Below are 72,089 nucleotides of genomic sequence, written 5' to 3'. Positions count from 1 at the left end.
TCGAATCTTCGTCTTCTTCTTCTTCATCTGGTGTTGGATCCTCTGCCGGTTATTCAGCTGACCAGTCTCGCTTGATGTTGACGCGACCACCCAGGTAAGAACCCTTGTCACCCCTTCCTTCTTCTTTGCTGGTTAGATGCGTTCTCGTTGCGATTGGATGTTTTGAGACCATTTGAAATCAAACTCTTCAATTTGTTGAATGATTGATTTTGGTGCTTTTATGAGGGGAATACTTGGCTTGATTTGATTTGATTTTTCTTGTTGCAGAACTGCTGTATGTTAAAAAAATTTGCTGCGTTTTAAAGTAATAATGGGGGAAAGGAAAACCCTAAATTAGAAGTTTGTTACTAAGGCAGTGTTTGATAAATAACGGATTAGATTGATTTTAACAATAACTTTTTTATTAGAATCACTTTTGGAGAATCATAATCACCACATAACTACTTTTGGATTTCAATTAAGTTAAGCATAAGCTAACACATAATCTAGGTTTAAGAAAGAAACACACAAAAATGATTTCAAAAATGATTTTTTCAAGCCAAAAGCTAACAATCATTTTTTTTTAGTGATTGCAAACACTCCCTACATTCTATGGTCCAAATGTAGCATAATGTTTTATGTGCATCTTTTTAAGTGTGAAGAGGAAAATAATCAGTGAAAGCACATGTATGTTTTTAACGACGGATCTCTGATGCAGACAAGTGGTATCGCTTTGGACTTGCTCAAAGCTATGCGCAATTTGTTTTCTTGCTGGAATTGTTGCTGGTTACACATTGAAAAGACGTGTTCGGCGATGGGCATCTAAACTGCTACGGAGATTGAAAGATGATTGAAATGTTCAGAGTTAGTTTACATAAATGTCAATTTAGGTACTTGAAATGTGGGGAGAAAATTTTCCCGTCAATATTTGTGGAAACTCCAATCGTCCAAGCCTCCAATTGATGGTTTTCTTGAATTTTTCTGGAAAAGTTTTGTACCAATAGACAAATTACCTGGAAAGATAATTCTTCCACCCATGTGGCTGGTTTGAAGTTGATACAAACACATCAATATATTAATGCTTCATTTCTCAGATACAATATATCAATTGATAATGCATTTTTTCTTGAAGCCATCTGTAGGAATTGACTTTGATGAAAAATAATATAAGTATGTTCTTTCTACATCCAACCTCCACAATCATCCTCCCTCTGTTTTGAATCCCTACTTTATCATTGGGCTAACCTAAATGTATACTGTATGCTCGGATATTTCGCCGAGGTAATGTTTATTTTTATTCTCTTATACATAATAATTAATACATAATAATTACAATTTTCATAAATAGTTAGTATCTGATCTTCCCGCTTTAAAAGTATTCCTTGTGAAACTCAAACCTCGTGGATGTCTTGCGAGTTACTTCGTGTGATAATTTCTTCAGCTCCTTTGCCAATATAGGCATGCCACAGTAGAAAACACCTGAATTTAAGGAGTTCTTGTTATTAACCAATCTCTCAAATTTTAATTTCCATTCCATATTTCTATACGTAGAAGGAGATGCATCTCTATTAACTTAGCAGATCGAACTGGATTTCAATCTTCTAGAATTGACACACGTGTGCATAATATAAATCTTAAGAAAACATCCATTTGATGATTTCTTCTTTATGTCGGCCTAATTTGATTTGCTTCTATCCGCATCCTTCTGTCTTTGAGCTCTTGGTGAACGACACAATTTTTGGTATTTTGCTTGTTAAGTCTGTTCAATATTATGTTAGAAACTATATCATTCGAGTCTTTTCTTTAATTTGTAGATTGTTGAATTGTATGGCAATGTTGAGGAACAATTTTATGATCCAGGGCCCAATTTGAAGGTCAGGATGGAATGAAATTTATTTGTATGAAAAGTATCTTTACCTACTGTTGAACGTGGATGCTTTGCAGCTACTTTTTGGAACACTTCTTTCCAATTTGGCCTTGCAAAATGTGTCCTCACCTGAAAGAGGGAAATAAAATCTCATGAGACATTATCTTACTCGTAATTTTTAACAATCCTCATCTCATCGTTGCCACTTGTACATGAAAGTTGCACTGTATAAAAGAGTGATTGCTTGGATAATATTACACCATTGTAGAATACAGGTTGAGATCATACTTTGGTGCCAGATAGGATATCAACTCCATGTTTAGCATGGTTTAGTGCCTGGACCATGGTGATGAGAGTTGACCTTGCATCACCTTCTTCATAAACGCTTGTCAGATAATTGTGCATCTCAATTTGACCCTATTCCATTTTGAACACAAATAAACTGAATAACTTGCATCTCCGTTTCCAAATTTAGCAAAAGTTCTAAATGAATAAGTTTTTTGAAGGGGATAAGAAGTGCCTTCTGATCCATATCTGCTACTTCATTCATGACTCCCTTGAACCACTCAAAGGAATCAGGTTCCCTGGTAACCCAGTAGAAATGTGCACTTCTTGTATGCTGTGATTTCTTTTTCCCACTAGGTTCACATGAAGATGCAATACTATTTGAGCTATCATCTGATCTACTGGTTTCTGTGTTTGAGTCCTAAGCCGGCAGCAATAAACAAAACGACTGAGTTCTGCTAAGTTACTTTAACTGAAAAAAAGTAAAAAAGAAAAAGGTACTGCTACAGATACTGAACAGTAAGTACCACATGGTCTTCTAGTCTTGTACTGTCCAATAGATCTTTGAGGATGCTTATGAAAGGAGTAGCTCCAATTCCAAGTCCGACAAGCAGTAATATGTCATAGTTCTGGTATTCTTGTGCTGGAGCTCCGTAGGGTCCATCTGCAAGCAATTTAGGTAAGCTGCACCAAGGAAGTGTATTTGCTCAGGTTTCCCAGAGAGTTATCTCTAAAGGACTGTATGTTCGATTGGTCATAAAGTTGATCTAATTTAGTTACCCATTCTGGTGAACTTGTCCCTGCGCTCCAAAGTTAGCTCTACCATAAACAGTTGCTGAACTATTATCCTCGGTAAATACTCGTTTAAGTTCTTGTGTCCAATCTCCTACAGTGCGAATATGGACGCTTAGGTAGTTGTCACCTGGTGCTGAAGTAAGTGAAAATGGGTGCCTGAAGGAATATCAAATAAAAACTAATTTTGCAATTGCCTTTGTGTTTGCACAGACATTTGTATATGAATCTTAACATGTGTGGGATGGTTTTACACTTGCACTCACCATTCAAAGGGAGAGATTGTGGGACACTGTAGAAAAATATATTGCCCACTAATGTATTTGAATCCATTTGGCTTTGCCATGACCAAGCTGAAGACACCTCCTGGAAGTACAGAAACCTATAAAATCCAGAAGCACCTGGGTAAACCTTTTGCTTTGGGTTTCGTTTAAAATCTATTGTTTATTCAAATCACTCTATCTCATGAGACTGTTGCAGTAGCTAGCTACTTGCTTTGAATTAAAATTTGAACAATAATGCCGTGAATTTTAAACAATATTTGGCATGTTGTGAAGCTCTGCGTTGTGTGAATAGATTGTGCATTTTGCTTCCCTATGTTTGGATTGTTTGAATGAGATATGAAATATAGTTCTTTCGGTTACCTTCAAAATCTTAACGGCATAATGTTCTGACCTTCGATTTCTTAGACTCCGTTCAGCTATGTAAAGCAGCAGGGGTATAGATATATACATCCATGTCTGTAAATCCAACAAGACATGCCAATGGAACCACTTAGTTCTTGTCAAATGTATATTTTCTGGACGCATAAAATTTTCTTCTCCTATTCTTTCTTACCGTTTTTTCATGCCATTGATGAACCAAGAACAAGCTGGTTCCATGTACCAGTAGTAGTATGTAGACTAGACCAAGAAGATGATGTGAATACCAGAACGCATTAAAGCCTGTCATTCGGTTGAAGGGTGTTGGCAACTTCACCCCTCTTTTTCTGAAGCTGCTTGTTGCTAATGTGAAGGAGATCATTATCAGTAGTACCATGACAATACCTGTCGTGCCTACTGTTCCAGCCAAAAGTTGACCATAGGTTGGTTGTACACCATGAGCAAAATCTGAAGCTATGGCTGAAAATTTTTCTGGTGATGCTCTAGCTAAACGGGGCAAGTCGCATGTTAGATGGCTTCCTGCATGAATTATGATCCCGATTGCTATAGCAGCTGCAATTACCTGCAAAAGACAACTATAAAGTTGAGAGAAAAACAGCTAATACACGAGCCAAAATTTTATCTGGAATTCTCCTGGTATTGCTTTTCACCTTGTGAAAATTGATGTTGTCATCGAAAGGGATGAACAGACGGGCACTTGTAGATCTCAGCCATGTCAATATATTACGACAAACTGGTAGAAGAACCAGAGCCATGTTGAGTTTAAGTGTCTCCGCGGCACCTTTGGCTGTTGTCAAGCAGTAACCCATGACCTGAAATGCTGGTTTGTGCCTGTAATTAAGGAATTTCCAGGTGAAAAGTCCGGCCATGGATAAAACCCATACACACAGGATCCAATTCCTTTGCCAATTGTCCAAGAGGAGACGCTTGAGTGCAATCCAGCCTTTGGACGCCACTTTTCTGGGGTTAAATTTGCTTAAGTTCTGGCCCCATGCCACACTTGTTGTGCTCAAAGGTCTACTATAGTCCATGTAACTGTACCTTCGCAATAGAAGTGTCTCCAGCTGCCATAACTGAATAAAGGGCACATGAGCCCATTAATGTAGTTTTGTTGGGAAAGAGAGGGTGTCATAATTATTCGAATAGAATTTTTTTTTTCTCGAAACGATTAGAATAGAACATTTGAATCGTATATTATGAGGTAATATTCAGCATTAAATCTTTACATAACAACTCGTGAACCTTTTGTTATATTATATATATGTAAATTTTTAGTCAATTGCATTATTTTGTCGTCATTTGCACTTAGCAAGCTCATCCATCTCCGTTGGGCAATGTTTTGAAAATCAACAAGCATTTGGCAAAACCAGCCATGAGCTAAGTTCATGATTAGACTGAAATTTTTCAAACATTATTATTAACTTTCACCGCAAAGAAATTTGTTTTTGTGTACCAAATTTTGCTCAATTCTTTACTTAATCAAATAAAAATCCAAAAGCAAGTGTGATTTCGATTCTTCCAATTGAATCTGGACTTGGTATTTTGAAAAAATAAATGAAATTTTTCTGGACGTGCTAGTAAAAATCCATTACATTCATTCACAACTTTATCTTTTATTACAAACATTTCAACGATGATATTTTGTATTATATGAAAAATTGTGTATTAGAATCACCTATTTACTAAACACTTGAACTTAAAAAACTTTTCAGCTTTTCAATTTTATACGCATCTCACTTTTAATTTAATTTTTTTCCTCATTCATAATCTATAAAGTTAATCAGTCATCTAAAAACATTATATTTTGCAAATTCTCTCTTGATTGTACACAATTAGTTCTTTTCTAATAATATAATGATAATGGCTGCAACATAATTATAAAATTAGCAAGAATTTACCTCAATATACCCAAGATTTTCTGGGTCAAGTTCTTCCATTATTAAAGAGGCGTACTCCTCTGCACGTTCTTTCAAATTGGACAGCTTATTTGCGGAAACACTCAGCATCATCAACTGTTTACAGCCAAAAATAAAAAATAATAATAATAAAATATAAGCAAGAATTAAATTAATAATCCAATTTTAAATTAAGATAAACAAAAAGAGAATATATATTAAATCGCCTAGTCTTAAGCACGACTGACCCATTTCTACAATAAATAACAGAAAGTTATTTTAAAAAAATATTAATGTAACAGAGGTGTTTGCATTAATTTATGACATAATACCCATTGTCTAACATAAAATTTAATATCAACTTATGTGATGTTGGTTGCATGTGTATCCGTACGCTGGCCGCTGGGTATAAATTTCTTGTTAAACTTTTTTTTTTTTTTTTTGCACGTCTCTTAAGTCTTAACAAAATCCTCGCTTTTAACTAAATATTTTAAATTTGTATCATCTTCCAAAAACACTATATAAGCAATATTAATATCATATTTTAAATTAAAACATTTGATTTCAAAATAATTGATGCGACAACTTATGATAATTTTGGACATTTATAGAAAAAAATTATATTTCCCAATTTAGAGACTAAATACAAAATTTATTTTCCCAAAATATACCCTTTAAACTCCGATCTTTGTACGTATAGCAAACAAACGAAAAGAATAGATTAAAATTTGTTGAATCGGCAAAATCGCATGACTTAAATAATCATATTATTATTCAGTATCACCTAACTAAATAATATTAATAATTGCAATTAATCTGAAAGAATGTGGTTTGACCTAAATCTGAATATTTTGCCCTTCAAGAAGTTGACCAATAACAAATTTACCTCTTGCACTTCATCTCTTGTGATCTTTCCGTCTCCATTACTATCTGCCCTGTATTCATTTTAAACAACCCATCGAGATTAGTCCAATAATTCCATCGGTATTTATTTTTAAATTAAAATAAATAAGTAAATAAATATCAAAATCAAAATGAGAATGAAAAATGAATGGGACAGTTCATGTCATCCCCATATAGCACACTTGGATTGTGATGCCACAAACAAACACGAGGAGGTCAGGTCAATTATGTGGTAGTAACTTCTAATCCTTTAATTTATTTAGTGCTCAATTATTGACAAGTTAGCAAAAGTGTAAAATTTATTAGTTGACACGTATACTTTGAACATAACTTTAATGTATAAGCGTAACATTATGTTACGGAAATTAAATATAGGGTTGAGCTTCTCCAATCAAATCTTCAAGAAATTATTGAAGATGGTAATTCTTAATAATTATGTGATTTACAATTTTGGTCAAGAACTTTGAATCGGTGTGTTTGAAATGACTTACGGATATAAATAAGGATTTAAAATTTGTTAACCCTATAAATTAAAAATTAAAAATAATTAAATATATGATTTTTTTTTAAAAAAAAAGGATAATAATAACAAGAGAAAAATAAGATATGACGGTGTTGCGCATATGCTCACATGTCAAAGAAAATTTGGAGACGAGCATCGAAACTGTGGTCGGATATTTGGAGCCAAAACTCGTGCAGCTCCTCCTTCGTTATTCTCCCGATATTCTGCCGCCGCCGCCGCGCCAGGGCGTCGAATACTCCCACCGCGAACTCTTTCGAATCACCCATCCCTATACATGCACCATGCACGTCCAATTTATTAAGAAAAAAAAGAAGAAAGAAGAATACTGATTCATATCGTGTGAACCAATTAACCACCTGCCAATTTGATGTTCGAATTGCATTCCTCTTTCAAAATATTTTTAACTTGAAACACTTTTGATTAATATTTGGTGAATTTTAATTTTACCTATGCATTCCCCAAAGTCTTGCCTGGAGAGCAATCCGTCTTTAGCCAAGCGCTCAAACCGAGCCTCCACTTGTTTCCAGAGCAGTTTAGGATCGGATTTGCCTCCGTCGACCGTGTTTCTGCTGATGAATCTCAGCCCGCCCAGCGCTCTCCGCGCGCTGGATTTGTTCCTATCCAACTTCGCCTTCAACTTCATCATCTCGCGAACCGAAACTTCCGGCGGAGTCATCCGCTGCCCCTCCGCGTCCGGCGAGTACGACCTGGCCGACGCGGATCTCCGCCAGGTGAACATCCGCCGTAGCCTCGACGCAGACGACGAGCTCCGCCTCAGATATCCGTCACCCCCATCCTCATCCTGATCTGCTCTTCCACGATCAGCAGACGCTCTTTCATCCGGCGCAGCCGGAACAACACTCCGCAAGACGACGGACCTTTCATCGAGCTCGATAGTTACTTCCACCATTTCCTCCCCACGATCGACATTCCTCCCCAAATCGCTGAGGAAAACCGGCAGCATTGCGCCGCCGCAGACCTCCCGCCGGTCGTCGCAATCTTCCGGCAAGTCGAAAGATCGACTGTACCTAGAACTGCTGCCGTACGACAACGACCGCCTCATGATCACGATTTCATCGATCGAAACAGTAAACAAAAATTCAAACAGTGCACATGAACAACAATGGATCGGAAGAATAACGGAAAATTGAGAAGTTGCAGAATGTAGAAGAAGGTGGGTTTCTCGAGTCACACGCTTCGTCCTGCAAATGAAGAGCAATGGGAATGGGTTCCCTCTCTCTCAGCCCCAACCTAATACTTGCCTAGCTACCAACGCCATTTCAACCATCAATAATATATATATCTTTTTAATTTAAAATTTAAATTTTAATATCTTGATTTTAAATTTGGAAAAAAATGTCGGGTTCCAAATTTCAATTATAATAAAATACTACTCCGTCAACTCAAAAGTAAAAAGTAAAAATAAAAAAAATTCGCCACATTGGAGATCATTATATAATCTAGAAACTTAATTTTGTAAAAACTATAATATATGCAATTTAAATATATAGGCGATAGATAAACATATTTGGTCTTTTTAGTACTATGAAAATGGAGTGCATGTAATCAATGAAGTCCTTAATCAATATAGTCGTACTATGGAAATGTATTTATTTGTACAAGTGAATTAAGTAACAACATTTTTTGGTACTACGGATATAGACCCTCCTCTCGCTTTGCTTTGAAGTATATAATTACTAATTAGATTAATTTCTTCAAAATCGGTTTTTATAATTGGAGTAAAGTTTTTCAAATTTCTCATCTTATTTCGAGTAAGATTCATTCAGGCTATTCATAAGGTTGTGCTTTGATTAATGGACGTACGCGAGACGATTGATTTCAAATTCTTTGATTTGTATTGATGATTTTTCATTTCGATTTTATATTCACTTCATGTATATCAAATTCTACAATTTCAATAACAATTATCGTGGATTTCAAATACGTCGTATAATTCCACAAAATCAAATATATTACTCCAAATCAAATCCAAAGCAATCTAAGATTAATTAAAGTTCATCGATCGAAATTAAAATCAAATGCATGTTAAAATAGCATATTGTATTATGAGGAGAAACTCTTATTAAGTTTGAATGAAAAATAATTATATATGAAAAAAACTCATTAGTTTTCCTCTATTTAACATTTATCGCGACAATTAAATCTACTTTCTTTTTCGACATTGAATAATCACATTAACTTCTCGTTTTTGCCTTCAAAAAAAAAATCCTTCTCGTTTTTATATGAACTATGAAGCATGCATATTTAAACTTTTTGTACTTGCATGAGTTTAATTTTTGTATTCTTCCATTATTGGCAATGTTTGACTTCTAAAATAAATTAAATATCATGTTATTTATTTCTAATAAATTTAACTTTTAAATAGGTTCATGATTATATATGTATATATATATATATAGCACCACAGATTCAGAAATATACCAAATGATGTGTCTTATAATACAAGCACTTCATACCAGATTATATATATAGTCTAACTGTCTAATAATAATAATAATAAACGAATCTTACAAATAAAATTATAAACTATTGCAATTTTTCGATAACTTATGCTCAAGATAATGATATATAGATTCAAAAATAATAAAATTTTGGCGGGCTCGTGCTGGAAATTTTCTCTATGATCTGGTACGAACTACGAAGTCTTTGCATTAGGTGAAAATGAGGTAATTAACCATTAATCAGAAACTATATATGTAAGAAATCAAAGCTGTTAGATACTCTTTAAAGTCATTAATAATTAGCTAACCGTTAAATTAAGAATATCAATATTGACTATGTTTAATGTTTAAAATTAAATATTTAAGGCAGAGGGCCAAAAAATCCTAGTTTGTTTGCAATCTAATTATCGTGAATTTATTAATATTATCATGTATTATAAATTAACCTCAGTTCCATAAATTTATTTAATCAGAGTTAATGATTATCGTGTCTCCCACCCCCCTTCCCCAGGTAATCTAACTACCAACTGAGATGGGCAGGTGGTAGGGGCAGACCTTCTCTAATATTAGTATATAAATTGAGGTCTCGATCAATTATTTTAAATATATATTTGTTTTTATCTATATAATATTTTTTCGATGATAATAACAAAAAAAATTATATTTTGTACATAAAAACCAAAATTTGTTTAAAAATTAAAAATGAAAATAGCAAACCGTGCCCTCAAATCTAGACCATATTATTCTACTATCTTTCTCCTCTAGTTAATTATCACTCGTAAACTTACTCTTGAAAAAGCAAGAAAGAAGTCTTTTTTTATTTTTTTAATTATGATCCGCACATGAGAATGACTTAATGCCTTTTCAAATTCAAATATTTCGATTGAAATCCCGATAAATGAGATTTTCCGTATAAATAGTATTCTTTCTTATTTCGTCGATCCGAGATACAAAAGGAGTTCGGCTATATTTCTAAATATGGGTCAAGAAGACAAGGAATTTAGGCTAGAGCATCAAATGAAATTGGATCTTGTTTTTTCCTCATTCCCAAGGAAGTGCATATATATTTTACTTAGGGGGTCCTTCAACCCTACAGAATGGTTATGATTGACCAATTTTTATATGGGTCCCATATAAAAATTGTGTGTGGCCCAATCATGTTACCTAACATTTTTAGGTTAAGGTGAGTGCTTAGGTATTTTTTTACTCTAAAAAGAGAGATGATGAAAAAAACATAACATAACATAACCAATGAGGTCTTAGTTTAATGGCTAAGGTTGAGGTCCTGAGACCCGGCTTTTGATATCAGGTTCTGAAACGACCCTAACTCTCTAAATAATAAATAAATATGCGAAAATTTTTTTTTTTTTTCTAAATAAAATATGTACATATATGCCCATACATACATGCACAGAATAAAAAGATTTAAAATAAATAAATAAATAACTTTAAAAAAATCGCATTCTTTAAATAAAATAAATATCTGAGTCAAACATTTAATTAAAAATACTGCATAAGTAAAATGATTAAAGTTTGCATGCACTGACAATATTCAATAAAATATTCAAAACTCACAACCACTGAAAAATAATATAAAATGTGTAACGTGCTGACATAATCAAAAACATGCAATGTGACTCAGACATCTATCACGGTTACGGGGTCACTGCATGTCCGCTCATATGTCCTCGCCGCCGGTAGGAGCTACATCCTCCTCTACGAACTCACCTGCACCATATCAGTGTAGTGAGCCTAAAGGCCCAACATGCTAACATAACAAGGGTTTAAAATAATTTAAAACAATTAAATACTAATACATACATATACATGAATGAGCATGCTTGAAAATATCATAACATAACATAACTTAACTTAACTTAAATAACATAATACATAAACATTGTTGAGCAATTAATTTTCTAACATCGCATGGTTGTATCCGTAGTGTAACCTTAAATCATACATTAAATACTGATCAGCGTGGAAACCAACGTACGTGGCGGTGACGAATCACCTCTTAAATTGGCAGTAAACTGCCCTTCAATAGTTCACATATGGGGACGAATCCCCCTTAAATTGTCACACTACCTCAACTTCCAACATAAAATATTTTATTATTGCTCAACCTTAAACATTTAATTGTGCATAAAATTATTTCATGAATGCATGTACTTAAATAAAAATGTGTATCCTTCATATATATTTAATTTAATTTCTTACTAACATATAAATATTAAAATAACTTCAATGCATAAAAATAATTAAATATATATTCAGGACACATGCAAATTTCTCATGGATTGTACTGGACTGTTGGCCCAAACACTCAAGCCCATTTACTTAAATCTGGCCCATAAACACTGAGACTGGCCCAATAACATACTTAAGCCCAATAAAATTATTCTAAGCCCAATTAAATTAATTAAAGCCCATTTAAAACATTCTAAGCCCAATAACAACTTAAACTGGCCCAATGGGCCCAAAAGCCCAAAGACTGGCCCAATAACTTTCATGGGCTCAAAAGCCCCCAAAATTATTGGACTAACTTAATTAAAATTTTAAAAGCCCAAATAAAATTAATTGGGAGCCCAAATAATTTTATTTCTAATTAATCGGCCCAAAAACCAATTAATTCATAAAATGCTTTAAAAATAAAAAGACCCGGGCCGGAGGGCCACCCCTAGGACCTAGCTCACATCCAGGCCTTTCTAACAAGCCAAGAACCAGCCCAAACCGTCGTCCATAGAGGGAGAACGAAGCTCTGTAATCTCGGCCATGCACAGCTCGCGCGCAGACGTGAGCAGTTGCATCGTTTTCCCTCGTGTCGCCTACTCAGACCACCAATGACCATGAAACCTCTTGCAAAAACTTAGAAAAACTTCAAGGGGGTTCTAACCCAACCAACCTTACCCTAAGCCGTGGTCTGAGGAAGGAGGACGAAGCTCCCTTCCTCGAAACCCTAATCTGCGCACTTGGAGAGGCAGAACGAACCAGATCGATTTTTGGGCTCTTTTGGCTTGAACCGTCCGAGCCAATCGAGCCTAGACTCCCCCTAGACATCCTAGGGACCCTGTCCAGCAGCCTAGACACAACCATGGCTAAGAAACATAAGCATGCCAATCAAAACCACATTACAAGTCACACATTTCATGAAAGCCGAACCCTTTCTGGAAATTTCTGAAAGTTTTTTGATGCATACACGATACACACACTATAATATCTGATAGGCACAAAAAGTAGGGAAGGAATCATGCCTTTCACCAATGTTTGAGTTTAGAAGCGCGTAGAACGATTTCCGGGACGACGAACGATGAACAACCCTTCAAAACTTACAGAAAATCGAGCTATGGAGTCTCCTTGGCTTTGGTTCGAGGAAGAGGATGAAGATGGAGGAGGGGTGTCGGCTGAGAGGAAGAATAACGTGGGGTTTGGGGGATTAGGTTTAGGTTTTTAATTAAAATAGGTTTTTAGGATATTAAAAGTTTTAAATAAAACAAACATAAAATTTTAAAACTCTAAATAAAAGTTAAAATCTGATAATTTAAGTTAAACATATGAAAATCCCGAAATTATAAATTTAGGGAATTTTAAAAACACTAAAAAGTCAATATTTTGGCTTATTTTGAATAAAAATGGACTCCTAAAATTATATAAAATTAAATACTAAAAATTTTGAGATAATAAAACTCAAAATAATATTTTAGGGCTCTAAAAAGGCTCATGAAATTAATTGGCTAGAAAGTTGTCATCTCGTCCGTCCACGGTCCCGTCTACGCGATAAAATAATTAAAATACTAAAAATCATAAAAATCACTAATTATGGGTTAAATGCTTAAAAATAAATTAAATCATGCACAAATAATTCACATAATTATTTAACCCATAAATCTAAAATTTAAATAATTAAATTTCCTAATTATGCATGCGGATTTACGTATTTAAAAATACCGAGTGTTACAGGTTCGATTCTTGCTGACTACGCGCGGGTAGTTTTTCTAATTTATTTAAATAGATTTAGAATTTTTTGTTCGAGATAAGCACATGTTGAGTCAATACTCAAATCTCATCTGTAGTATAGACATCTACTTTATATATATGGTTGTAATTTGGATCAATACTGTATTTATATTCTTTAAAAAAACCAACATAAAGATGATAATCGATATATATAGTTAAATAAAATAATGGTGTATGTTACTAATATTTGTGGAATTTTAGTATAATATAATGATGATGATGATAATAAATATTTAATTTGTGTTTCTTAGGAAAAGAACCAACCCTCAACTTTCTAATGTTATTTAATTTAAGGCATGGCTGATTTTGTCTTGTCTCGCTTATTGTTATTATTTTTAGTAATATGTCTCGCGTATTCAACAGACAGCTCATATCTTATTCATTGTGTGTGTGTGTCTATATATATATGTATATATATGTATGAGTTCCATACAAGAATATAAATTATATATATAATTGCACTTAGGAATATATTTAATTTGTTCTCCAGAGTAAATCTTGAAAAAGCGTTGTGGAAGGATGGATAGTTGAAAAATGATATTGATTAATATTCATTTTAAATTCACGTGTTTATGTTAAAAGAAAATTTTGGCAAAATAATCTTCATAGAAGAAAAACTAATATCAAAGGAAGATTAAAAATTAAAAAATTTAGATTTGATCAAATTCATGATCAAAAGTTATTATGTTAAATACATATTTTCACGTGGATCAGTACAGTCTTTTATATGTTAAAAATTAAATGTATCGTGATAATACCACATTTTGAAAATATAATTATATTATTTAAAAAATCTCTTGTAAAAATATCTGTAATATCTATTATAATAATTATGATATACATTATCATATGTCGTACAATTAAATACAAGAAAAATTATACATACTAATATTCCGCTGCACGCGTTGCCTGGAGCCGCCCCCCTTAATTTTTTTTTTATAAAATTATTATAATATTCTTAAATTTAAAATAAAATTATAATTATAAACAAAAATTAGGAACCAAACATGAAAATACAATAGACACTAACAAAATTAAGTTAAGATTCATTGTTAATGTGTGCAAAGTGACACGAAAATTTGTGGTTCATAGTCTTTAAAAAATTGAAGTCCAGACACTAAGTTTTTAAACCTTTACACAACTGGGTTTTAAGGTTTTTAAACCTAAAAATAAATTGTTGAAGCAAGAATCGTTAGCTTATAAGTTTCTGAGTTTGACTCTGATTTTATCAGTCGCAACAACTGCAATGAAGAGACAATTTTTTTTGTGAAAATTATTACGAATATTAATTACTTATACTGTAAAATATATATTATGTAGTTTGTCAAATTAAGTTATTATTATCAATTATTTTCAGAAAAAAAATTCATGTCATAAACGGTAAATTGTAAGTTAAATTTTAAATCTAACATTATTATTTAAATTTCAGTACTATATTTAACTGTTGTTATGTGATGCTATCATATATATATATATATATATTTGTGATCTTTAGTTCTGTCCGGCTGTCCACCCTTGATAAAATTCTTAGATCTGCCCCTGCGCGTTGCATGCTCGTACATTTCGTTTTATTAAAGACAATAAATAATAAATTGTAAAATTAAAAAATAATAAAACAATAAATAATAAATTTTAAAATTAAAAAATAATAAAAATATAACGTTTTCCTAAACAAATATTCACAAAAAATATATATATCTTATAAAGTGAGTGTCATATTTGTAAATAAAATAATATCAAAGGGCACAAAGTGAGCTTTTAATGGCTAGAAAAGAGGAAACTGTATAAAATGACTATTTTGTCCAATAATTTTGATTTTATTGAAAATTAAGTTAGGTTATTTTTTCTTAAATACAATATAATTATTTTCTCTTCTGCCCAAAGGTTTCTATTTTTTTTTTTTAAATTAATTTAATTATAGTTGGGGTGTCTTCCTCTCGTGGTTCCTGGTGTAATTGTACTCGAACGTTCCAGATTCTTCCACGCAATTGAGGTTGAGGCACGCAACAACTAGTACGCACACGAAATTACTTCATAATTATTGTACTTTCCGTTGAAAATTAATGAATAAATAATGCTTGTACTTTCATTGTTCCAATAAATAAACAAATGCAACAAAATGATATTTTTTTAAAAAAACAAAATGCATCTTTTGCAACTTTGCCTTTCATTTTATTTTTATTTTTTATTTTTACCAAAATCCGAGCAAATGCTTCAAACTAATTGAATTACCAAAATCCAAGACCTCTCAGAGTCTTGTGCACTTTTATAATCGGACCAAGAGATCCTCAGCGCATGTAATTTTAATTTTTTTTAATAATGTTTTCTTTACTTTTTTTAAAAGATTTAATTTTCACTCCCAAAATTTGAAGTTGAAACAAAAATTTAGATTATAAAGGAAAAATCTGTTGTGAAAAAGTAAAAATTTATGGTAAAAAGTAAAAACTCCAAAACTCAAAATATATCAAACTCTACACTTCACAAATATTTTTCTCTCAATTCAATTGTATTTTTCATCACAAATGAAGACCTATTTATAGATCCACATTTGAGATTAGTCCAAAAATAAATACATCATCATCTACATCATCACACACTAATTTTCCACATTTTACAACTCAATATTCAACATTCAACATTCAATATTCAACATAATATTAATAATAATAATATTTTTCAATACTCCCCCTTGTGATGATGATCGTGATATGATGACTGTCTTCATTACGTGTTTTATACTGCCTCGTTAAAAACCTTACTAGGAAAAACCCAGTGGGATAAAAACCATAGTAAGGGAAAAAGAGTGCAGCCACGTAAACTCCCCCTCATGTTAAAATGAGTGATTCTTCACATATTTCGCAGATTGCGCATCCCAATGTTGTATATATGTTTTCTGAATATCGTCGTGGGAAGTGCCTTTGTGAAGAGATCTGATGAGTTCTCACTTGATTGAATATAACAGATATCAATATCTTTATTCTTCTCAAGCTCTTGAGTGTAGGCAAAGAACTTTGGGGGTATATGTTTTGTTCTGTCACTTTTGATGTATCCTTCTTTCATTTGAGCAATACATGCAGCATTGTCTTCATACAACGTCACAGGCTTCTTGTCTACTGATAATCCACAAGAAGTTTGGATATGTTGTGTCATTGATTTTAGCCAAACACATTCACGGCTTGCTTCATGTAGCGCAATAATCTCAGCGTGATTTGATGAAGTTGTTACGAGTGTTTGTTTCTGTGAACGCCAAGAAATTGCGGTGCCTCCACGAGTAAATACATATCCGGTTTGAGAACGTGCCTTATGTGGATCAGATAAATATCCAGCATAACCAATGATACTTTGATTGGTGTCTTTTGAGTACAAAAGTCCCAAATTTGTTGTTCCTCGTAGATAACGAAATATATGTTTAATTCCGTTCCAGTGCCTCTTTGTTGGATATGAACTGAATCTTGCCAATAAATTTACAGCAAAAGATATATCAGGTCTAGTGCAATTTGCAAGATACATAAGGGCACCAATGGCACTTAGATATGGTACTTCTGGACCAAAAATAACTTCATCATCTCCACATGGACGGAATGATTCCTTTTCTATGTTTAATGATCTTACGACCATTGGAATACTTAATGGATTTGATTTATCCATATTAAAACGTTTAAGGATCTTTTCTGTATAATTTTCCTGGTGAACAAAAATTCCACATTCTTTTTGTTCGATTTGCAAACCCAGACAATACTTGGTTTTTCCAAGATCCTTCATTTCGAATTCTTCCTTCAAGTACATCATAACTTCTTGAATTTCTTTATTCGTTCCAATGATGTTTAAATCATCAACATATACAGCAATAATTACACATCCGGATGTTGTTTTCTTGATGAAAACACAAGGGCATATTGGATCATTTACATATCACTTTTTCATCAAGTGATCACTTAGCCGATTATACCACATTCGGCCTGATTGCTTCAACCCATATAATGATCTTTGCAATTTTACAGAATAAAATTCTCTGGGTTTTGAACTTTGTGCTTCAGGCATCTTAAATCCTTCAGGGATTTTCATGTATATATCACTATCAAGTGATCCGTATAAGTAAGCTGTAACAACATCCATAAGACACATTTCCAAATTTTCAGACACTGCCAAACTAATCAAATATCGAAACGTAATTGCATCCATAACAGGAGAATACGTTTCTTCATAATCAATTCCAGGCCTTTGAGAAAAACCTTGTGCAACAAGTCTAGCTTTATATCTGACTATTTCATTTTTCTCATTTCGCTTTCGAATAAAAACCCATTTGTATCCAACAGGTTTTACACCTTCAGGTGTGAGGACTATAGGTCCAAAAACATTACGTTTATTCAGCGAATCCAATTCAACCTGGATGACATCTTTCCATTTGGCCCAATCATGACGAGTTTTACATTCACCAAAAGATTTTGGTTCATGATCCTCATTTTCATTTACGATGTCACAAGCCACATTATAAGAAAATATCTCATCAATATCTTCTATGTCTTTTCGGTTTCATATTTTTCCAGTATTAATATAATTGATAGAGATTTCACGATTCTCGTCAGTTTGTGGTTCTGACAGAATATTTTCATTATCAGGTGATTCTTCTGGAACACCATTTTCTATTTTATGATCGTCGTGTTTCTCTATGCCTTTTCTTTTCCGAGGATTTTTATCCTTGGAACCGACTGGTTTTCCACGCTTCAAGCGTTTTATGACATCATGAGTGTCTTCAATTTGTTTCTTTGAAATTTCAATTCGAGCAGGGGCATTTACAGCATGTATATATGATTTTGTTACCCATTTTGTGTCTGCAAATGCATCTGGCATTTGATTTGCAATTCTTTGCATGTGCACAATTTGCTGTACATCTTTCTCACATTGTTTGGTCCTTGGATCCAAATGTAACAATGATGGTACATACCATGTGATTTATTTTTCGATGTGTTTCTTTTCTTCCACTAACACTGGGAAGATTTCTTCATTAAAATGACAATCAGCAAAGCGTGCTGTAAACACATCGCCTGTCTGAGGCTCAAGATATCGAATGATTGATGGACTATCATAATCGATATAAATACCGATTTTTCTTTGTGGACCCATTTTTGATCGTTGAGGTGGTGCAATAGGCACATACACCATACATCCAAAAATTCTCAGATGAGAGATATTTGGTTATTTACCAAATGCAAGTTGCAATGGGGAGAATTTATGATATGCACTTGGTCTGATGCGAATTAATGCCGCAGCATGTAAAATTGCATGTCCCCATATAGAAATAGGGAGTTTTGTTTTCATAATCATTGGTCTAGCAATCAGTTGTAGACGTTTAATCAATGATTCAGCTAATCCATTTTGCGTATGAACATGAGCTACATGATGTTCAACAGTGATTCCCATTGACATACAATAATCATTGAAAGTCTCGGATGTAAATTCTCCAGCATTATCAAGTCTTATTTTCTTGATTGTATAATCGGGAAATTGATTTCGCAATTTTATTATTTGAGCCATCAATCTTGCAAATGCCACATTCCGAGTTGACAATAAGCATACATGTGACCATCTGCTAGAGGCATCGATCAATACCATAAAGTATCGAAATGGTCCACATGGTGGATGAATTGGCCCACAAATATCACCCTGAATACGTTCAAGAAATATGGGTGATTCAGTTTGGATTTTAGCTGGCGATGGTCTTATAATAAGTTTTCCAAGAGAACATGCTTTACATTGAAACTTATTATTCTGAAAGATCTTCTGGTCTTTCAATGGATGACCATGCGTATTTTCAATAATTCTTCGCATCATTATTGAACCAGGATGTCCCAATCGATCATGCCAATTTGTTAATATTGAAGAATTATTAACCATCATATTTGATTCGATTGGCCTTATATGTGTATAATGCAATCCAGTAGGGAGCATTGATAATTTTTCAACCACATATTTTTTTCCTGATTTATATGTGGTAAGACACATATATTTCTGATTTCCATCAGTTATCATCTCAGTATCATACCCATGATAGTATATGTCATTAAAACTCAACAAATTTCTTTTCGATTGTGGTGAATATAAAGCATCATTTATCAGAAATTTTGTACCATTAGGTAACAAAAAATGTGCTTTTCCACAACCTTCAATCAAGTCTACAGGACCTGATATGGTATTCACCATTGTTTTTGTTGGTTTTATTTCCAAGAAATATCTTTCATCTCGCAGAATAGTGTGTGTTGTACCACTATCTGGTATGCAAATTTTCATGATATTATTTCCATGTTTGCTCATAGCATTTTCCATATCAAACTTCACAAAAAAATGCAATAAAGAAAAATTAAGTACAATACAAATGCAAAATATAACATGCTTTATAATACAAGAATGCATGAAAAATACAAATTTGTTACAATGTAGTCCCACCAATATTTTAATCAATGTCTTCGAAATCATTCAAAAAATCTGCAGCATTGAAACTAGTTGAACCAATTAAACGGTCACTATCTTCAACAAAATTTGTCTCTTTTCCTTTTCCCTTTGTCGATTCTTTATAGAGCTTACATAGGTGCTCAGGGGTTCGACAAATATGTGACCAATGTCCTGGAGTGCCACATCTATAACAAACACTCTCAGTTCTTTTTGAGTGATTTTCATTTTCACTCGTATTTTCATGCTGCCTTTTTGGTGGATGGTTCGTGACGTTCTTTTGAGATGAGTTATTGAAATAACTATCACGATTATTTTCATATCCACGTCCGCGACCACGACCGCGATAATTTTTACGTCCACGACCACGTCCACGCCCATTTCCTCGACCTCGTCCACGACCAAAATTTGGTCTATGCCTTTGATTTTGGTTTTTATTTTTTATTACGACATTTGCTTCAGGAAATGCCGTTGATCTAGTGGGTCGGGATTGATGATTTCTTACTAACAATTCGTTGTTCTTTTCCGCCACAAGAAGACATGCGATTAGTTTGGAATATCTCGAAAATCCACGCACTCTATATTATTGTTGTAGAGTTATATTCGATGCGTGAAAAGTGGAAAATGTTTTCTCAAGCATTTCCATCTCTGTGACTTCAAGCCCACAGAATTTCAATTGTGAGACTATTCGATACATCGCTGAATTATAATCACTGACTTTTTTAAAGTCTTGGAATCTTAACATATTCTATTCATCACGGGCGGTCGGGAGTATAACTTCCCTTATATGCTCAAATCTTTCTTTCAGCCCTTTCCATAAAATCATTGGGTCTTTTTCTGTGAGATACTCACATTTCAATCCTTCATCAAGATGTCTACGTAAGAAAATCATAGACTTTGCCTTTTCTTGTGAGGATGATATATTATTTTCTTTTATGGTATCACTTAGACCCAATGACTCAAGATGCATTTCTACATCGAGAGTCCATGGCATGTAATTCTTTCCGGTGATATCGAGCGCAACGAATTCAATCTTTGTCAAGTTTGACATAGTGGTACTAGAAAAATAACAATGCATTTTATTAGTTAATTTCTATTAGTATGACAATACAAAATAATGGAAGAACGTAGATTACAAGTGCGTATATAAATAGATAAAAAATCTGTGGTGGAAAATCGCCGGTGAATACAAAACTCGTGAGCATGATGATCATAGTCGTTATGAAAAATATCCTTATAAATGCCATCATCTCCATCTTCGAAAAAACCGAGGATAAAATATTTTGAGAGAAAGAATGAATTTTGGTGTGATTGAAAATGAGTTTGAGTGATCATATATATAGGCAAAAAAACTAGCCGTTTTGACCGTTTGTGACCGTTGGGGGTAAGAAAAATCGAGTATGTGTTGAATAAAAATTTTGTGATAATGATGCAATGCATATATTGATAATCATAATTAAATAATTATATATATCATATCACATTATTATAAGGTCGGTGTCGTAGACAACCTTTTATATAATAACATGAAATTATATATTGATATAGTTAGTATATATACATATATCATATCACGTTATTATTTAAAAACCTTAGAGGCTTTTATACTTGTCGTATCCCTTACCGGGAGTGTGGGATGTCGTCTTAACATCCTCCCAGGATTATAACAAGTTTTTAAAAAAAACTATTTTTTTTATAACATGATAATATATATTAAATATATATACAATAAATAAATAAACAATAAAATAAAAATTCTTACATGTTGAATATTTTTATCTTCTCTTTGTGTTTTGGAGCTTCGGAAATCTTCGAGCGATCGTGCTGATAACGTGTTGTGAAAAAGTAAAAATTTATGGTAAAAAGGTAAAAACTCCAAAACTCAAAATATATCAAACTCTACACTTCACAAATATTTTTCTCTCAATTCAATTTTATTTTTCATCACAAATGAAGACCTATTTATAGATCCACATTTGAGATTAGTCCAAAAATAAATACATCATCATCTACATCATCACACACTAATTTTCCACATTTTACAACTCAATATTCAACATTCAATATTCAACATAATATTAATAATAATAATATTTTTCAATAAAATCAAAATATTCATATGATTTAAAAGTTGTTCGTTAGACAATGAACATCAATTGATCATTCAATGGATGCTTTTGTTGTAAAATAATTAGAGACGTGTTTGATTTCTTCAAGTCTTTTGTGTATTAAAAATCAATATTGAACGGAGTGATACAATATATTGACTATTGTGATTAAACTCCGCAATCTAACATTCTTTTATTTTGTTTGGTTACAATAAGCCAAGAGAATCTTTCCTACTTCCGTGCTTATGGAGAAATTTTTAGAAACTATAATTCACCTCCCAATGATAATCTTGTTATAACAAATTTGAGTTTTCTCCCAACTCGAACTCACTCCCTTCGGAAGTTATGAATGTTTTATAAAAAGGGTGTGGAGATTTTTGTCAAACTAAACAAACAACACAAATGCGACTCTAATTCAATATCTCTTGGTTTCATCAAATACCCTCACCCGAATTTATGAAATTTAGCGAATGCATTTGCGCAATTTGAGCCTCTATGGAAGTGCAATGGCATAAAATTCAAATATAAATAAATAACAACGTAAAATTATGATCACGCATTTACAATTTAAAGGGAGACTGTTTTTATATATATATATATAAATAATATTTCTACTAAAAAGAGAAGAGAAGCAAAAATAGAAGGGTACAAACTATACAGTACAAAGGTTGGAGATGAATTATGATTTTTTTAATAATAAAAAAAAAATTGGAAATGAAAGATATAAAAGCTGGAGATGCGGGGGATCGAACCCCGTGCCTCTCGCATGCAAAGCGAGCGCTCTACCATTTGAGCTACATCCCCGAGTTGACAAAACTTTCAGTAAAAGTTATTTATAATCGTAAAATATCACCATGGCAGCTGATGGTGGGCTTGGGGTGTTTGGACCAGCCCAATGAATCATATGTTGTTTTGTAAAAGCCCAAAAAAAATTTGTTTTAAATCATATATATACTAAATTCAAACGAACATCATGCCAAGTTTTACAAAAGAAAAAATACACACGGTATTGAATTCTCAAAAACCAAATTGCTCCCTGAGAATAAACAAATACGAGCTAACAAATGGGCCACTCGGTTTGTATTTTATTGTGTTGGGCTCGATTGCTAATTTGCTATGGTTGTGAGCACAAAGAGAGCTAATAAAGGTCAAAGACCTATATTTACATATAACAGGGTTTGGTGCTAAAGTTGCGATCGCATGTGAACTTGTTAAGTTTTTTTTTTTTTTTTTTTTAATATAAGACTAATGACTAATTTTTATATTTATTTAGCATTGTTTGATGTGAAAAATGAGACCATGTTGCCATTTTTTACACAGCATTGTAATTTGTAAACAAAAAGGAACAAAATCCACAAAATAAAAAGAGATCCTGCTTCGAAGACCCACAGAAGCTAGCAAATATGCAACGTGATTAGCCGACTGACAACAATGAATAACCGAAGCACCTGTCACTTGAGAGAAAATCATAAGAATATCAACAACAATTAGTGCCTCAATCGCATGCAACCGAGGTTTCTTAACAGTCAAGGGCGGAGCCATAAATTTTAAATATAGAAAGCTGAACATTAAAAATTTTACTATCCTTTCACGTGTTTTCTGATGGTTTATATAATATTTCTCCATTTTGAGTAATATGATTAATTTTAATTGTTAGCTATTTTTCTTATGAAATAATCAGTAAAACTGTATTTTAACATTTTAATTCGCCTAAAAAAATTAAAATCCATAATTTTACCATCTAAGAGGATATATATATAACGATTTAACAAAAAGAATATTTTTTTTTGAACAACAAAAAGAATATTATAAATTATATATAAAACATTATATGGATTTCCTGATATATGTTTAAAATGTTTAATCACAGAACTAGGAAGGAACATCGGGTGTGAGTGCTTATATGAGTTTGAGCCCACCCAACCCCTCAGTGTCCTACGCTTTTGTTAACAGCGGTAGTCGCCGTTAGAATATCGGATTCCACAATCTAAGATAATTGATTTTATTTTTAATTATTCACAAGAGCTGGACGTGGTTAAAATATTCTCGTTACATATGTAATACTATATATAAAGAGCTAAAACCTTATAAAGACTCTTTTCGATGCGTCAGGAATACTAAAATATTTTTTCGATTATACCCTCACATATCTTGTTAAAAAAAATGGGAAATACATTTTTTTTGTTCATTAACTTGTTCATGTTTGGTTTTGGTCAATTAAATTTTTCGACGTGGGATTTGATACACTAACTTTCTATTTTCAGTGATTTTTGATCCAATTGCATACGTGTCAGCTTCTTATTGGTCTATATCATCATTTTAAACCAATCAAAAGTCGACACGTATATCCCAAAAATCACTGAAAATGAAAAGTTATTGTACCAAAACCTACGTCAAAAAAATTAATAGACCAAAACCAAAACATTGACAAGTTAATAGACTAAAGAAAATATTTTCCCAAAAAAAACCATCAACGCCGATTATTAATACACATATAGAAATGATTTTTTTTTTAAAAACACATATAGCAATACTATTTTATGATAAATTTTATGTATTATATGACACAATTAACTTGTATTAAATAATATTTTACATATGGATTGTATTTTTGTGGAATCAGCATATAGAGAGGACGCACGTCACCTCAATCCCGTCAAAGAACGTCACTGTTTGGAGAACACGTGTCAGCCAACGCACCGTTTCTCAAACTTTACGCTAAGCTCCAATTCGCAACCGTCAATTCAAACCAGTGCCTCTTCCGCCACCTTCCATTTCTCCACCGCCAATTTTTCGTTCATAAATCCTCCACAATTTCCACCGTCGCCACCACCACCACCGTCGTCGCTGCCGCCTGTGTATGAAATGATCCTCGCTTTACCTCACAAGGAATTCCTGCTTACTACATCCTTAGCAATCTACAAGCGGGCGCCCCTCCCTTCCCGCCACCACCGCCATCCCTGGAAACGCCGTCGTTTGAGGTCCTTTACCGTCTGTAGCCACTTCAATCCTTCTTCTTTGATTTCCGATAATTTATTTCATACTCTACTATCTCAACTTCCTTCGCTCAGCTACCTAGATTACATTGCCCCGACTCTCGGCTTCACCTCTGGCCTCGCTCTTTATCTTTCTTCTAAATCCAGAAAATTGATTCCGAACCCCGAAGAAAGCAGTGATTTTGTTTCTCCTGTTGGGGAGTGGATTTTGTTTTCGAGCCCTACCCCGTTCAATCGCTTCGTCACGTTACGTTGTCCGTCAATTTGTTTCCCTGGAGGTGAATTGCTGGAGAATGTGAATGAGAAGCTTGTTAAGGAGGATTCACATTTTGTGAATTTGAACTGTGGGAGGATAGTTCAGGGCAAGTGTGAGGAGGATGACATACTGGAAAAGGTGGTGTATCAGAGGCTCTGTGTGGGCACTGAAGATGGCGGAGTTTTGTCCTTGGACTGGCCGGCTAATTTGGAGTTAGAGGAGGAGCGAGGATTGGATACTACGCTTTTAATTGTTCCAGGAACTGCAGAAGGTAGTAATGAGAAGAAAATCAAGAGATTTGTTTGTGAGTGTTTGAGAAGAGGGGTGTTTCCAGTTGTCATGAATCCAAGAGGGTGTGCGAGCTCACCATTGACCACTCCCCGGTTAGTTTCAGCTAAAATTAATCCTGTTAATGTTTTCCTTCACTCGCGACTGTTGTTTTTTTTTATTACGTGGATCAATCCAAGGGCATAGTTTGGAATCTAAAAAAAAGGCCATTCAACTAGAGCTAAACGTCAGGTTGAAATCATGAAAATTGTTACGGCATTGTTCTGTTTTTGCAGCGTGGGCAGCTAGTTGCCTTGATTATCTTGTTTGCTAGCTTTTACTACTGCTGCTTGGAAAGTGAAAGCAGCAAAATGCTAGTTTTAGAGTTATCTGGTCAGTAAATTTCTTAGCTTATGCTACGAGGATTGGTTCACGATATCATTCATGCTTAAGTTTCTACATACTATTATATGTAGAGATTAGCTGGTAGAGATAAGAAATTTGAGATTGGCAACATTTTAGGAATTATCAATGAATATCTGGTTAGCCTTCTTTATTCGATGATAACTTGTAGTTCAGTAGAAGCTGGATTTATTATGAGTATAGGTTATAATATAGTTGAAATGTGGGAGAAATTTGAGGAGCAAATTTTCATTCATTGCTTGGGGTGTGTATCAGAATATAGAGGGAAGATCCCTGTCTCTCTCTCTCTCTCTCTCTTTTTTTTTTTTTTTTGAGAAGTCAGTGTTTTTGTTTGTTAGTTCTTCATGTTTACTGACTTTTAATGCTTGCATTGAGTTACTACCAAATTCTTTTCATCATTATTTTTCAAGCATGACTTCTTTTTATCATGGCAAGCCTGATGAGGTCCAGCTTTTCTTCCCCGTGTGCTTTGGCCTTATTTTTGTAAGACTTAGTGATTCAAGCTCCTTGCTTGCTATTGCCTTTTACCTAGTGTAGAAAGGATAATCAGTAGTTTTTCAGTATGTTAAGTTTGCAACGTATGTATAAACTTGTTGAATTTACAAGTTTCTGGAAAACTGTGTGTTAAAGAAAAGAATAGGTAATTCTGACGGCTTCAATCGGATGAAAGTAGAAACAAAATAACTCTGTTAATCATTCAGTTTGATGTTCAGGTTCCTAATTGAGAAGATTCTTTCATTCCTGGACCGGCAAAACAAGCTGATAGTAGGACGCTGTAACTACTTCATTTATGTAGGTTATTTACAGCTGCTGACAGCGATGATATCTTCACAGCTGTTCAGTTTATCCACAAGAAAAGACCGTGGACAACATTTATGGGTGTGGGCTGGGGATATGGTGCCAATATGTTGACAAAGTACTTGGCTGAATATGGAGAGAGAACGCCTCTAACCGCTGCAACATGCATAGACAATCCATTTGACTTAGAGGTGGCGACTCGGTCAACTATGGAGGATATGAAGCTAACGGGAGGGTTGGTCAGTATACTTAAACGTAACAAGGTTGTTATTCTCCACACATATGCTCTTGTTTTTCTTTTAAGAAATTTAATATATGCTCGTGTTTTCTGCCTAATTGCTGTTCTTTTAAAGTAGAACTCTTCCCAATAGAAGAACCATTTTTTCAGAAATCTTCCTATTTTATGGCAGCATTTATATGGCTAGGGTGCAGTTTTATGTACTTGCCAATTTTAATATCTTCTTTATCATAACTCTTCCTTTGCCTATCAGGAATTATTTCAAGGCCGAGGAAAAGGATTTGATGTTGAAAAAGCTCTCATGGCATCATCCACCAGAGATTTTGACAGTGCAATATCAATGGTGTCTTATGGATTTGATAATGTTGAAGACTTCTACGAGAAATCCAGCACATTAGATGTGGTGGGCAAAGTGAAGATTCCTGTTCTTTTTATTCAGGTTGCATTTTCATTCTTTGGATGCTACGGTTCAACTCAGACCAATTTTTACCTTTGACCATCATATGAAGCATGGAAAACTCCTTTCTGTTCTTTCAAAATATGTAATCGACATTTTTACTTTTTCTATGACACTGAGTATACATATCCCAGAAATGGGATTTGTTGACCTGGATGGTTTGGATATATGTGCCCTTGGCACTCGTATATTTGTCCAAGTGATAAAATTGAATAGTACTATTCATTTAGGTTGAATCGGTTCTGGGACAATTTGCTTGTTCATATTCTTGATAAATAATGTGACTTCTAAGTTACAGTTGTTTTTTTTTTAATTCGTACAGAACGATGATGGAACATTTCCATTGTTTTCCATTCCAAGGGGTTTGATTGCAGAAAATCCACACACAAGCTTGCTTCTTTGTTCTTATTCATCACATGGTAGAGATAGTCGGTTAAATTTATCTTGGTGCCTGAGCCTAACCATTGAGGTAATTAATTGGTTTGTCATCTGAATAAAGTTTAGCCTGTATGATTGATATGCACTACATGATTGCGAGAAACTCTTTAATGCATCCATGCAGTGGCTCAATGCTGTGGAGCTTGGACTTCTGAAAGGCCGTCACCCACTCCTGAAAGATGTCGATGTCACTGTAAATCCTTCGAAGGGTTTGACATTCTTAGGTGGTAATACTTCTAGCAAAGCTGATGGTGAAAACAAGCTCTTGAATTTCCCTGATGGATTCTCTGCTAAAATTTCTACATCAAAGAAGCTGGACAAATATGATGCTGAGGGGAAACTTCATTCAAAATCAGCAAGAGATACAAGAACGATGCCTTCTCAAACTGAAGGACTGCAAGATGAGGGTAGTGATGTAAGACATCAACATCATGCTAGTGACGCGAAAGAAGAAGATGAAGCATCTAAATCTTCCGAGAATGAAAGAGGACAAGCACTGCAAACTGCACAAGTGGTGATGAATATGCTTGATGTGACTATGCCAGAAACTCTTTCAGAAGAACAGAAAAAAAAGGTACTGCCCATAACATGCTTGTAATTCACACCTGTCAGCATGAGATTCTATGGGTATATGCTTAGACTTTATGCAAATTTATGTATAAACATCATATATACTTCTTCATGAAGATATGCCTTTGCACAGCTTCGAAACTTGGTCTAATGAACTCGAAAGGTTTAATTGTTAACTCAGAACACTTGAAGAGATATATCTGAACAACTTCATAGCTAAGAAACACGGATGATCTAATCAGAAACAGTAATGATTTGCAGGTCCTTGATGCTGTGGGTCAAGGGGAGATGCTGATGAAAGCGTTGCAAGATGCTGTGCCTGAAGATGTACGAGCAAAGCTTACTAACTCTGTATTTGAAATTGTGCAGAGTCAAAGGTCTAATCTAAAATTTAACGAACTCTTGAGATTGGGGGACATTCCCGATATGGCATCAGGACTGAACTCAAAATTGCAAGAAAAAATTCTATCAAGAGGAGGTGGTGATGAGGAGACTCGCTTTTCTGATCAAAATAAAGGGAGCGATGAAGCCGGAGATGGTTCTCATGTAGATATGGAGTTCGCAAATCAGCCATCAGAAGAACTTGAAAAATCTAATGATTCAGGTTTGAATAAATCTACTGTCAGTCAATCGGACTACAATCTAACCTTAGAAAAAGATGACCAGAACGGCATGAAAAATAATTCTGAAAATGAACAATTTTCTGGGAATAATGTATCGAACAGCTTTGATGACAATGAAAACATGACAGAAATGAGTGCTAACCAAGAGTTTTCAGGCCAGAACATAGAGCCTGGTGGAACCCAGGATGTTTCCAACAACCTGAAGAGAATGGAAGGAGAGAATGTTGATGGTCAATCGACCCTGAAAGAAAAGAATGCGGATGCTTCTGATGTATCAAATGATCAAAGCAAGGTGAAGGAAGCTGATCGTATCGATGGGAATTCTGCTGCTCCATCCTCCTCTACGGAGACTCAACCCACAGAAAATAAAGCAGAAAACAATCAGGAGAAGAAAGAGAAAGATCCACAACCTGTTTCAAGTCAAATTGATGCTGCTCCCCCCAGCTTCAATATGTCGCAGGCGTTAGATGCCTTAACAGGGTTTGATGATTCCACTCAAGTTGCTGTCAATAGTGTATTCCAGGCAATTGAGGGCATGCTTGATCAGTTGCAGGTGAAGAGAGAGGATCAGAATCAAGTGAAGGATGAAAGCGATAACCTAGATGCCAATAGAAGGGACACTGGAAAAAATTTGACGGAAGGCACTCCCAATCACAAGGATCACGACAATAAGTCAGAAAGTGTGGATAATATGTCGAGAAACCCAGGTATAATTTCTGTGAATTCAGATGTTTTGTTTAATCCAGGAAGATGTAAACCACATAACACACTTGATTGACTCCCTTATAGTCAGCTCACAGCTGACAGACAAAATAAAGAGCCAGTTTTGTATAACACTGAACTTGGCAAATATTCGATTTGAATAATTTTTCAGGGCTTCGAGGTTATTTGGGTACTTTTTCGTATGGGGACCCACTCTACAAGGAATACCTTAAGGCTTACATTCTTTCAGAGTTGAGAAAATCCAAGCCTGCAGTTTTGGGTGCAAAGTCAGCTTTGCCTCTCGACTACTTCCCAGAAGATGGTCAGTGGAGACTTCTGGAACAAATAGAAGATGATGGTGGGTCCGGTGAAAAATTTACAACTCGTGAAATTGGTTCTAGGGATAGCCAGATAGATTCTGATTCTAGATCCAAGTATGCTGACAATGTTATTGAACCCTCTTATGTAATTTTGGATTCTGGAAAGCGGCAGAAAATAAATGAAGAATTTGAGGAAATGAGCATGGCATCTGAGCATATTGACTTTGGCAAGTTGGATGAGCCGATGCTTTCTGTTAAAAATCTTATAGTAGAATGTTTAAATGTAGAAGTTGCTAGGAGGGTCAGTGTCGACATGGAAGAATCGGAGCTTGAAATAGCTAGTGATATAGAACATGTTGCAAATGCTGTGTCTCTGGCTGCAAGGCACGAAAAGGAAGACACGTGCGAGCAGAATGACCATCGATCGAATACATGTGGCTCTCTTCACGGTGAAAAGATAGTCAGAGCTATTTCATTTGCTATTCAGGATACCCAATATTTAAAAAGAGTACTGCCTGTTGGCGTTATTGTTGGCTCTAGTTTAGCTTCACTAAGAAAATTCTTCAATGTTTCTGCATTGGATAGTAACGGTGAAAAAGATGCAGATTTTCATCAGGTTCAAAAGTCAGAAGCTTGTATTATTCCTGATGACAACAAAGAGACTAATGCGCGTCTTCCAGTGAAATTTGAAGATGAAAATAGTCCATGCTCGCCTAGCAAAGATCCTGATAAGGTTACTGTCCAACGATCAAGAGACAAGAAAATAATGTTAGGGGCTGTTACAGCTGCTCTAGGGGCATCTGCATTGCTTATTGGTCAACAGGTATCAACTAATCACGCTGAATCATTAAGAATTTGATTTGCATCATGAAGCTCTTCTTTGATTCATCTTTGTGTTTATGGTTCCTTGTGGTCATTATTAACATCAGTCTTCAATTCCAACATCTTCAATTTAGCAGAAGGCTGGTTAATCGATGCTATATGGTTATCTGCAGAAAGTCTTTTGATGCGGTTCCGGTAATGTTCAGTTAAAACTTAACTAGTGGCATGTGGTGAGCTGGACTGGAAAAAAGTTACATACTTCGACTCATGGCTCTACGGATTTAAATTGCTTTTGCTCAAACAATCTCTGAAATGTTTTTTTTTTTTTTTTGGGGAGGGGGGTGGGGGGTTGTGTGTTGACCTTTATTAGATATTGATAGTTGTATATTCAACATACGTATTGGATATACCACATTTTTTGATTCACTGGTGATGCCTCTGCATTTCCTACTTAGGATTTGTTCGATTATCTTTAAGGGAAAATTCCAATTTGGTGGAGTTTTTGTAATCAAGAAAGAGAATGGTGATTGGACATGTATCTTTGACCATGCCTTTTTTTATTTGTTACCTATCTTATGCATGTATAGACAGATAATCGTGACCACTCTCTGACGCACACACTGCTTTTTGTCTTTAGTTTGAGTCCTGGTTTAAATGATGTGCTTGTAGGATACTGAAACTGGTGGATCTTTGATGGACTCCTACAAGGAAGAAGGAAATAGTGCAGATCCCTCTGAGCTTGAAGAGATACCAGAGAGAGCTCAGAAAAATATAGTCACAAGTCTTGCGGAAAAAGCAATGTCTGTTGCTAGTCCTGTCACAAGTCTTGCGGAAAAAGCAATGTCTGTCGCTAGTCCTGTGGTTCCAACAACAGAAGATGGGGGAGTGGATCATGCAAGGTTGGCATGGTCATTCTTTCTTATACTCTTGACGATTATGTTTTCTTTTTCCCATTTTATTTATCAATTGAGAGTTGAAATTTAACTCCAAAATAGGCTGGTATCCATGCTAGCAGATCTGGGACAGAAGGGGGGAATTTTGAGAGTGGTTGGAAAAGTTGCGCTGCTTTGGGGTGGAATACGTGGTGCAGTGAGTGTAACCGACAGGCTCATTTCATTTCTGCATATTGCTGAACGCCCGCTGTTTCAGAGGTGAATATCTACATCTGTTTCCATGTGATCTATGATTTTCTAAACTATGGGTTAGTGTTGTATTACTGTTTAGGAGAATATTTTCTTGAGTATGACTAATTTCACTTTTATCATCTGACTCCTGACATCATAACATTTTTGGGTTCTCACTCTAGAATTTAAAGCGTGTTTTATACCCTCAAAATGGTCTTATTAATTTTTTTACCATGCCTTTCGTTGTCACGTGCATTAATCTCTCTCTGCATTCCGCACTAAAAGACCATCTGGAATTTTGGAAAAGGTTATTCACTTATCATTTGAAGCAATTATCACGGCACAATGATCTCCTCAACGGTCAGACGTGTTGACCTTTATACAAAATTTTCATGAAAAGTTGGGAAAAAGTTCGTATGTTTTCTTTAATCTTAAATATTCTTTGCACTCATTTATCTGTCTACCCCATGCAACGGGTCACAATTTTTAGTGGAATACATTACAAACGAAGATGCCCATTTCACGTGCTTTCCCTGTTCTACACGTTTCACTTCGGTTGCGAGTCGGTTTTCCTTGAGTTTACTTTTGGTACATTGTCATTTAACACTAATTTGAATTTTTTGACAACCTATTTTGCATCTGTTCTTGATGGTTGAGTTTCTTGGGTAAGCAAGCTTTATATTATTAAAGTGTTCTTGCACTAAGGTCTGTGATCTGTCAATGAATCTTTGCTGCTGCTTGAAGCTGCAAAGTTTTGTGGGGAGACTAAAAATACAGTTTATAATCCTATTGGAGTGGTTCAAAAATGTTGTTATACTGGAAGAGGTTGGTAATAGTTGATGCATATAATTTGTTGTTTGTCAAGTGGTTGATATTTGAACTCGGGGAGTACAGAAACCTAGTTCACTTGCCAAGTCCCTTTGCATCCATGGCTGAAGGTTAAAGCACCTGAAGGTACAATTAGAACAACGAAAAGAGGGCGGCTTTAAGCTATACAGACACATTGAGGAAAAATGAAAAAATAAGCTACAATTAGAAAAAAGTATTACACCGTCTCTAGTCGAAACTACTAAAACTCAAGTTAACATTTTGTGATCGGGTTTTTTAAATTAAGAAGTGCGTTACATCAGTGTATGATGGATGGCAAATAGTAACGGTAATTTAATTGTGGAAAAATTTTGTCTCCTCTCCCCTCCTCCCAGCAGTGCATGCACAATGCATGAGATCCTTCCGATTGTGGACTGAATTCCTTAAATTGCCCTGTTTTTCAAATTCAGGATTCTTGGCTTTATATTCATGGTGCTGCTTCTATGGTCACCTGTTGTTATTCCATTGTTTCCATCGTTAATGCGGAGTTGGAAGACTCCAAGTCCATTCAAAATTGTCGAGTTTACTTGCATAACTGGCCTGTATATTTCCATAATGATGATGGTAATGTTGTGGGGGAAAAGAATTCGCAAGTATGATGATCCATTACTGCAATATGGTCTGGATTTTACTTCATTACCTAAGGTATGCACGTTATCTCTATGATTCTATCCTGAGAAGATGATCCTGGTGTGGGTTACGCATGATATGACTGTAACGATAGTGAATGTCTTTTAGTTTTTGAAAGCCTTGATATATCTTCTTGGGATATGAATCACCATGAAAAAATTCTCCCTCTTTCTTGGTAGGTTTTGTTGAGATTTTATCCGAGTAATTTTTAGTGCTTGATCTGGCCAAGAAACTTTTGGTTACATATTTTGTCATGCCGCCGATGCTTCCTTTTTTTCCCCCAAAATCTTTTTTCATGGTTTGCTTTGGATAGAAGTAACTTCAAATCACTCTCTTCAAAACGATTAATCAATTGCACACTTGGTTTTGAGAAAGAGTTCCTTGACCCTGATGCTGGTATAATAATCCTCTAATGAAAGTTCTTTTGGAGTCACATGACTACCTCAATGTGCTTTTCAATTTGCTCTTGATCCATTTTACTGTCACCCACGATTTCCACTCTCCACTTGCCTTCATGCTCTTGATCTTTGACATTTTACTTTCACCCACGATTTCCACTCTCCACTTGCCTTCATTGCAGGTAAAAAACTTCTTGATGGGTCTTGCTGGAGGGGCAATGCTTGTTTTGCTGATACAGTCAGTAAACTCCTTGCTTGGCTGCGTGCAACTGTGTTGGCCTACTACTTTATCTTTTCCATACTCAGAACCCTTCACATTGATGAAGTCATATGCTAGTATGCTTTTGCTCATTGTTCAAGGAATTGTTACTGCAACTGGTGTTGCAACTGTGGAGGAATTGCTCTTTCGGTCATGGTTGCCTGAGGAAATTTCTTCCGATTTTGGTTTTCACCGTGGATTAATTATTTCTGGGCTTGCATTTTCTTTATCTCAAAGGTACGTCTTCCTATGTTATTCGCTCATGGTATCTCTTACTTTTCAGAGTCTTCCATTGTTCTTAATTTGTTAATGTTTGGAACTTTGAGCTGAAGATTACTTGATATCATCGTGTGGATCATTTTTAAGGTAATAAGTAATTTACGTTTTCATATCTTCCACTACCTTATTTTGAATTATTTATGGAAATTTAGGTCAATATGGGAAACACCCGGATTATGGTTGTTGTCCCTGAGTTTGTCTGGAGCTCGTCAACAAAGTGAAGGTAGCCTCTCCCTTCCGGTAGGGATCCGTACAGGGATACTGGCTTGTAGTTTTATCTTAAAAGCAGGTGGCTTTATGACATATCGACCTAATCTCCCTCTATGGTTTACCGGCGGCCACCCTTCTCAGCCATTTAGTGGAGTCGTCGGTCTTGTGTTCTCATTAGTTTTGGCGATCATCATGTACCCGCGCCAGTCACCTCTTCAGAAGACAAAAACAAGCAGATCAATAAAAAATTGAAGTCAATACATATGATTCACATTGCATCCTGGTTTCAGGTGAATCCTTTCATGGAAGAGTACCTGAAATGGCTTTTTTTGGTTTCACAATTCACATTTTTGAAACGAAGACAGACTCATGAATGATGACAGGAAGGAGAATCCAAAAGTGCATGGGTATGCGATTGCATTGATCCTGAGGCTTTGGATACTGCTTCATAATCTATGCTGACATTTTGGAGTTTTAAATGTATAGAGCTATTTTTATGAAAATATGGTATGCATAAAATTGGTTTACATGTAACTACAGGAAACAATTGTATACGCAACTAATTGGTTTACATGTAACTACAAGAAACAATTGTATACGCAACTAATTGGTTTACATGTAAACATAGTTGTTACTTCATGTGTTCCTATCTTTGTTTTATCTTTAATGTTACAGTTAATTATTTGGTATACATATGGAAACTTCGACCGGCTAGTTTGAATTTTGAACATTTGTTTCTCTTTTTGATAAAATACTAGTACTTGTAATAATTAATTTAAAACAAATCCTGTCAAACAAAAAAATTAATGTAAAACAAATTCTTGTCATATCTATTAGTTATTACTATATATATTATGTAAGAGCAAGTGTTCTTTTGGTACATCTTCTTGATATTGCCCTTAAATGATTTTTGTATGTCATTTTTATTATATTTTTTTTGTCATTCCATGAAAATTTATTTATAAAAAATGTCATTTTTTAATTTCATCATTTATTATTATTATTATTTTTATTTCAGTTAAAATTTGAAAAAATAGAAAATAAAAGGCATGTGTGTTCGGGTACTAGTTGAATACTTGAATATTATGTAACAAACTTTTGGTTATATATTTAACCTTTTAGCAATTAGCTTGACTGTATGTTAATGTATTAATTTTTAATAATTATATGGTAAAAATTATTTTTTAATTTTCTTTAAAATCATATTTTGCATTTTTCTTTTTTATGAAGGGATTTGGAGAAAAATTTGATTTATTTTATTTTTAAAGAAACAAAAACAGGCAAAGAAAATATGGAAAAGAAAAAAAACAGAAAAATAAAAAACAGTGTAGTCTGTAGAGGGTATAATTGTCCAGCAGATAATGTGCTCTAAAGCCCTAAAACACCATCTTCTCCCTTCTTTCTTATCTCGTGTCGCATTGCAAAGCTGAGGTTTTTAGGTTTCAACATCACGCAAAATTCGAAGAAACGAATGGGTAGAGAGGCAGCAAATACGCCGACGAGTCAAAATCAGCAATCGACGATGTCCTACACGGTGGAGCAGCTCATCTCCGTCAATCCGTACAACCCAGACATCCTCCCCGATCTGGAAATCTACGTCAATGAACAAGTATTTATCTTTTTATTTTCTCCGTTGATTATTGGTTGGTTCTGTCAAAATTATGATAACCTAGCATTGATATGGCGTATTTGTTATTTTATTGCAATCGTAGGTTTCGTCTCAAACCTACAGTTTGAATGCAAATCTTTGCCTTTTGCGACTGTACCAGGTTGGATTTTTAATTTATTTCATTGCCATTCCTTTCTTTTTACTGTTGATTTGTTGATTGTTGTTTGCTTTCTTCTTTTTTGGGAATGCAGTTTGAGCCGGAGAGAATGAGCGCTCAAATTGTGGCCCGGATTTTAATCAAGGTACTTTAGTCTGAAAGCAGAAATTGTGACCATCGTTTTTTTGTAATTTGCTAGTGTTGTGCTGTATAAATATGTGCTGATGTCTAAGATCGTTTCTCTGCAGGCGCTAATGGCTATGCCTTCTCAGGATTTCAGTCTTTGCCTCTTTCTCATTCCTGAAAGAGTGGTACTTTTCTATCTGTTGTGCAATTGCTTGACTCTGTTGTGTCATTGTCTGAATTTATATTCAAGCTTTGAATTTGAACTATCTAGTTAGTACACTTTATTAATAGTTCTCGGGAGCGGGACATTAAATTGAATTTCCGTTTCATTTCTCCAAAAGTAGGGAAAGATAATTCAGTGGTTTTCCATTTATGAGTTTAATGCGTTCCCCTTCAAACATTAAATGCTGTAATGCTTTGAAATTTTAACTCTGTCAGTTGCTCATGGTATTTTTTCACTTGTAAAGAAATGATTTTTACCCGTGGGTCATAGTGGTCCACCTGCCCTGAACTCATAATAATAGATTCTAGATTCACATTTGTTTCTTGGTTATGATCTTTTCGCAGAAAGTATTTGTGAATCAATAATAATGCCATTCATGGTGAAGTAATTGTTTTATGTCATGTTTTGGCGACTCTTTTAATCCAACTTTAACTGTGGAGTAGTCTCTATTATTCCAATCATCATTACCTATGTTGAATCACATTGAGGCTGCTGCTGGCATGTACACAGTGGGAAATACACAGGATTGATTCTTGTTCGATTCATTTTTAGTGTGGCAGTGAACCAACCTATAGGCTTTAATAATTTAATTTCTGATCGTGTATGAGATTTTCCTCCTTATCAGTTTAGTGACTTTTCATGTCATTGCTTTGATCTTGATTTATGTATTTTCTCTTTTCTCTCTTTGAAAACTACCAGCAAATGGAGGACCAATTCAAGACCCTCATTGTTCTCTCGCACTTTTTGGAGGTACTTCCAGTTTTTGTCACATTTCTTGTTGACGTGAACAGTAATTCCGTATTGAATTCTATGATCGGCATGCTACTAATTTACGTAGATCTGATTGTACACGATTATCTTTATCTTCAGACTGCCAGATTCCGTCAGTTTTGGGATGAAGCTGCTAAGAACCGCCATATATTAGATGTTGTACCAGGTATATATGATTCTTTTCCCAGCATCATCCAGGGTTACGGACTTTGAAATTTGAATGCTTGATTACTTTATTCATGTTCCAGCCCCCTTTCATGTGGCTGGAGCCTGGAGGATCATATATGTGTAGAGTCGTAGACTGTAGAGATTGACATATGCCATATTTATGATGTGCGAGGACTTCTGAAAGTTGAAGATTACTAGAGCTGACTTTTCATAATACATGTAAATCTATGGAAAGAGAGATGGTAATCTGAAAAAAAAATCTGAGTGGTAACCTGCAACTAAACACTCAAATGTTTATTGAGAATTTTAGTGGGAAATTTTTTTGTTATAATGTTCTATCTTGTCGTAATTTGTTTCCTATAAGTAAAACTGCAGTTGGATTCATTCATGTTTTATGTATTCACATTTGTGATGCTCCTTTCATGCTCACTTAGTTTTGCTAAAAAGGTATATATCACATACAGGTTTTGAACAAGCAATTCAAGCATATGCAATTCATGTTCTTTCGCTAACTTACAAAAAGGTTCCGAGGACTATTCTTGCTGAGGTATTGATTCTTTCCCTTGAAGTTATTTTTAAGGAATGATTTTCTTAGGTTTTCAACTTCTGGATAAAATGCTTCTTACAGAGTTAATGACAATCGACGAGTTAGTTCATAGACCATTGAATGCTGAAAGTTTGGATTCATAAGTGTTTTTTTATTCTTCTGATGGATGGTTGTTTCACAGGCGATTAACATCGAGGGTTTGGCCTTAGACAAGTTTCTCGAGAGCCACATTGCAAATTCTGGTTGGTCCATAGAGAAGACGCAGGATAAGGGTCAACTCATCATCCTTCCACCCAACGAATTCAACCATCCTGAGCTTAAGAAAACCACTGCAGATGGCATTCCATTGGAACATGTTACCCGCATTTTCCCTATTCTTGGCTGATTCCTGCTAGGTCCGTCCAAATCTAAACTCATATTCTGGCAGAGTTTGATCATGGATTTGACATGATGGGAGCCCATGTTTAGATTTTTTGTTGGGAGAACCTTTTGTAGTCTTGTCTCATGTCATGCGAAAGAGCCTGTTATTTGGTATGATAAAGTGTTCATATGCACCATATGAATATTGTAACTGGTTTTTAACAGTCGATTCATTGAAATGGTGCCAACTGTCAGGTTTATCATCTTCCGATGTAGTGCATTTTTCTCAAATCTATTAGCATGTGGACAATATGGTAGAGTTGTAGTGATAGTGAAGTTAAGTATATCATGTTGTTCTTGGCCAATAATTTCTCCGTTTAAGAAAACAAGATAGTGGCTTGGTTCAGAATTGAACTATTTTGGATGCCATTTTTGGTAATTCTGCACTAGTGTTTGGATTTACCAACTGTTTGATTCTTTAATTACGTGACTAGTTTATTAATCATTTTAAGCTCTAAGCATTGAAGGAAAGATTAGGAATCAGAGGAAGAATTTCAAACGACTCCATTGTATGGAATCAATTTCATTAATCATTAAGAATATATATGTATATATAATAATAATAATAATAATAATAATAATAATAATAATAATAATAATAATAATGATTCACTGCACACTAGTGTGCATGGATTTTGTGTGCATCGCGTGATGTTTGCGTGAACATCTAAAAATTGTCAGACGGTCTTATGGATAAAGGTTCGTGAGATGGGTCGGTCAAACCCACTAGGGTGAGCATTTGGTTAATTCGGTCAAAAATCGAATTGAATTAACCGAAATCAAATTAATCGAATTATTTTTAGGCTAACCGAACCGAATTTATTCTAAAATCGATTTAAACGAACCGAATTCCGATTGGTTAATTTGGTTGGTCACCGAATTAACCGATTTTTTCACAAAATAAATTAAAAATATATAAAATATTATAAAATTAATTATTGAAATATGATAATTTTATCACAATAAAACACATTAAGCTTAAAAATTAAAATAACAAAAATTAAGTACATTATTAAATATAAACATATAAAAAATATATTATAAAATATATGTAAAACTTAATAAAAAAAATTCAAAATTTAATTATTTATAATTCGGTTAACCGAAATAACCAATTTTTTTTAAGAAAATCGAAAATCGAAACGAATAAAATGATTTAATAAATTTCCTAACACTAAAACCGAATTTTCGAGTTAACCAAATCGAATTTTCGAATTCATTCTATGCGGTCGGTTAATTCGGTTTAACCGAAATATTGTTCACCCCTAAACCCACCTATATTTAGAGTAAAAAGTTGTGCTTTTTTTTTTTTTTTTTCACGAGGGCATAGGCGAGTTGGTAAGGCCTGAGTTGACGTGTGAAAAAATTCTTTAGCGTTGCGGGTTCGATCATCAGTGGAGCATATTCCCTGCTGAAATATTGTAGGATATGCTCTGGGGATTGACCATGTTGTTTTCTCAACTCAGGTCCCTGCCGTTCTTGCACATCCCTCGATTTAATCCTCACATGAGCCAATGAGGCTTTGACTCATGTGAGATGAGTTTTTTTCGGGGTCAACCCTTTGTTAAAGAGTTGTACTTTTTGCATAAAAAATAATATATTATCATGATTCATGGATGATCCAATTAGGATTTCCATTTCACAAAATTTACTCATTAGATGTCCCAAAAGAGTTTTTGTGCCTCCTCCCATGCTCAATAAAAAGTCTCCAAATTGGATTTTAAAAAAAATAATAATAATTTCAGAGTCACAAAGTAGATTTTGAACGATGAAAGCCACGTTCAGAATTTAAGCTATCACCAGTCGAAAGATACAACAATCTTTTTAGATGGAAAAATCTTTCATTTACAAAATAATTAGTTGAAAATGACTTTCAGAATAATTTTTCGTTTTTTATGGGAAGAAATAGAAATAGAATTTTTTTGATTTAATATGACTTTACAAAATATATAGTTTTTATTGCGAAAAGTAATTAAATACGAACCCCCTAAAATTTATATTTCTTTTTATAGAAATTGCATGAAAATAGTTATGATTAGATTTTTGTGCATTTGCTAATGTATTCGACGGTAATGTCGATACTACCCTCAGGATAGTGCCCTGGGGTGGCATGACGGATCATGATTGGCCAAAATTAATGGGTCCCACGTGAAACCTACTGATTTTGACCAATCATGAGGTTACACGTTGCCCGCAGGATAGTATCCTGACAATAGCATGAACAAAACCGTATTGGACGACGTGAAATGTTCGTCGACTTCCACGTGGGAATTACTTTTATGGGTGTCCAATTCATAGAATATAATATTATATATTTTGTAGATCATAATTACTTTAAATATCCCCACATCAATAATAATCATTAAGGACCGAAAAGACGTCATTTGCAATAGATGCATGCTACGCTTTCCATTAAATAATAATAATAATAATATGTGTACAGTGTATTATGAATTTATTTATTTTTTGAACGTGTGTATTATGAATTTATGAGCACTCAAAATGGCGCAAAAATAAAGGAAAATGAACACAATTAGATGTAAATGAATGGGCACGAATCAAAAAATATAATAATTAATAGGAATTAGTGTTATAATCGGTGGTAACAACAAACAAAAAGTAAAACATCATGTTCCAAAATCACATAATAAACAAATAAGAATTAAATTTTCACTCAAATAGGCAGACGAAGAGAGGACCATTAAGGACTATCAAGTGTAAGTTTAGCTTATTAAATACGATTTTTGACACTCACTATTCATTGGCGGTTCACTAGTAAAAACCGGTGGTTAAGTCAATAAAATAATAAATTATGATTGATTTTGACTGGTGATGTAATAACAATTTCGTAGATGTCCAAACATTTTGTGAGACTTTCCACTTCGCATTCATTAATGTGATTGAACTGGTTTGTTTATTAAAGTGAAAGTGATTGATCTTCTCATGGAAATAGCTAATACATTATATATATCCAACCGCAATCAAATTGGTCTCTTCCGACATCAGATTTATCGATTCGATATATATTTGTAGTGAATATTTATTATGGATCGGACACCCGTACATATTATAAATCATAAATCAACTTTGAGACAGTCTCATCACGATGTTTTTTTTGGCACATTGCATATAGAGTCTCAATTTATTCAATTGATCAGATTGGACAATAGGATTTTGCTTTTAACCTGTTTTATGTTTTATCATGTTTCCAGAAATAAATACCCGAAAAGTTTTTTGAAAAATAAATACCTAACTCACCAAAATGTTTTTTACTTTTATACCAGAAACACATTTTTATCTGAAATAGGTTCATATCGTGAATCTCTTTTTTGGTTGGTTGTTAAAAAAATGAAACCAATTATTATTAAGTAATCTACCAAAAAGTTTATTTATTTATTTTTTAATTATCTTGTATAATCAGTCTACCAAAATTATATTGTTTCACGAATCTAGTTAAGTCTAACGACATGTAATTGATAGAAAAGCTTTTTAGTTCCAATATTGGCATAATCTTGAAACATATTATTGATATTCAACGAACCCAACACATTTTGACAGCTCGAGTAGAACGCGTGTGTGAACCGTTCGGATTAACGAAAACTTATCGAGAATAGTCGTAACAAGTTGTGAGAAGAAATATTATCAGCAAGAAGAAGAAACCATCCAAAGTCACTGTTCTATTAATCTCCACTCTGAAACGGCTATTATATACATTTAAACACTTCCATTCTTCTATTGGATACACTTGCTCCATTTCGATCTTTAATTCCATATACATACGACATATATTTATTGACATTTTTGTGTAACATATTATTTTATATATATATATATATGTATGTGTAATCTGATCTCACATAAAACAATTGAAAGCTAAAATATGATCCATGTAAATTAATCACTAAAGTCCAGAAGTAAAATCTACCCCTGTAGCAGGTAACCACGAATTTCCCCCGATGAAATTTGCAACAGTGAATTTGCTGGCATCCGGGGTTCCAATAACATGAAATCCAGGCCAATTCACCCTTCCAGAAGTACTGGATCCAGGCCCCGTGTTTGCGTATTCGGCGAAATACAACGTTTTATACGTCGAACCGCCGGCTCCCTCCCACTCGACCCACCCGCGAGCATCGATCTCTCCGTCGATGCTCGTCTGCATCACGACCGCCCTGGAATACGCTTTCCAGGGCCTCCCGAGATAAGACTTGTAGGAATTCTTGACAGGGGCGAAATCCGACCCGACGGTTATTTTACAGTTTTGGACTGAAAATCCTGTGTTCTGCCCTGGATCGGTCCTGCCATTGGCCAGGATCGTGTTGAAGGCCCCGCCGTTTCGCGGCCGGCGAAAGGTGAGTGTGCAGCTTTGGAACACGGCCACGGCATTGCCGAATATGTAGTCTACGGTTCCGTAAATGTCGCATTCGCGGTAAAACTGTCGAAGGGTGTGAGCATATACTGTATCCTGGTAGCCTACTATGCTGCATCGGAACAGGACGGAACGATCCGAGGCGATGTTCAAGGCCACGGCCTGGTGTCCATTAGGACCCGCCGTGTTCTCAAAACCGATATCACGGGCGATGAAGCCGTCCCCGTTGATTGCTGCGAAGGAAGGAAGACGAACAAGATAATCAATCGTTTCGGTAACGATTAAAGGCCTACAAGTATTGTTAGCATACTCAAAAGATTCCAAAGAAATTACTCTGTATCTGAAAAAGAAAAGATTCCTACAAAGGACAGAAAACAACGCTGATTAATAATTCCTTGGCAGATGATGTTAGATTCTTTTTCTAAAGCTTGTCACTATGCGACACCAATATGTAGTCAAATATTCCTATAAATTTAAGGGGTCGGGGCCGGGAACTTACTAAAAGTTGCAGATCCTTTGAGCGAAGAACCCCCGGCAACATTACTACTTGCACTAATAACAGTGGAATATTTTCCATCTCCAATCAAGGTGATTCCATCCTTGTTCACGTGGACTTTCTCATTGTAAGTCCCAGCTTTCACATATATCACGAATCGCCCGCCGCCCGCGGCCTGGACGGCCTCGGAGACCGTCTTGTAGTCCCCACTTCCATCTTTCGCGACCACGGCATTTGCTTTAATCGCAGTGCTCTGAAGCAGCTTCCTGTCGGAAGCCGAAACCCATTCGGGGAAGTTTTGTACATGAAGCCGCCTGGAAGTTGTCATCTTTCTTGTTTCCAGGTTTCCAGGGATCCTGTTCGCCAGGGCTAATGAGTTGCTGCTGAGTTCCGAAAGATGGTCGATTTTCCTGGAAATTTTTTCCATCAGCGGATTTGATTCGGTGTGGTCGTTGATTTCATCCTTGCAGGATTGCTGGAATGTTATGGCAGCACTTATCCATGTCTGGATATCGGGTTTGTGTCGTTTCGGAGATTTCTGAAGCGCTTCCAGGGCTTGGTTGAGTCGTTTCAGCGACATTTTCATCAGTTCGTGGCAATAATCTATGTATTTTATTTCACGTATATGGTAACATCACAATCAAAGTTACAACGTGACAAATATATATATATATTTTTAAAAAAATTGGATATATATAAAGTGTTGTGTGAGTGTACGTACCTATGGTCATTTGAGCAAGTTGAGACGTTTGGGGGGAGATGAGATTGGAGCTGGATTTTTCATCATCAGCAGGGGCGGACTCAGGAATTTCGGACTCGCGGATGGTCATGTTAACGAGGGCGGACGCGAAATCGAGTTTTTGGTTTCCGGATGCCAATCCTGTCAAGGTTTGGATGCACAAGTTTGGATATCTTGTGAAGCTACATTGAATTTTCATATCCTGTTGAAAATCATCTTTTGCTGCTGAGGATATAGTGATAAAACATGATATTGCCGTTAATAATAAACCCAATACTATACTTTCTTTTGCTCCCATTTTGGCTAAAAAATGAGGTGATTATTTGTGGGGTGTTTGAGATTATTTGTGGAGTATTTGATAATGAATGTGTGATGGGTGTCGCCTTTTATAATGAGGGAGGGAGGGGGTTCTATTCCTATGGGTCGATGTCCAAATCCTAGCTAGAACATTAATGATATTTTAGTGAAATCAAATTGTGAAAGAAATATAACATGGTTTGTAGTTCGTTTGAAATCAAAGTATTAAATTTAGGATGAAATATTGGGGTCGAAACCTAATTATAATTAGGGCTGACATATTGTACCGAAATATCGGAATTTTAGCATACCGTACCGAAATATTTTTGATATACATACATTTTTTGGGTATACCAAATTTTTTTTCGGTATCTATACGGTATCAATATGAATTTTTTTCGTACCAAAGTTTCGGAATTTTACTATTGGTATCGGTATGAATTTTTTTCATACCAATAATTATAGGAAGGTATACCGAAAAAACCACCCCTAATTATAATAAACTCTTCACAACTGAAAATAAAGGAAGAAAGAAGAAAATATTTGTATATATAAAATATTTTTTTAGAGAGAAAATCAAAATATAATATGGAAATAAGTATGAAATTAAAGTTTCTCATAACCACCTCTAAATGGGCCAAAATGGGGACGGGAAATGCTGTCCAACCTGGCGCCTAGTGTGATGGGCCAACACTTTTTTATGTTGGAATATTCAATTTTTGTTTGTTTTAATTTAAAGAAAATTAATTTACCATTTTGAAAATTCTTATAATTTTTTTTTCTAAATATAATATTTTTTTGAGTACCTAAATATAATATTTTTATGTGTATATATGCATGGATGTGAGGTAGTTTAGGGGTCATTTGGAACTAAATTTATCGCGTGAATACATATATTGTAAAGTGATAAATTAGATATTCCATGGAACAAAATAAATTGTGGTTAAAAAAATAGTAGATAATATCACGAGAATATATATTTAAGAGTAAAGTTTGAAACAGAAGAATCGAAAAATATGATTTATATTTTTTGTGTTCAAATTACACTATTTTTGTGCAATAACGTATAAGAATTATTAGGGTTGGCCGGCTTATGTACGTACCTTATATTATTTATGATATTTTTCCAAGAAAAATACTTCTAACTACGGTATCTAACATAAAAGCCTGTACTAATGTTCTTTTATGTTTTAATACCATATGTTCGATCAATCAGATAATCCAATGAACCTCACATATTTTTATTTGGAATTCAGATAATTAGTAATTGAACACATCATACTAAATACTAAATATAATAATAATAAAAAACATAGACCGTTGAATTTCGGGTGTCTTTCCCTGTTGTTGTGCATGTATGCATGGATCTGAGGTAGTTTAGGGGTCAATATCTTGGAGCTTGGTGTTACTTCCTTTCCTAAAACTATTCGTTGGATTGGCTGGACTTGATAGCTCAACCCATATATAAATATATATTATTCCTCTCATACTTTAATGCATAATATCTAAATGCTCATCGTTTTATGAAAACATTGGATACTAGATATTATGCCTTTTATTTACTTTTTTTTTATTACAATTCTCATAATTAATGACGGAGCTAGAATTATCAATCTGTTCGGGCTAGAATTTTAAGCCCTCAAATGCTTTAATTTTTTGAGTTGATCTACCCGGGCTAACAACACATTAATCCAAATTTATTCAAAATTCATATATAAAAAATCTCAAAAAAAATTTGTGCCACCCGGGCTTTATACATAGCTCAGCCATTGCTCATGATATATATATATATATATATTATATGGCATTTATAAGACATGACTTGAAAATTAAAGGAAAAAATGCATTTTCGGTCATATAAATTTGTCATTTTGTACATTTATATTTGGTCTTTTATATTATCAAATTTCACTTTTAATCTCATATTAAATTTTATTTTTATTTTTTTTTTACAATTTCAGTCATTTTTCATTAAAAATGCTGATGTGCCACTATACACATTAGCACCATCAATACTGCATTGGTTCCATGTCATCGTCAAATCGAAAGAATGACTCAAATTACTAAAAACAAAGAATAAAGATAGTGGACTGAAAATAAAATTGAATTAAATCCCATAAATGATCAAAATCGCAAAGAGATAAACATTTTTTTTTCTATTACCAACTTTAAATTTTATCGCGATGTCAAATTCTACGTACTTAATTTACTCTTTTAGTAACAATTACTCTTGTTTTGATTTATGTATAAAATTTTATTTTAATTAGAAAACAATTTTCGTCTCATATTTGGACATCATAAAGATACCTTTTGGTTTGTTGAATGAGGTGATGAATTACGAGGTATGATAAAAGAGATGATAAATATACTATATATGCACTTAGAGGGATCTGGATCCTCTGCTGTGGAGAGAGAAACAACACAGAATACTGTGCATTAAATAGACTTTTGTAATTAATATCACAGGATTAAATAATTAATTATTTAATTAATTACACACATAGAATATTGATCTCATGTATATTTTAATATACAGTATCCTGTGCTGTTTCTCTCTCCACAGCAGACGATCTTTTTCCCACATAGAGACACACAAATAACATTAGGAATTGTGGCACATACAATGTGTGTATAAGAAAACAAAATTTTTGCATTGCAATATTTACAAAATCATAAGACAGAAAACTATAATATTTGTAAAATAAGTACAAATGAAAGAGAATAAAAAAAAATGTAAAAGAGTAAAAAAATAAAAATAAAGAAAAAGTAGAATATGGAGGTTGAGAGAGTTTTTTGAGATAGAAAAGAAAACTGTATTGCAAATAAAAGAACAAGAGGAAAAAAGTAGAGAGGCTTTATGACCGCTTACATTTAAAATATGTAAATAGGTATCATGATGATGTTTGTGATATTTACGTAAAATTATATTAGTTTAATTAGACAGACCAAATTAGTTATTAATTAAATGTCCTCTTACTTTATTATATGATAATAATATAGATATTGATTTATATCTCTAATCCTTTGCGAAACTTGAGCATAAAATTAAACGAAACACTAATATATGATCAACTAATACATCATCTTTCACACCAAACACCATGCATGTACATTAGCAGTTGTCAATATTCAATTGTAACTTTGTATGTTTGACCAGAAAAATAATATACGACGTAAATAATATTAAAATTAGGACTTTAATTATAGAAGTGGGTCATGCCTTTTGTGTATCAATAGATATGTGGGGTATGCTCTGGGGGTTGGACCATGTTGTTTCTTCCCTCAAGTTCTTGCCTACTCGTGCACATCCCTCGATTTAACTTCCGTATGAGCCAATGGGCCTCTAACTCATGTGGAATGGGGTCCCCTTCGGGGTCAACTTTTTTTTTTAAAATAAATATGTGCCAGGCGGAGGCCTTGTGACAAACTTAAATGTGTGTACGCTAGCTACACACTACAGTACTTAAATGTTAAGTGTGTACGCTACACACTACATTTAGGTTCTATATGTTTCCCGTTATGCATTCTCATAATATTAATTGCAAAGGCTATATATTTAATATTAAAAATTTATATGTGACAACAACATCCATCCATATCCGGAAATTATCATTCATATAATAATTTTAAATCCTAGCAAATTCGATCGAAATTTAATTATTTAGTCCTTAGTCAACAAATTTACGGCATCAAATGATAGTGGCTATAATTTATCTAGGGCCTCTGGAGACTGGAATGGATAACATAGATTCAGTGGTCACGTAACAAATTATTGCATGCCTTTTGATAAATGTAGCCAACTCTCTGTTTGTATGTGTGCATAATTAAATAATTAGATTAAATATATAATTATCTCTATTCTTGAAATGTAACTGTGTAATGACAATATCAACCAATTAGTGATCAATTCGTTGATTATATAATATAAAATAAAATCTGGTGTTGGAATGATCCATCTAATTTTAAATAATAATTATATATCTCAAATTGGTACCTACGGGAATCAATAAAATATTATAATGGGATATGTGTAAGCCACATATTTAATCCTTTCAGCAATTTAACAAATGATAATGTATTTTATTCGGAGAGTAACACGCATGGATTCATAACAGTTAGTCAGGTATACATTCTAGAATTTGACGGATTGACATATAAGGGGTGAGTCGGTACGGTATACCGAGGTTTTTAATAAATATCACCGTATATTGTATTAAAATATTCGTTATTGGAAAATACGATACCAATACCGTACCGAACATTCGGTACGATGTAAATTTCATACCGATATCGTACCAAAATTTCGGTACGGTACCGATAATATACCGTTAATACCGAAATTATATATAAATGTGTTCATCTTTTTTCGGTACGTTACCGGTAATATACCGTGCATACCGAAATTGATTGAACCCAATATAAAATTATTATTATAATTTTTAATATAAATTATTTTTTTCGATATACCGAAATACCGAAAATATTTTAGTGTCATACCGATATCGATATCGATATCGAATTTTTCGGTATCGGTATTTTACCGTACAGAATTTTTCGACATACCGTCAAATTCGGCATGTGCGGTATTTTTCGGTACGGTAAATGCGATATACCCGAGTTTTCGATATTTTTCCCCAGCCCTAGATATATATATTGAATAAATACGAAACACATGCGCCCTATTTCACGTAGAGTTATACCATAAATTATTGGTTAAGAAATGCTAAAAGTACAACAAAAATTGTTTACAACGATATTTACAATAATAATAACATGATATTTTGTTATTTTATTGCGATATTTTGTATTTAATTTATCGTGAGATTTTAATATATAATTAAATTATTGTATCAAATTTTTCATATTATAAGATTTATTGTACAAATTTCGTTGTTCATATAAAATCATTGTTTAACGCATTGAATAAATGAGGTCTCCATAAGTGCATAATCATTGTGTTTTAGACAGATTAAAATATAATGATATTAAATTAGTGTTCATTTCTTGAATTACTCTAAAAAAATGTTTATTACCTAGATTTAAATTGTGTATTGAAAAGGCGACGATAGGGGTGGATTGCCTTCCCTTTACTCGTCAAATTATCCAATCAAAGATTGTGTTTAATATATAAATTATAGATTATGTTGAGCGCAAACTCACAATAGAGTTTGGCATCTAAGATAGTGTTTGTAATTGTTAAGAGAATTTTCAAAATCATTTATTTTTAAAAATTGTAAATACTGTTTAATTAAATTTAATTACTTACAAAATACGAAAGTGTAGAAATTTTTGAAATATTTAATTACGGCATAAGTCCCTCATATCTCGTGCATTTAAATTCTGGTCTCTCAAATAATCAAATTGGTATCAAATGATGCTAATAATTAATCAATGTCCTAATGTCCATTCCAATAAATGGTGCTTTCTTTATTGAAGAAACGGGGGGGGGGGGGGGGGGGGGGGGGGGGGGGGGGTGGGGGGGCGGTGTTTGTGTTTTGATTTTTAGAAGTAAATAAAGATGTGTTCTTGATAATCCATATTATATTGAAAACAAAAACAAGTGTTTTCTTGGCACGAACGACTAAAAATGTTTTGATTGATGAAATAATTGAAAACATGCTGAGAAAAATTTCATTTCTATGTATGTATGTTTTTTAGTTAAAAAATCACATTTGCTAATTAAAGTTGTAAAATATATACCGACAATTATCTTGGCAAGTTTTGTACTTTCCAAATAAATAAAATTGAGAAAATGTGCGCTACACTTAATAATCTATAAGAAATCATATAAATGTAAACAAAAGATAATGGGATTGTAAAAAGAAAATAAGTAAAAAATATGTAGCATTGGATAATCTTATTTGACGACATCTAATTATTGCCCTCTAATACACCAATAAATTAATAAATCCCAAGTAATCACATTTATGGAACATTAAATCCATCGTCAATTAATATCCATAATTGAAGGTTCATTATCAAATGACGGTAGCATCGCCTGAACAATTCCGCGCTTGACATGTACTTTGCAACCAATTTTTGGGCTTATTGGCAATTATGAACTATATATAATATAATACGATGGAATGCATTATGCATGGATAAATCATCTTTTTATTAAACTCATCCATAATAATTTTCATATAGATTGAACCGTGATATCCGAGTTATCATATACTTAACAAATTTAAGAGCTAATTGTATTTTTCGATAAAGCAAGAAAACGCTTGATTCCGTGTTGATTATTTAACACGTATGAATCATATCCAATCACGATTAATTTTCTTGACTAACACCGATTAAAATTGACTTTTCTTATAATTTAGAAGTCATGGATCAAATGAAGGACAAGCTTTTTATAAAAGTAGGAAGTGACGTGGAGATTGGACATGAGACGTAAACTTTCCTTTTTTTTTTGAAAAAAATAAAAATAAAATATTTTGGGGTCAATTTCGAAATAATTATGTGGTTATGAATGAAATGTTTGAACTAACTCAACTTGACTAAGTGTATTTAAAAAGAAGAGAGTTGAAAGAAGAGTCAACATATGTTCCCTAATATATGATTAAAATAGATTGATTAAAACTTCAAATAAACAAAGCTTTATTTAATTAAATATAATTGTGAAGAGACAAAAAAATAATGATAAATTTTAAAATGTAGCCTATTCTCCTCTTTAGTAATTTATGTTAAAAAAAGGTTTAGAGGGATAAATATAATTTTAAAAATTCGGCCGCTTAATATTATTTTAAAATTCTAGTTAAAGGACGAGGTAAATGACTAAAATATTCTTCGAAATTCTTATGAGATCATCGAGAAAAATTCAAAATTACGTGTGCACAAACTAAAAACATCTATATACATACTATATTTTTATTTAATAAAAAATTGTCGTAAAATTTATTTTAATAAATATGCATCTTATTTATATCTATCATATTCTAATAAATATTTATTTATTTATTTTATTTGTATTTTAAAATCATTATATGACACATGACATAAATAATTATTATTAAAAACAAAATTTAAAGTTTTTATTAAAGATCTACAGACTTTTAAAAAAATATTCAACACAAAATTTCCCAATATACTCTCTAAAGAAAGACCAATGGTGGGTAATGATGAGTTCCAAGCCAATCCGTTCTGTCTTGATAATATAATTAAAAATGGTTAGGTTCGTTGTATTGATTCGCTCCCTCCAACCAAATAAGTGGGTTGGTTAAGAAATTCTCAACTCGCAATCGGCCACAACCCATCATAACTTAACCTATCCAAATGTCTATCAGTCTGTTTGACGACTCTACATACTAATTAAACCCTTGATAGGCTGATAGCTACATAAAATTATGAAGTCCGGAAATCCATTTGCGGTAGGCGTAGATGCATAGTTTAGTTTCTAAGGGAGTATTTTGGAGAGCTTTTACTTATTTAAAAGTGATTATAGTAGATATTATTTTTAAGTTGGCGAGAAGCTAAAGTAGGGAGTGTTTGGAAATAGAAGTTGAAAGCTAATACAAGCTAAAGTTTAGTGTTTGGAGAATAATTGTTTCCAAGCTTAATTTTTTAACTAAATGATAATCATACCCTTATTTGATTAATTAATTTTTGATACTCACACTATAAAAAATGAGTTTATATATTATTTTACATTATGAATTTTATATCAAAAATATTTTATTTTTTATAAGATGAATACTTGAAAAAATATATAATATTAATAAAAATATATAAAAAAAAAATATGTATAAATATACAAGATATGTACAAAAATGTATGAAAATGCAATATATATATATTTAAATAAATGCTTGTAATAATAATGTAAAATGTTAAAAAATATTTTTTTAAAAAATGCTTGTAATAATAATGTAAAATTAAAAAAATAATTTTTTTAAAAAATACTTGTAATAATAATTTAAAATTAAAAAATATTTTAAAAAAATAAAAGCATATGTAATATGATAAGTTTATTAAGGGTATATATATCAACTTGTAACTTTACACCTTAAACAAAAAAGCAGAAGAAAAAAAAACTTAAAATTTTAGCTTCTTGCTTTTGGGTAAATAGAATCTAAATCAGAATTTAACATTCACAAACAATCAAAAGCACTTCTATGCAGTTAAAAGCTAAGAAGCACTTTGTAAAAGTTTTACCAAACACTCCCTAAATCTATAAAATGGCTTATTTGTTGGTAACTAGATATGTCAATCATATATAAATCATTTCAAATGATATAAATTATTTAAAATTTATTAACCATATATAAACTATTAGAAATAATAATTAAAATATAATTTAAAAATAGTCAAGAAAAAAATTGGCGGCCCGCGACCCAAATAGACCGTCAAAATCACAACCCAATCTACACTATTTTTTAGTGGCGGAGCAGATTGGTCCAAGGGCCAAAGTGGCCAAACCATAATTCACGGCTCTATTGGTTACTATCAAAAAGTTGTACAACATCTATTAATTTATCGATAAATGATGAATTATCCATGTATTATATTGGTATGATAATATTATATGCGATGATCTATTCATAGAATTGATCAATAATACCCATTATCACAACGATGCAATTGATGGATTGATATTCATTTTAGCTTAGCTTATCTTTGAATAGAGGTTATGATTTATAGATTTTGGGACCCAAAACTTCACTTTTATCCCTAAAGAATCCACCCAATTTCCAAAATTTTTTTTTACTTAACTTAAATTGATTTACGAAACATTGCATCTCAGGTCCAAGTCAAGGATCCAATCGGCTAATCTACCAAATTTTCGTTCCAATTGAATATCAAATTCTCATCAATATATTCATGCAACATTTACATACCAAGGTAGCAAGTATCATATATTCAGTATTAACTATTAATCCAGAAACTCCATTAATTGATCAAATGACTATGTTAGAAAATATAAATTCAATTCTTTATAAAAACAATCAATATCCATCCCCAAGAACAACTTCCAATTCTTGAAACATTTACCTTAGGAAATGAATCTTTGGACCTCGGACCGTTGTAAACATGTTAGAAATGATTTCAAGGCTATTGCTGGTGAATTCTGTTGCTCTCTGTATATTGGCCTTCATTTCTTCCCAAATCGACGCCGAAATGCCCGGAAACTCCGCTAGACTATCCAGGCAGGTTTGCTCATCTGTTATTGCAGAGCTTAGCCAGTTCCTAACACCACTAATTACCTCGTAGCTGGAGAAGTCGTCGAATTTAGACGACGATGAAATGGACATGTTGACACGATCAATGGCATCCTGGATAAGATTTTCACATAGATTAAACACTTCCATGATAGAAGATGGACCCTTTGTGCCCTTTTCCTCAAAGGAAACGGATCTTTGGAGAATGGAAGAATGCAGCCTCAGCAGCTCATTTAGAGTCACTTTCAGTGAAAGTGTGAAGATTTGGGTGGGATTTTCATGATCTCTAGTGCTTGAATCTTCGCTGGATGTCGCGAGGGAATGTATACTTGAATAGCAAGAATCTCGAAATCTTGTCGAGTTACATGCTTTAGCGAGTGAATCTTTTACCTGATTCGAATCGGGGGGACTATCTTTTCCGTGCATGAGCCCTACAATTGTTCCAATGATCAGAGCAATCAGTACAACAGAAGCAAGAGTTATGATTATCAGACGTTTACGCGTTTGCCTTTGGTATTCCTCCTCTTCGAATTCATGGTTCTTGATGCTCTCAAAAACGTCAGCTGTATGATCAGGTGTTTTCTGCCTGTCTTGGTCCTCTAATCCATCAAACGAGGCGGTTTTAAACGAGTCGTTTCGCGATCCCATTTTCTTGCTCGATTCTGATTCACGGTATTGCATATTCATGCAGGTAAAAAAAGTTGCTAACTTGTGAGACAATATTGTTTTAGTTGGTTTATGATTACTAAGCCCATCCAGAATGATAATCTGATAATCTCAAGGGAAGAAGAAGAAAGACGGCATATATTTACTATATAAAATGAAATCAGGATAAGAAAAGAAAATGCCTGCAAACAATGTTGATCCTGGTATATATTTCTTGGTTTCATGCTAAAAGTTAAAATGGATACAAACAAAGAGTTCTATAATAGTATTCGTTTATTCGGTCAGTTCGTTTCGATTTTACAGCTGCATAATTGCTAATAATAATACATGCCAAAGTGGTCAGTTTCCTATGTTGGTTTTGTTTATTCTTAATTTGCTGGCCTGGAAATAGATCAGAATAGCAAGAAAATCGAACGACCAAAAAGGTATGAATCTGTATATTGAATCTCTTTATAAACAGAAAAAAAATAAGAAAACTTTATCTGAAATTGGAAACATAATCTCAAGTGAACAAGCCAAAGCGAACGGGGACAATTGGATTCTTCAGCCAGCTTTCGCCCTGTAAGAAGGGACCAACAGTATACTTCAAGGCATCTTCCCTCTTAATGGTTTTGACTCCTGGCCATTTAACTCTTCCAGAAGTAGTCGATCCCGGGCCTTTGTTGTTAAATTCGGCATAATAAAGGGTCTTGAGCGCAAAATCTCCTTCCCATTCAAGCCATCCCTCAGGCTGAATCAGATCACCTATTTCTGATTCCATGACAATGGTCCTAGAGTATTCTTTCCAGGGCCTGCCTAGATAATTCTTGAATTTAGCCTTCACCGGCTCGAGCTTGGGATCTGCCAAAATCTTGCAGTTTTGAAGCACAATCCCTGTGGTTTGCCTTCTGTCCATACGCCCCTGAGCTGTGACGATATTCTTCTGGTTGTCCAATGGCTTACGGATATAGATCATGCAGTTTTGGAACACGGAAGCTGCATCACCGAATATGAAATCTATTGTTCCGGTAATGTAACAGCTTCGGTAGAACTGTCTGTGGGTTTGAGCATACAAGGTGTCCTGGAATCCTTCCATTCTGCAGTTAACGAAGATGGAACGATCCGCTTGGACTCTTAGAGCGACGGCTTGATGTTTCTCAGGACCTGCAGTGTTCCTGAATCCAAGTGATAGGGCAATGAACCCGTCCCCTAAAGCGGCTGCAAGATTGTGAGAAATGTAAATATATTATCTTGGAACATGAAGGTATGTTGTCTTGATTTAAACGATGGCAAAGATTTGAATCCAAGGTATACCAAAAGTAGCTGTCTGAAATGTTGGAACTCCATCTATGAAGTTCTTGCTTCCAGTGATGACACTCTTCTGAGATCCATCACCATACATTGTTACGTTTACCATTTTCTTGGTAACGGTCACGCTCTCTGCATACACTCCTTCTTTGACGTAGATCACATATCTGCATTTGCGCGAAAATTGGAGAAAATATAGCAAGATATAACAGACATGAGAATCAAGTAGAAACAGAGAAGAAGAAGCGCTACAAATCGTACCGTCCTGTGTACTTCTCAGGCATGGCATTCAATGCTGCAGAGACGGTAGTAAAGTCTCCACTGCCATCTTTCGCAACTGTCACATTAGGCGTAATTTTTGGAGAATTCGCCTTCAACATTCTCCGGTTCTCTTGACCGATCCATGATGGGAATCCATCTTCATCTACAGATAACAGATTCCTTTTCACATCAGAAACTTGCAAGATGGAAAAAATACTGGACAATTGCGACGTGATAGCAAGAGCATTGCTGCCAAGTTCCCTAGTGGTCTTCAAGATCTTCTTCAATGCATCCTTTTCCTTCCCCTCAGGAAATCCGTCTATACACGTCTGTTGATACGACAAAACGGCACTCAACCAATTGTTAAGATCACCCGTTTTTGATGAAAACTTCGCCAAATCTTTGCCTCCTATGCTAGAAATAGAACTATTCAGCTCCTCCTTAGCATCATTTAGCAGCACCAAACAGTCATCAAACGCCGCCTTTTTAAAAGGGGTATCAAATTTGAGAGTTGACGCTTGTTTGATAACCTTATCAATCTCATCTGAGGCAACAGAAAAAGCGGCCTTGAGAATATCCTTCGGCTGAGCAGTGGCATTGCCCTTCATTACCTTTGACAGGCTATCTTCGCAGGTTTGCTTGTAATCCGTACCTGCACAGACCGATTTTACGGCCTTATCAGCCGTGACGATCTGTCTAGGAGCAGGGTGGGACTCGCTATGCCCGCCTGCATCAGCATCTAGATTGTTTTTGTATGCAACGGCACAAACAGCAGCAGCAGCCAAGAGAAGAATACCGACACTCGATGTGATGGCAATAGTGATCCTCCTTTTAATCTTTTGCTGCCTCTCTTGTTTTCGACGCAATGAAATCTGATCGAAATCTTGAAATGCCATTTGCTGATACGATAGAAAAATATCTCTGCCTTGGCTACTTCCTTATCAAGCCAAGGCAGGATTTCCTTGTTCTAGGATGTGTTTAAACAATCTTTTTCTAGCCTTGCTTTTGTAAAATATATACGAAACGCCGTTGGGGACGCGATGCTTAGGCAAGTGAGGTCTGGATTAGAGAGAATTCAGGAGCTTTCGTTAAAATTTGAGCAATTTAGTTACAAGTTTAAGGCAGTGGATGATGGATAGACATCCATTTAGCGAAGTTTAAGTTTTTGCTTGTGGATTGTTTTTGTGAACACGCTTATTCCTTTGTTTATGCATGATTTTTAGAGTTTCTTGCAGCCATCCGATTTTGGCTCAAATAATTGCATGCCTTTTTTTAGGGATATTGTGGATAAAAAAGTACATAAGATTACAACCATATATAGGTACTTAATTTGATGTCAATTATATTGTATTATAATAATTTTATGTCCAAATTTTATCTTCTTTCGAGCGAGAGAAATGAAATATATAACTTTTCCCATTTCGTGACTACATGTTTTGTGCTATTTATTATATCCAAGATCTGAATCATGAGAATCAATATTTTTCACCAACCAACTAAAATAACATCAACTCGTCATGATTTATAAAAAGGCTAGGGAATATTAATTGTTGTTGATGACTATAAGTTTTAGCTAGGTATATGATATCCCTGTCGCTGGTATCCATTTGTCTCCTGCTATAAGCCTTGACACATTAAACGGGATCCGCTTGAGTAGAATTATAGAAAATATGATATCCAGGCCATTTCACCTGTGCGGCTAAGCCGGCGCGGGGACCGTAGTTCATGTACTCACCATAATATAAAGAATCCAGAAACATTGTTCCATTCCATTCGAGCCATCCCTCGGGTCTAATCCCGGGGCCGATGACGACTGTTCGGGAATATGGCTTCCAAGGCCGGCCTAAGTATGTTATGTTCAAATTTAGGACATCCTGCTCAACTGTAATGCTGTAGTTTTGGAGTGAGAAGGCCGAATCCTCCCCCGGAACGTATCGGCCCTGAGCCGTGATGGTGTTCTTTTGGGCCAGCAAGGCCTTTCCGGGCCCGCAGATGAAATCGACGGTACCCGTGATATGGCATTCCTTGTAAAATTGTTGGTTTTTGTGTGGGTAGAGGGTGTCCTGGAATCCCCGAAAAGCACAATGATACAACACCCATTCATCGGACTCGGACATGAAGGCCACGGCTAGTCCCTTTTGCGGCCCGGCCGTGTTCTCGAACGTTATGTCCCCGGCAAAGAATCCCTTCCCTTTTACAGCTGCAAAAGAAATCACAGAATCAATCAGGGGTTAATAATTTGTAGCAAGATCATTTGAAGAGTATTTGTAAATTGAGCTAGCTTGTAATTAAATTAAATATGAAATAAAAGCAAAACAGATAAATTAAGTTCAGAAAATAAATTAACGATTGTTAGGATTAGGAGTGCTATCAAACCGAACAGGTTCACGAGCGTTTTGAGCCTACTCAATAAATATTTGATTCGTATTCGAACTTATCGAACTCGAGCCAAATTAAAACATGTTCGAACTCTTTTTCGAGCCAACCCGAGCTAAAATTATTTTGTTCGATAGTTCGTGAATAGTTCGCGATCCTTAATATTTAGTTAATATAATATAATATAATTATATAATAAATATTTATACATTTCGAACCCTTTCGAACATTTCGAGCTTTTCGAACCATGATATTCGAATAGTTCGTGAATAGGTTCGAATATTTCGAGTCGAACTCGAACTCGAACTTTATTTCGAGCCGAGTTCGAGCCAAAATATATGAAATTATTGAGCTTCAAATCGAGCTCAAACTCGAATATACTTATAACAAGCCGAATTCGAGACTTAAAATTTTATCATTATTTGGCTCGATTTGGTTCGTTTGCATCCCTAGTTAGGATCTCGGTTCACCTACCTTTTTTCTTTTCTAATGATTGAATTTTAATTCTCAAGTCGTGCTTTTGTCGGAATTCCCTAATCTATCAATATATTCTCTCGATCTATATTAATCTAATTAACGAATTGTAATAACCAAGTGTCCTTGTGTTAGTTAACAATTGCAATTGCATTAACGATTTGTGGAATTCTCTAGTCTTCGCCCTATTGGACTATGACTATAAACATGTATCCAACCTCATATCTCTATGCGAGTTGTAGATCCATGAATTATATTACCCTATCATGTTATAAAATCTCCTCTTGGTATCAAATATAACACAAAATCAATTTGAAGTTGATCAATCTCCAAAATTTCAATAAACACAATAATATAATCAAAAAAGCTTAAAAATCGATTTCAATCTTCAAGAAGAAATTAAAATATAGTTTTAGGGGTAGGATCCCCTAAATCCCAACAAATAAAAGAAAAGGAAAAAAAAACTAGATTGTGGTTCTTGAATTCTTAAAGTTTCCTCCATCTTCACGTTATTCTCCTTGATGGCGGCCGCTTCTCTCTTCAATCTAATGTGTGAAACCGTTGTTTCGTCTGTTTTTGTTCTATTTATATGACCCAAGACTCTTTCCTTTTTTAAACGCGATCAAAAAAATAATTTTCCTTCTCGTGGGCGCGCTAGGGCGCAAAATTTGACGCTAGGACATGTCCATACACTCTCTCAGGGTGAATTTTCATCGCAGGCACGCTAGGGCGGTAAAATCTTGCCGATCGAGCGCGGCCCTGTTCTGTCCCATCGCGCAATATTTTTGAAAAATTTATAACTTGAGTTAACCGTCGGATCGAGCTAAAATTTTGAGATCAGCTTTAAAACATCCTAAAATACAATCTGAACGGTGAAGATTGAATTTGGATCAATCTAGAGTTAAAAATAAATTTTGAATCATTAATGCTTTGTGATTCCTATTTGTGCCACTTTTCGATGCTCAAACTCTTCCTTTTCTCCATCTTTTGACTACAACCAACAAAAAATCATGAAGAGTCATCCGAATGCAACAAATATTCAAAAACTGAAAACGAATGACCTTAACAAAATGAAATCATGCAAAAAAAAAAATGCAAAATAATGCAACAACTAATGTCAACTATTTATAGCCTGATGCATATCTCAATCACATCATATGGTTCACTCACATTTCATCTAAAAACTATGCTGAAAAGCAAGTTCATTCATCTATAAATAAACCAACATCCATTGAAGACAAGCACGACTAAAGAACAAATATTCCTCCAGCTCATTGTATGAGCCTCCATCCACATTTTGTCCCTTGAAAAAGTGATTGGTAGGTTCAAATAATATCACAAGGATGCCTGAAACTACTCCATGATACATATTAACAGGGATCCAATTCTCATCATGAAACGATATGTGCCAAGCATAAACATAAAAATCAAGTAGTGCGACCAAATAGCACAAGCTTCCATTCAAACTTTCAAAACATGTTCACGAATATGTTAATTATGTCACATATTTTTGCGAACATATGCATCTCGCAGCGCAAACACATAACCCCTCAAGCTTGAGCCTTTATCCATTAAAGTTTTCAAACACATAACCCGCTCAAGTGATCAAATATTCATGCAAGTCAAGCCCCAAAATTCTTTGTTAACTAAATTTATGACCTAGTGGACATTGGACATATATGTTCATCCAAGGAATCAAGGTGATCTCGCTTCACTTGAATACTATTGAACCAGAATATTACTATCACTGTGTTCCAGATTGTCTATACAAATGTAATGTGGAAAAAAGAATCCAGAATGTGCTATGTAAAACATGGCATTTTTTGGTGGCCATACAACAGAATCTGTACAAATGTATTGGGGAAAAAGAATCCAGAAGGTGCTATGTAAAACATAGCATTTTTTGGTGGCCATACCGGCTGCACACACAAGTATAAGGTAGAACAAAATATGTCATCCCGGGTTGGTGCGCGCATATGCACTTCCAGCTCCTGCATATGTGCTTGGCGCGTACTCTGTACAAAAGAGATATAAAAAAACACATGTATCAACAAGAAAACACAAGCCTATCAAAAGATATTACTTATTGTCTCGAGCTCTGACTCCTGCCGTGTTGGGACCGACTACTGCTGTGGAGAAATAGAAGTAAAGGGCTCCAGTAATCCAAAAAAAAAAAAAAACGAGCAGAAATGAAAAGATATCAAGAAAACACCATGTATCATACTATCATCAAGAAAAACAAGCCTAAGAGTACTCACTGTCTGGGGCTCAGTCTGCCGTATCTCCTATTCCTGTGTGACTCCTTCCATGTTTGACTCCTGCTGTGGCGGCGGCGTAGAAATGTGATCCTTTAATAAAAAAAACGAGCGGAGTCGTAGAAATGTGCTCCTTTAATTAAAAAACGAGCAGAAATGGAGCGATATCAAGAAAAAATCATGTATCATACTATCATCAAGAAAAACAATCCTAAGTTACCGTTTGGTAGGTATGATGAGATAAATAATACATAGATAATGAATATAATATTTGATTTGATTGATGAATTATAGTTTATTTGATTTGATTGATTAAATTTTATATAAAATGATAAATTACAATTTTGTCCTTTTAACAATAAATAAAATATGATCAATAATATTATTTATAAGGGGTAATATAGTAATTTAAATTAAATAATTTGATTGATTTAAAATAAATAATTAATGATTTGATTGATGTAAAATAAATAATTAATAGATGGATAAATAATATGACGAGAATAATGCGAGATTAGATAAGATGAGTTATACACAGATTAATAATATAGGCTATCAAATGGAGCCTAAGAGTACTTACTGTCTGGAGCTCAATCTGCCGTATCTCCAACTCATGCCGTGACTCCTGCCATGTAGAGACCAACTCCTATTGTGGCAAAGTAGTAGTAAAGGGCTCCTGTGATAAAAAAAAAAAAAAAAACGAGCAAAAATGTAGAGATATCAAGAAAACACCCTGTATCATAATATTATCAAGAAAAAAAGCCTAAGAGTACTCGATGTCTAGGGCTCAGTCCACCGTATCTCCAACTCCTGCCGTGTAGGGACCCAATCCCGCTGTGGCGAAGTAGTAGTAAAGGGCTCCTGTAATTAAAAAAAACGAGCATAAATAGAGAGATAACAATAAAACACCATGTATATATCATAATATCATCAAGAAAAACAATCCTAAGAGTATTCACTGTCTCGGTCTCAGTCCGCCGTATCTCCAACTTCTGTCGTGACTACTGCCATGTCGGGATCAACTCCTGCTGTGGCGAAATAGTAGTAAAAGGCTCTTGTAATTAAAAAAAACGAGTAGAAATAGAAAGATATCAAGAAAACACCATGAATTATACTAACATCAAGAAAAACAAGCCTAAGAGTACTCACTGTCAGGGGCTTAGTCTGTTGTACCTCCAGCTCTTGCTGTGACTCTTTTCGTGTCGGGACCAACTCCTGCCATGTCGAAGTAGTAGTAACGGGCTCCCGCTCTTGGTGGCGAGGCGAAAAGGAGGGTCTCCGCCTCTTATTAGGTCTTTCGTCTACACGAGTAGACAATAGGAATGGCAACGGGGCGGGTTCGGACAAACCCGAGACCCGCCCCGCCTCCTTGTGGACCCACCCACCCACGCAGCCCAGCCCAGCCCAGCCCAGCCTAGCCCAAATTAAATATAATTTAAATTTTATTAAATAATAAATTTAAATAAGTTTAAAATTAACAAACCATCATTAAATTTATTTTTCAAATTTATATTAATAATATTTAGGACAAAAAAAATATTCTTACAAGTTAAAATATATCATTTTTAATTTAAATAATAATTAATAACAAAGAAACAATTATAATAATATATTTTCATATTAAAAATATCATAATATATTAAAATTATTTAAATCCAAAAATATTATAAACTCAAATTAGGGATAAAGTATTGATTATGCAATATAAATAATATAATTATATAATATTAATATATATTAATATCTATTTTATAGTTATATTTTTGGCAGGGCGGGTCCTGATCCAATTTTTTAACATATCAAATATCTTATAATTGTGTACTTGAATATCAAATATATGTGCCCAATTTGAAATATGCAATACCGGACGAATTATGCAGTAATTAACATATTGTGTGTGGTTTGATAAAAATATATAAAATTTATAATTGAAATCGTTTTGGAGCTTTATAATTTCCAACTATAAAAATCAAAAATGTTATACTCAAATTGCATGTTAAGTAATGTACCCAATTTGAATGAAACAGTACAACAATTGCGATATATAATGTCCAAATTGTCATATTTGGGTCAATAATAATGTTGTTGTACATATGACTAGGTTCTTGGTATATAAAAAGCATGTTAATTATTTTTCCCCCATTTTTAACTAGTAAGAAGAGGGAATAAAATTAATACAACGATGATTCTCATATCATAAACATGAATGCTCAAATGTCCATGTTTTATACTCAATTATAGCCATATTATATCATATTTTGAGTCATTATGTCCGAATTTTTATATTTGTGTTAAGAATATATTGAAAAGTTTTAAACTGTCCAACAATTATTGCTCACCTTGTTTCTGACCACTAAAACCCCGCATTGGGTTTTAGTTTTTTTTTTTCGCTTCACTAAAATACGGTACTGGATTCAATGCGGGGTCATGTTTAGATTTGACCAATGCATTGTCATCCCTTGTAGACGTTTCTCTTCTTCTTTTATTATTATTATTATTATTATTATTATTATGGGAGTCATTTTCGGAGAAGGAGTAGGAGTAATTCCAATCAATCTCCGTAGGGTAGAGAATTATTATTATTATTATTTTTATTTTGTTAATTTTTGTAGATTCTAACAAGTGCGCTTTAATAGAAGTGTCAAACAGTTTTTGCGGTAACTCTCTATAACGATTAACGAATATGTGCAACTCCATATAATAGTTTTTGATTTTATTATCATATCTTATTGTAATTGTTATGTACATTTATGGTTGATAAATTGGGAGATGCCAATAAAGGTAACAAATTTTTTTCTTATTTATTTAATACATTAATGTATATGATGTTAGATCAACACCACCACAATATTTTTAGCTTTATAATTGAATATCAATGATATATATGTGCCCTATTTTAAATATATAATACCAATTTTTGAATGAATTGTGCTAAAATTATCATATCTTGAGTAAATTATCTTATTATTATGATCATTAATTACGTGTTATTAGACACATAATTATAATAAATATTTTTCATACATATTTACTCATTATATATATGTGTTATGTTGGATCACCACGCCGTGGAGCTGTTAGACGGTCAACCTATGACAGGGTTGTCCGGCCCATCAAAAGCCTACCGTTTGGCTAATCGAGGGCAGGCTGGCCCACCATCCCGACGGGGTGAAAATCTTTAACCCAACCCAAGGTGGGTTGCTAGTTTGGCAAGCTGGCCCGCGAATTGACTCACAACAAACAAAAAACATTATACTTAATTATAAATTTAATTTCATAAATAAATATTAATAGACACATATTAATAAAATTTTTAATTATTGATTTCTTATGTATAAAATTTTATATAAAGTAATGATTACAAAAAATTCATTATGTTCATTAAAAAATACATATATCACAATAAAAGTAAAAATAATAATAATAATTCACCACGCCCATGGACCAACCCAAACACGCCACGGGCTAATCCACATAGGCCCGCGATTCGCGTGGGTTGGACACCTAGGCCCACCTTTAGTTGAGTTTTTTAAATTATATGACAGACCGGACCGAACCGAGCCGAGCCGACCCAACAAGTATAACTCAAACTGACGGTACAAACACCACCGCCACAATACTCTTCTAATTATACTTGAATATCAAATTAATATATGTGCCCAATTTGAAATATGCAATACCGATTTTGGACGAATTATGCTGTAATTAACATATCGCGTGTGATTTGATAAAAAATATAAAATTTTATAGTTGAAATCGTTTCGGGACTTTATAATTTTCGGCTATAAAAATCAACGTGTTATACTCAAATTGTTAAGTAATGTACCCAATTTGAATGAAATAGTACTGCAATTGCAATATATAATGTCCAAATTAATTTTCATATTTTGTGTCAATAATACTGTTGTTTGTACCCATGTCTAGGTTCTTGGTATATAAAAATCATGTTAAATATTTTTCCCCATTTTTAACTAGTAAAGAAGGGGGAATAAAATGAAGACAAAAATGATTCTCATTTCATATACATTAATGCTCAAATATCCATGTTTTATACTCAATTATAGCCATATTATATCATATTTTGAGTCATTATGTCCGAATTTTCATATTTGTGTTAATAATATAGTTGATGTATTATTGTGTTTGGTAGACCAAAATCATGGTACTAAGTTAATTTCTCAACTATTACACATCAAATATATTTATGAGTTAGTAATAATGCAAAGATGATTTTTTTACATATTTATGCTCAATTGTTGCCACCATTTACTATATTGTAACATAATATACCCAAATTATCATATTTTATGCCAATAATATTGTTTATATGATATTGTGTTTACTGTTTTGTAAACCAAAATATCGGTAATAAGTTTATTGATATCTTCTTTTAACTCATTAAATATTCATATTAATTAGTAATAATATCTAGTAAATAAGGTATAATGTGGTATAACGTGATAGGACTTCGTGATTGTTAGAACAAATTATAGCAATAAATTCATTTTTCCCGCTCTTACTAATTAACTATGCATATGAGTTAGTAATAAGAGAAATTAATGTGCATACTTTATGAGTTAGTTACTAATGTGGGCATAACATACTCCAAATATTAGTATTTTTCATTTAAATTTGGGTACATAAGCTAGATGTTTGAGTATAAATTCTGAGATGTATCATTGGTCGTCTAGATCCAAATTAATGTGCATAATTTATGGGTGAAAGGTAGAAAAACAAATGTTCACTATGATTTTTATTCACCAAATAAATTGCACTAACAACATTATTCTTGACACGAAATATGTTAATTACATTTTCCCCGCTCTTACTAATTAAATATGGTATAATGTGGCTATAATTTGATAGGGCTTTATGTTTGTTAGAACAAAATATAACAATAAGTTCTTTTTCTCGCTCTTACTAATTAAATATGCATATGAGTTAGTAATGAGACAAAAGTGGTTCTCCAATATATTTAAGCTCATATTTTACGGTTGTATAGTGATCAATTGTAGCTACGCTATACTGCATTTACAATACATTATGCTTGATTTATCATATTTTGTGTCAATAATTTTGTTGATGAGATCATGTGTTTAATAGATCAAAATTACGACAATAAGTTTATTTTTTTAACTCTCACTGATCGTAATATATGTACATGAGTTAGTAATAAAATTTATTTTTTTTCCCAAAAATATATGTTTACTTAAATAGTTAGGTTTTATACTCAATTGTAGTCGTATTATACGGTATTTTCAAGACATTGTGCTAAAATTATCATGTTTTATTCCAATAATATTGTTGATATTATCTTATGTTTAGTAGAACAAAATCATGGTTTAAGTTTATTTCTCAACTGATCTTATTGATTATATATATATATGTATATATACTTATGAGTTAATAACAAGACCAAAGGGATTCTCTTAAATTTTTTGCTCAAATAACTGGGTGTTATACTCAATTGTGGACACATTATATGACATTGCATTACATTATGCTTAAATGACAATATTTTGCTCCAATAAAATTGTTAATACACACATGTATTTATTAGACCACATTGATGATAAGTTTATTTTTCAATTTACTCATTATATATTATAATATAAGTTAGTAATAAGACAACTAAACGAGGTAATTTCATTAGTATTTTTCAATTTACTATATATATATATATTATATAAGTTAGTGTTTTTTAATTTACTCATTATACATTAACATAAGTTAGTAATAATTTACTCATTTTTATTTTAAATGTCGCTATATAATTTCAAACTTGCATTTTATCTGCATCAAGTTTTTTGAAGCGGTTCCGGTAATGTTCAGTACATAAAACTTAACTAGAGGCATATGGTGGGCTGGACTGGAAAAAAGTTACATTTGCGAGTTATTTGTACCAATCATCCCTGTAAAAATTGAAAATTCACACTTTTTTTTTGTGAAATTTTAATTGTCATCTTCAACCCTGACCTTTTAAAAAATTAGCACACTTGCCCCTTCGGATGAGTGATTGTTGCGCACGCGCCCCTCATGCGACTGAGCAAAGATTTTGATATATTTTTTTTGCACCAAATACCCCTGTTAAAATATTAAAAATGCATATTTGACCTCTGTGAAAATAATTTTTAAATCTATTCAACCCATAATACACATTTTTTATTAAAATCTAATTTTAAAATATTTAGCAAATATTTTTTGTTTTATTAATTTTATTTTTAATTTTAAAATTATTATGATTATATAATTGTTTTCTAAAAAATACAATTATTTTATTAAATTTTCTTCTTGTTTTCAACTTCTCCATTAAAAATGCATTCATAAACGAGATTTAAATATCTAAAAGTACCAAATATTAAATCAAAATGATAAGTGAATGATAAGTACCAAACATTTTAAATTTTATTTATTTTTCATTTTAATTTTAATTTTTAATTTTTAATTTATAATTAATTTATTTTAAAAAAATTATTACTTTATCTCGTTATCATTATTTTAACAAATCACTTCGTGTTTTCAACTTCTCCATTAAACATTATTCATAAATAAGGATTTAAATATCTACAAATACCAAAATATTGAACCAAATGATAAATTCATGAATGTTACTTTTTGGATTTAGAATTATATAAGCATGTTATTTTTTTTATTATTTATTATAAATTGTGCAATGCATATTATCGAAAAATTTAAATTTTGGTTCAATAATATATAGTCCTAAATCAAAAAAATAATATGTTTGAACTTATCAGTTTAGTTCAATATTTTGGTACTTGAAATTATTTAAATACTTGTTTATGAATGCATGTTTAATGGAAAAATTGAAAATACGAAGTGAATTTAATAAAATAATGATAATAGGATAAAATAATAATATTTTTTTAAAAATAATTAATTAATGATAATAAATTTAAAATAAAAATTAATAAAACAAAAAATCTTTTCTAAATATTTATAATTGGATTTTATTAAAAATTGTGTATTATGAGTTGAATAGATTTAAAAATTATTTTCACAAGGGTTAAATATGCATTTTTAATATTTCACAGGGGTATTTGGTGCAAAAAAAATCAAAATCTTTGCTCAGTCGCATGAGGGGAGCATGCGCAACAATCACTCATCTGAAGGGGCGAGTGTGCTAATTTTTTAAAAGGTCAAGGTTGAAGATGCCTATTAAAATTTCACATGGGAAAAATGTGCATTTTCAATATTTCACAGGGGTGGTTGGTGCAAATAACTCTTTAAATTGCTGTACAGATTTAAATTGCTTTTGCTCAAACAATCTCTGAAGTGTTTGGGAGGAAATAACAAAAATTGACCTTTATTAGATATTAATATTTATAAATTCAAAAGACACACTGGATATATACTACATCGTATTTTGATTATTGATACCCCGAAAGGAAACTAGCTCAGCTCATCGATGACCCTAAGTCTGAAAGCCCTCATTATCAGCTTCAGGTCGGTTAGGGACCTCGACTAAGCTCCCCATCGTCTATTTCAGCTCGGCTCGGGAGCTCGGCCTAGTGAGCTCGAAAGCTCGGGAGTTCGGAAGCTCAGGAGCTTGGTTGCTCGAGAGCTCGGAAAAAATCCCTCGCATCTTCCTTCGATGACCCTATGGAACGAGGTCGGGTCGGCCAAAGTGAGCTCCCAAGGTCAGCTCGGAAAATCTTGCCAACGGCGCTCTGGTGCTATTGTTCAGGTCGGCCCCGAGTGAGCTCCCGAGGTCGGGTCGGCCCAAGTGAGCTCCCAAGGTCAGCTCGGCAAAGCTTGCCAACGGCGCTCTGGTGCTATTGTTCAGGTCGGCCCCGAGTGAGCTCCCGAGGTCGGGTCGGCCCAAGTGAGCTCCCAAGGTCAGCTCAGAAAATCTTGCCAACGGCGCTCTGGTTCTATTGTTCAGGTTGGCTCCGAGTGAGCTTCCGAGGTCGGGTCGGCCCGGGTGAGCTCCCAAGGTCAGCTCGGCAAAGATTTAGGAGCTCATTATAATACTCGGGAAAGGTCGGATGTATGGAAGCTTGGCAGCTCGGCTCAGCAGATGGTGAGCTCGGAGGTTCAACAACAGCTCACTCACCACTCTCCCAATATTGCTCATTATAGGGCAGAAGTATAGTGTCCTGATATCGACAGTCAATTCAGATAAATCGTATCAGTGTTTGCTTTGAGGGACAAGATTTGGGCGAGATCTCCGCCTAAATACTCGGGATTACAATCCCATGATTCTTGGATTCTTGATAAGGAAGGTAAGCGCCAAATTCGGAGCTCTCTCTTATAAATACCAGGTTCACTTTCATTATATTTTTTTCCAGTTTTCGCTCTCGATACACACACTTCACTCACTATATTTCGCTGTCCTCGCTTCTGACTTGAGCGTCGGAGGGGATATGCCGGAACACCTTCCGCCCTCCCCCTAACACTCTGGTTTGTGATTTCAGGTCACCCTTAGCTCATCCCAAGAATTGTGTTAGCTCATCCCATGAGTTACATTAGCTCACCAGCAGGTCACCCTTAGCTCATCCTATGAGTTGCATTAGCTCACCAGCAGGTCACCCTTAGCTCATCCCAAGAATTGTGTTAGCTCATCCCATGAGTTGCATTAGCTCACCAGCAGGTTGGAGGAGTTGTGTTAGCTCATCCAAGGAGATCTCATTATTGATGAATATCAATTGGCGCCGTCTGTGGGAAATCTGAAATAAGACGTTGATATGTTGGGGCGTTAGCGTTGGATAGGCAACATGACCAAACTAGCTTTAGATCAGCTCATCCTATCGATGACCCTTACCCCAATGCTCAGGTAGGTCGGCCACCATGGCAGGTTGGCAAAGCTCACTAGCCACATGTATCAGGTCGAAAAAGCGACGGTCGGCAGCTCGACATATTTAACATGTTGGAGATGGTGTGAGCTCAGATAAGACACCAGGTGGTGAAAAGTTTTACAGGTTATTTTGAGTTGACTTCGCGGGATCAGCTCAGATTCAGGTGTTCTCGATTTTACAAGGTACGAAGTTGAGCTCACGCTTTAGCTCAGCTCAGATTCAGGTTTGCAAATTACAAAATTAAGCTTACAATTGAGCTAAGCTCAGATTCAGGTGTTCTCGATTTTACAAAGTAAGAAGTTGAGCTTACGCTTTAGCTCAGCTCAAATTCAGGTTTTCAAGTTACGAAGTTGAGCTTACGCTTCAGCTTAGCTCAGATTGAGATGTTCTCGATTTCACAAGTTATGAAGTTGAGCTTATGCTTTAGCTCAGCTCAGATTCAGGTTTGCAAGTTACAAAGTTGAGCTTACGCTTTAGCTCAGCTCATATTCAGATTTTCTCGATTTTACAAGGTATGAAGTTGAGCTTACGCTTTCGCTGAGATCAGATTCAGGTTTGCAAATTTCAAAATTGAGCTTACGCTTTAGCTCAGCTCAGATTCATGTGTTCAATTTTACAAGTTAGAAAGTTGAGCCTATTGCTTAGCTCGTAAGCATATTACTTAGAAGATTCGAAAGGAAAAATATTGAAGAGGCCTTGAAGCGCTTATAATTTGCGCAAATATTATCATTTTATTGTCGTTATTTTGTAATTCATTTTGGAGAACATTTTGTTTTGAATTCAAAATATTTAGTTGAGTTATCTTATATCATAAAGTTCAGAAAGCCCTTGGTCACACGGTTTTTGGCCCCTGACCTCGGCTCAGCTCAAAATACTTGATCTACTCATGAAGCACCACCTTGGTCATGCCGCGCTTGGCCCCTGACCTCGGCTCAGCTCAAAATACTTGATCTACTCATTAAGCACCACCTTGGTCACGCCACGCTTGGCCCCTGACCTCGGCTCAGCTCAAAAAACTTGATCTACTCATGAAGCACCACCTTGGTCACGCCGCGCTTGGCCCCTAACCTCGGCTCAGCTCAAAATACTTGATCTACTCATTAAGCACCACCTTGGTCACACCACGCTTGGCCCCTGACCTCGGCTCAGCTCAAAAGACTTGATCTACTCATGAAGCACCACCTTGGTCACGCCACGCTTGGCCCCTGACCTCGGCTCAGCTCAAAATACTTGATCTACTCATGAAGCACCACCTTGGTCATGCCACGCTTGGCCCCTGACCTCGGCTCAGCTCAAAAGACTTGATCTACTCAAGCACCACCTTGGTCACGCCGCGCTTGGCCCCTGACCTCGGCTCAGCTCAAGAGACTTGATCTACTCATGAAGCACCACCTTGGTCACGTCGCGCTTGGCCCCTGACCTCGGCTCAGCTCAAAATACTTGATCTACTCATTAAGCACCACCTTGGTCACGCCACGCTTGGCCCCTGACCTCGGCTCAGCTCTAAAAACTTGATCTACTCATGAAGCACCACCTTGGTCACGCCGCGCTTGGCCCCTGACCTCGGCTCAGCTCAAAATACTTGATCTACTCATGAAGCACCACCTTGGTCACGCCACGCTTGGCCCCTGACCTCGGTTCAGCTCAAAAGACTTGATCTACTCAAGCACCACCTTGGTCACGCCGCGCTTGGCCCTTGACCTCGGCTCATCTCAAAATATTTGATCTACTCATGAAGCACCATCTTGGTCACGCCGCACTTGGCCCCTGACATCGGCTCAGCTTAAAAGACTAAATCTACTCAAGCGGCCCAGCAAATGTGACAGGATACTTTAATATTGATTTCACCAGCTCAGCTCGGCTCGCACTTAAGTAAATGTGAAAAGATACTTCATATTGATGTCACCAGCTCATCCTTAAGTGTTAGCATTATTTCAGTGCTTATTACACTCGCGTCATGAGCTCGGCTCATCTTCATGTGTTAGAATTATTTCAGTGCTTATTACACTCGCGTCATGAGCTCGGCTCATCTTCATGTGTTAACATTATTTCAGTGCTTATTATGCTCACGTCAGGAGCTTGGCTTATCCTCAAGTGTTAGCATTATTTCAGTGCTTATTACGCTCACGTCAGGAGCTCGGCCCATCTTCATGTGTTAGCATTATTTCAGTGCTTATTATACTAACGTCAGGAGCTCGGCTCATCCTCAAGGGTTAACATTTATTTGATTTTGCTCAGTCAGGAGCTCGGCTCATCC

At 34.3% G+C, this 72,089-nt stretch overlaps 5 protein-coding genes, 1 non-coding gene and 1 pseudogene across 10 annotated transcripts; 2 read left to right on the top strand and 5 right to left on the bottom strand.

The window, feature by feature from the left end:
- Nucleotides 1-839: 839 nt before the first annotated feature.
- LOC140873010 (respiratory burst oxidase homolog protein E) lies at nt 840-8,083 on the bottom strand. Its single transcript, XM_073275969.1, has 14 exons — nt 7,354-8,083; nt 7,015-7,174; nt 6,367-6,415; nt 5,484-5,597; nt 4,236-4,658; nt 3,761-4,147; nt 3,568-3,663; nt 3,190-3,305; nt 2,912-3,082; nt 2,659-2,815; nt 2,367-2,552; nt 2,135-2,263; nt 1,897-1,975; nt 840-1,458 (listed from the first exon to the last, which is right to left on the bottom strand). Exons 1-14 carry the CDS (start codon nt 7,967-7,969, stop codon nt 1,349-1,351), a joined length of 2,793 nt encoding a protein of 930 aa, XP_073132070.1. The 5' UTR covers nt 7,970-8,083; the 3' UTR covers nt 840-1,348.
- A 14,588-nt stretch (nt 8,084-22,671) lies between these two features.
- On the bottom strand, nt 22,672-22,744 carry TRNAA-UGC (transfer RNA alanine (anticodon UGC)). Its single transcript has one exon. It is a non-coding gene; the product is annotated as a tRNA-Ala (tRNA).
- A 1,960-nt stretch (nt 22,745-24,704) lies between these two features.
- LOC140873213 (uncharacterized) lies at nt 24,705-35,237 on the top strand. Of its 5 annotated transcripts, XM_073276251.1 has the most exons (13): nt 24,705-25,575; nt 26,679-26,943; nt 27,172-27,357; nt 27,698-27,844; nt 27,938-28,387; nt 28,645-28,987; nt 29,162-29,713; nt 29,881-30,851; nt 31,520-31,749; nt 31,846-32,001; nt 33,252-33,486; nt 34,052-34,365; nt 34,560-35,237. In XM_073276251.1, exons 1-13 carry the CDS (start codon nt 24,806-24,808, stop codon nt 34,867-34,869), a joined length of 4,929 nt encoding a protein of 1,642 aa, XP_073132352.1. In that variant the 5' UTR covers nt 24,705-24,805; the 3' UTR covers nt 34,870-35,237. The 5 variants fall into 5 exon arrangements, with proteins under 5 accessions (XP_073132352.1, XP_073132351.1, XP_073132353.1 ...); XM_073276250.1 differs by having other exon boundaries at nt 28,645-29,713; XM_073276252.1 differs by having other exon boundaries at nt 25,459-25,575; nt 26,596-26,943; nt 28,645-29,713.
- A 748-nt stretch (nt 35,238-35,985) lies between these two features.
- On the top strand, nt 35,986-38,992 carry LOC140873218 (eukaryotic translation initiation factor 3 subunit K). Its single transcript, XM_073276261.1, has 8 exons — nt 35,986-36,226; nt 36,330-36,386; nt 36,478-36,528; nt 36,632-36,694; nt 37,432-37,482; nt 37,603-37,669; nt 38,136-38,218; nt 38,400-38,992. Exons 1-8 carry the CDS (start codon nt 36,089-36,091, stop codon nt 38,601-38,603), a joined length of 714 nt encoding a protein of 237 aa, XP_073132362.1. The 5' UTR covers nt 35,986-36,088; the 3' UTR covers nt 38,604-38,992.
- A 3,316-nt stretch (nt 38,993-42,308) lies between these two features.
- On the bottom strand, nt 42,309-44,577 carry LOC140873248 (probable pectinesterase/pectinesterase inhibitor 54). Its single transcript, XM_073276311.1, has 3 exons — nt 44,222-44,577; nt 43,504-44,103; nt 42,309-43,237 (listed from the first exon to the last, which is right to left on the bottom strand). The coding sequence occupies exons 1-3, from the start codon at nt 44,535-44,537 to the stop codon at nt 42,540-42,542; spliced, it is 1,614 nt and encodes a 537-aa protein (XP_073132412.1). The 5' UTR covers nt 44,538-44,577; the 3' UTR covers nt 42,309-42,539.
- Nucleotides 44,578-54,775: 10,198 nt separating this feature from the next.
- On the bottom strand, nt 54,776-56,963 carry LOC140873255 (putative pectinesterase/pectinesterase inhibitor 45). Its single transcript, XM_073276320.1, has 3 exons — nt 55,912-56,963; nt 55,657-55,817; nt 54,776-55,560 (listed from the first exon to the last, which is right to left on the bottom strand). Exons 1-3 carry the CDS (start codon nt 56,805-56,807, stop codon nt 54,866-54,868), a joined length of 1,752 nt encoding a protein of 583 aa, XP_073132421.1. The 5' UTR covers nt 56,808-56,963; the 3' UTR covers nt 54,776-54,865.
- A 521-nt stretch (nt 56,964-57,484) lies between these two features.
- Nucleotides 57,485-72,089, bottom strand: part of LOC140873098 (probable pectinesterase/pectinesterase inhibitor 44) — a 17,859-nt pseudogene continuing 3,254 nt past the window's right edge.

Source organism: Henckelia pumila, unplaced genomic scaffold (assembly GCF_033568475.1).
Source record: "Henckelia pumila isolate YLH828 unplaced genomic scaffold, ASM3356847v2 CTG_525:::fragment_3, whole genome shotgun sequence".
Lineage (NCBI taxonomy): Eukaryota > Viridiplantae > Streptophyta > Magnoliopsida > Lamiales > Gesneriaceae > Henckelia > Henckelia pumila.
Note: the sequence above shows the minus strand (reverse complement) of the source record. Positions and strands in the feature narration are given on the sequence as shown.

Bases quoted from the DNA above. Each gene is read 5' to 3' on its own strand.
- LOC140873248 (XM_073276311.1), bottom strand. From the start codon at position 44,537: ATGGGAGCAAAAGAAAGTATAGTATTGGGTTTATTATTAACGGCAATA. The intron at 44,104-44,221 runs GTACGTACACTC...TAAAATACATAG, and splicing joins ACTTGCTCAAATGACCATAG to ATTATTGCCACGAACTGATG. The intron at 43,238-43,503 runs GTAAGTTCCCGG...CTTCCTTCGCAG, and splicing joins CAAAGGATCTGCAACTTTTA to CAATCAACGGGGACGGCTTC.
- LOC140873255 (XM_073276320.1), bottom strand. From the start codon at position 56,807: ATGGCATTTCAAGATTTCGATCAGATTTCATTGCGTCGAAAACAAGAG. The intron at 55,818-55,911 runs GTACGATTTGTA...GCGCAAATGCAG, and splicing joins CCTGAGAAGTACACAGGACG to ATATGTGATCTACGTCAAAG. The intron at 55,561-55,656 runs GTATACCTTGGA...ACAATCTTGCAG, and splicing joins ATTTCAGACAGCTACTTTTG to CCGCTTTAGGGGACGGGTTC.
- LOC140873218 (XM_073276261.1), top strand. From the start codon at position 36,089: ATGGGTAGAGAGGCAGCAAATACGCCGACGAGTCAAAATCAGCAATCG. The intron at 36,387-36,477 runs GTTGGATTTTTA...TTGGGAATGCAG, and splicing joins GCCTTTTGCGACTGTACCAG to TTTGAGCCGGAGAGAATGAG. The intron at 38,219-38,399 runs GTATTGATTCTT...GTTGTTTCACAG, and splicing joins CGAGGACTATTCTTGCTGAG to GCGATTAACATCGAGGGTTT.
- LOC140873010 (XM_073275969.1), bottom strand. From the start codon at position 7,969: ATGAGGCGGTCGTTGTCGTACGGCAGCAGTTCTAGGTACAGTCGATCT. The intron at 6,416-7,014 runs GTGAGCATATGC...AAATGAATACAG, and splicing joins CTCCAAATTTTCTTTGACAT to GGCAGATAGTAATGGAGACG. The intron at 3,083-3,189 runs GTGAGTGCAAGT...ATATTCCTTCAG, and splicing joins ACAATCTCTCCCTTTGAATG to GCACCCATTTTCACTTACTT.
- LOC140873213 (XM_073276250.1), top strand. From the start codon at position 24,806: ATGATCCTCGCTTTACCTCACAAGGAATTCCTGCTTACTACATCCTTA. The intron at 29,714-29,880 runs GTATAATTTCTG...ATAATTTTTCAG, and splicing joins TAATATGTCGAGAAACCCAG to GGCTTCGAGGTTATTTGGGT. The intron at 30,852-31,519 runs GTATCAACTAAT...ATGTGCTTGTAG, and splicing joins CATTGCTTATTGGTCAACAG to GATACTGAAACTGGTGGATC.